The following is a 69,292-nucleotide window of genomic DNA, read 5'->3' as shown; positions in this document are numbered from 1 at the left end:
GAGCAGTTACAGCATATGTCAGAATGTTTAGATTTTAGCGTCAGCTGACCGTAGAAATTATTAAATCTGTCCAAATTTAGCAAACAACAAAAACAAAGTAGATGTTTTTAAATCTGGCAGTTCGAAAGAGCGGAGATGCACATTTAATCCGTTTTTTTCCCTTGTAATTGAAAAAGGTCAAAGTGTTCATGCTTCAGAATATACAGAATTAAAATGCACAATTTGCAAGCTGCTGTTAATAAGCTCACAGAGCACCATTTTGCATGAGTGGAAAAATAAATGAACACCTATTTATAGCGTACGAGGGCACATAAGAGAGCATTACCATCGAGCTGTTAATGTGAGAACGCACACGTTGGCACATATAGGCAACATGCACCGCCATCCGAGGCCTCACGTTTGCGGTGGTTCAGCTGTTTATCAGATGGGCTGCGTCCACTGGGACAGTGCAAACATCAGCGCTCACTAGCTTCCAGTGAGTGGACAGACAGAGAGGCTGCACGTAACTGCAAACAAACACACACACATTGTCAGTGAGGATACTTTGGCTGGAGCTGGGTCAGTGTGGCAGACAGCAATAGCTCCCAGCTTTGCCATACCGGTCTGAAATAGTACAGAAAATCCCTGACGCTCTCTTTTCTGCCCTCTTTTGATTTGAATCCTGGTGTTGAGCCACTTTAGGAGAGCAGGCCGGGGTAAAGACGGGTCAGGGGGCAGGGTTTCTGAGGTCAGACTGTGGGAGTTGGTGCTCACAGTGTAAACACACAGAGAGCGTGTTTATTTGAACGTAAGAAGCTCTGCTATGACTCAACCGTCACGTCAGCGAATGTGTATTTAGTGTGTGTGTGTGTGTGTGTGTGTGTGTGTGTGTGTGTGTGTGTGTGTGTGTGAGTTATGGCAGCAGATGAAAAACGTGAGTCTCCACCAACACCCCCATCATAGCTGCCATTGCTTAAGTAGCTAGTTGCCAGAAGATGTTTTTGAGACTTGTTTGTGTGCATCTGTCACTATTTCTCAGTCTGTCTGTCTGTCAGTGTGTGTGTGTGTGTGTGTGTGTGTGTGTGTGTGTGTGTGTGTGTGTGTGTGTGTGTGTGTGTGTGTGTGTGTGTGTGTGTGTGTGTGTGTGTGTGTGTGTGTGTGTGTGTGTGTTTAAGAGAGAGAAAGAGAGAGACACAAATAAAGCTCTAACTCTCTAACACACAGGAAACAGATGGAGGCTTCTAGCAGACCCCAGGGTCACAACAAGATGGCAAGATGTATGGATAATATGTGGCATGTTGCATCTTGGGAAATATGAAGGAAATATGAGGTATTCAGTGTTTCTGGTGTGTAACGAGACCATTGAGAATTGCCCTGCACAATAACAGCGTATTACGCGACCATGTGAAGGGGTCACGTTCAGGGCAGTGAGCAAGACGAACATTCGAGTCTTGTAGACATAGAAAATCCCAAAGCTCCATGTGATACTCAAAGCAGAGAGTTTTTAAAGTATAAGGAAAAGGAGGACCTTGCTCGTACACACTACACGTGCACAATCTACAGTGTATTGTTAAGCCACAAATTTAAGTTAACAATTTTCCATCGAAATGGCTTCTGGAATTAAAAACAGTCGTCGTTTTCTGTCACCACCCCTCCACTGACCTTCACCCCATCACCTCAGCAGCCATCTCTCTCTCTCTCTCTCTCTCTCTCTCTCTCTCTCTACATATCCCCGTGTCTCTCCTCTTTACTTCCCCAGTCGGATTTATCTCATCCTTCTCTCCTCCGTTCACCCTCGCACTGCCAATTGTTTGCATCTATTCATGAAAGAGAATTTTCCGGTTTTCTCATTCCATTTAAGCTCAGCCAGCACTAACCCATTGTGCTCTGATGTTCCTCTCAGGCAAGAGGTCTAAATCAGGCAGGGGGAGACAGCGGGGTGGGGGTGTGAGGATGTAGGGAGGGAGGGAGCATGGTGGGGATTTGAGGGTAGGGTAAGAAGGCAGGGTTAGTGGAAGGGAATAGCAGAGAGGGAGAGGTGTAAAAGATCTAAGAGGGGAAAGAAAAGCTAAATAAGCAGAGATGTTACAGCGCCGACAGGCTCAGCAGCCATATGCTCCAGTGAACTTAAATTTGTCCCATGACCGCTGCTGCTCTCCATCCTCTGTCTCTCCTGAAAATGACAATTTTCCTTACGTGCTAATATCTCTCTCTTTCTCTCTTTTTTACCACTATGCATAATTTTCCTTCTCTAATATCAGTTGTGGATAAAAATCCGCTCTCATGTTTTTTATCACTTGACATCCAGCGCACAGACTATCTCACAGACCGTCTCACTGTGCGGTGACTTAGCCCACTTTGCAGCATCCTACAAAGCTCCAGTGCTTATGAGGTTTAACAGCCACCACAGCTCCTTGCACTAATACAAGTCGGATGTTTGAACGTAGAGAAGTGGAGCGTCTGTGCAGACATGGAGAAAGGAGCTTGTTTAAAGTAGATTTACAGGACGGTAGCAGAAAAGAAAGAACAGTTAATGCACAGGATGTGGATTAAAAAAATAACACTGGATTGAGAACAGCGTTATTACAGTCACCAGAGATCACATGTAGAGATGACACAAAATGATCACAGCTATCAGTACTACCATGGTATTGTTAAGTTATGTTTAAAAAGTACTGATACACAAACTGAAGTAATGCCATTAAGTATTAAATAATATATTTATTGATATGATTCAGGTTTAAACGAAGTAAATCAAAACTGCATATAAAAACAACACGACCATTGTAAAAAACTATTTGCATGTAAAAACATGTCAGATGTTGATTGACATAAAATGAGATAAAAAAAGGGTTAGGAGAGAGTGGAGGAGAGTCAAGACCAAATGTCAGAACTTTGGCGACAGTGGATGTTGCTCGCTGACGCCAGAGCACGAGCAGCTCATGCTGTTACAGTAACAACCAAATCACCATGGTGATCCCAGAAGATTGACATGGTACAACTAACTGTCAGGAATTTGATCACAGTAAACCATCAACCACTGATCAGCCACGACTGCCACAACACTAATACCAGTTACTGTTTCTAGGGTTTTGTAATGTTAATGTGATTATTCCACGTTTTATATATATATATAAGTGCACAAATTAAGCACACCCTTTTGACCTTTGACCCCATATGGGAGGGTCCGGGAACATCTGGGCTCTACATGACCTGCAAGACAGTTTGATGCAGCCTGTGAGATAACTGAATCAAGGCAAAAACACAACTCAGGCACACAAATAAGTTTAGCTTTCTCTGTTTTGCAGCTATCAGAAACAATACTGAACTCTCGTCCTTCTGCAGTTCACACATTCAGTTTATTTCAGTGATGATTTGTCTTTTCGAGCTCTGCGTTACCGCCCCAGTCTGATTGCCATTTTGGAGGCGGACAGGTCTGTTTCAGCCAACTCTCTGAACATTTCAGTTTCATCTTTCTCACTTTTGATCGGCTGTGAATGCTGTCGCTGAATGTGTCTCTAAGCAGCTTCTTTTCACACGTACAACCACGCCAATGTGTAATTTGAATCCCAGTCTGGGTCCCTGTTTACTGTCACCACATTGTCCTGTGAAACTATTTTTTTCAGAGCAGCCATCCATCCACAGTTTCACAGAGGGGCTGTGAAACTGTGGATGGATGGATGATGGGTTTGGATGGATGAAAGGATGGATGGATGGATGGATGGATAATGAGGAAAAGGAAAAGCTCTCATAGTCTCACATCATTTAATTTTCATATTGGTGCATTGCTAAATGACAAATTCTCGTCCACAGAAACAAGTGGATAATTCTCATACAAGTTTACTGAAATGAGCTGAAAGAGAATCAGGAAAAGTAAATTTTTTTATTGTATTTTTATTGGTTTATGTGCTAAACAAAATAAAAGTGAAAAAAAGATATTTCCCAGCAACACTTCCTTCCCAGAAACGTCATCCCAATTACTGTGGATAATCCACAGACTTTGCTGTCAACAGTTTTCATGTGAACCATTTTCTGCTGAAGAAATAGTTGCTCTGAAAATGGTCTGCAGTGAGTGCCGTGGATTATCCAGACTCATGGAGACGCTGATTTTAAAAAGACGTGATGCTTCTTTCACATGTACTTATTCAGTTGGTTTCTCTGTAATCTGGGTGAACGTGAAGTTCAAAAGTTTAAAGGTCCCATATTGAAGAAAGTGTGATTTCCATATCTAATCTGATTATAAAACACATCTAGGTGCTAAATACAGAGCACATATTCAGAAACTGCTTTGAAAAAGACCTGTAACTGAAGTTGTTTTAACACATGAACTCTGGGAAATGTCCAAATGTTTGTCTTCCACATATGAAGAATGCACCAGGAAACAGTCCAGCCAGATGCTTTTGCAGCAACTGGAAAAGCTCCTGAACATTCCGGTGAGGGGTAGTGTCCCTAGAGCAGCAGGAGGCAGGACAGAACATAGAAATTCCACAATGTCGTTTTCTTTCCAAGTTGAAATCTCATTAGTGTCGTCTACATGTGTGGCACTACTTTTTCATTTTGAGATATTTGTATTCTTCCAGTTTCACGTCCAGCGCGTATTAGAAACGTCAACAACACGCCCACTCGCTCTCGCTCACTCTGACCAGTGGGTTGCAAGGACAAGTTTTTTTTATTCGATCTCTGTCTCTCATTGTCTCTTATTAATGTCTCGTTCTGCCTCTTAAATTATCTCCTCAGCTTCTAATCTTTTTATCATTATTCTTCTGCTGATTGGTGGATCACTTTCATTTAGCTGTTTTAAGTTTTTTGTTTTACCCATCACATTATGTTATGAGTTACATGGTGTGAAAACCAGCTGCTGTTAACGCAGTGTGTGTGGACTGAAATCTTGCTTACTCAAGGGATGAAATCCAATCGCCTGGAGTCAGGGCTTTTAAAAAAAGGATAAGCTGCTTGACGGCTTTGTCTCCGTAGCTGCTGCCCAGGCAAAGCATATTTCTGATCATTTCCCTACATACTAGCACCTTTCATGCACTCGCATTAATTTCACCGTCAGTCTCTCGACACTACTTCCAATCAATCGCATTCAAAACTCGACATGTTCAGGCGGAAACTATTCCTTTTCCTTCTGGTAATCCACTCACTATATTCCACTCTGTCCCAGCTAACCGATTGTTCACCTCCATGATGTCCACAGTGGTGATGATGTAGGTTTATGTGACATCTGTGACAACACACACTCCCCTGGCTGACCTCGGTGCACACTGGCACTGTGCTGGTCTGTCTGGAAAAGCTGGAGGCAGGGGCAGTGGGCTCTGCCACTATTGCATTGGACCTGGACCATCTTACCCCCACACCTCCAAAGGAGGAACCAAACTGGAACCAAACCCAAAGGTCTGGTTCTCCGGTGCTCCACACCAAATCCCACCAGGGCACTTTAGCACAGAAAGCTGAGGCGCTCCTCACTGTCTTGCCAAATTAGCTCGTTGACCCAGGGGTTTTCCATCACTGCCGATCAGAGCAGATTAAAACCCTACTACTGCAGAATCATCAGTAAATGCCAATTGAATCCATTCCCATTGCAGACAAAAGTCAGTTGTTAGCAGGTGTTAGTGGGTTTCTTTGAGTTTCAGCCACATCATCAGGCTACACCCCTTTACCTGTGGTCGGCCTGGCAAGGTGTCGCTCAGATAACTGACCTTTTCTTACTTAAACTCCAGTGAGAGATGTGGGAGAGTAGATGTAAAACTACATCATCTCAAAATCACAATTATATCTTCTTGCGGAAAACCAAACCAGAAATGAGTTAAATATGTGACCTTTAAATCCTCTCTTTTTTTTTCTCTGAATCAGGGCTGTAATATCCAGGTCACAGGGAAGCAACTGATGTTAGCTGGGGGGACAGTTGCCATTCTGATAAGTGGTGTAGTTCAACACCTCCTGGACAGCCTGCAGGGCATCAAACCACCTCTGCTGGGGCGACACGCTCGCCACCATATGGTGCCATTCCGCAGTGACCCCAGCTGTCGGTCTGATCTGTGGTCAGGACCTGACTACGGTAGAAATTTACCTCAGCGAATCAGCAGAATCTCCAAACGGCCTGTAATGCTTTCCTGATACAGAGGAAGAAGTTTCATCCTCGAGTGCACAGAGCACGTTTCACTTCTAATGAGATTAGTGTGATATTTTGTCATCTCATGAGGGGGTCGCCACACACACACACACACATGCTGCATTCCTTAAAACAGGCATCCCAGTGACTTGCTAATGGCATCATCTCCGCCTGTGTGAATTAAAAACACTCCCTCAGTGTGGATATAGTGTGCTGCGGGGCACATTGGTTTGATGAGTCTAATCCCTTGTCTGAAGAAACAAAAAGTGTTAAGTGTAAAGTGCTGAGGATCAGTGTGAGTGATGGCGTACAGAAGCCCATCTCTCCCAATCCCACACAGGCTGCTAATCCGAGAAGATCAAGTGTAACCAGGCTGGAAATGTGACTGGGCGGGAGCCAGTTTGATGCTTTGGGTTATGTTGACTCACAACGTGATCACTCCTGACGCACGACAAACACGACACGTCATGCCTGTCTAACCTTTTGTAGCTTTTTTCCACGGAAATGATTCTCATTGAAATATGAAATTTACTTTATCAAATGCACAATCTGAATTCTTTTCCCACATTCTCCCATTAGATATTTGAATTGAATCAGTAAAAACCTATTTCTGAGGAGTAAACACAGATGTTTGTGCATGGGGGCAGAATAACGTGCCAGGTTCATGTGCAGCCATGCATGATCTTTGCCGTAAACATCTGGGTGAAGACTGTGCATGCTGATATGTTGCTATACATGCTCAACGAGACCTCAACTGTTAATTTTCACAGTCCAACGCAGCATCATTCAAAACCGAATGGCAGTGAAATTAACTGAGCACATGCAAGGAGCATTTACATGAGTCTATTTTTAGACCAGGTGTGAATTGTTTTTGCTTTTAATCTGTCAGTGCCACATGCTCTAATTTAATAAATACAACTGATTGCATTCACTCTAAGGTTACACTTTACATGTCAAAGACTCAAAAATATCTCACAATGTGGAACAATTTTACTGTTACATATTGTTATATTTAGACAAAGCAATTACAGGGCAGTTGAAGTCAGTCTTATTTCTAAGATTGGATTTGTTAGACATCAGTTTGTAAGAACACAAATTAAAAACACCAAATTATCCATCCATCCATCATCAATACCACTTATCACTTGTGGGTCATAGGGAGCTCGAGCCAATCCCAGCTCAGTTCGGGGCGAGAAGCCCCTTCTTTTTTTGGATCAGGTTGATTCATCTGTTCTGTGAGACATGTTTGACAAGTTGTCAAACATGTCACTACATGCAGTGTGTAATTTTCTTTATTGAAAGGTATGGATTTTGCTATAAAGTATGTGTGTGATATACATCATGTTGGATTTCATCCTTCCTGCTGTGTAGCTGCTAAAGCACCTGTAGTCGAGTCTCAGTGAGAACTCATGAAAAAGTGAGTGAGACCTGTGCTGGGAACAAATCCCATAGGTGTGAACATCGAAAAGCAAAAAAGGAGAGAAACTGATGTTGAAACATGCTGCTCGGGCAAATTCTTTCTTTATTATTCAATTTCACAGAGATTACAGTTTTGATCTTATTCACCGTGTTACGTTTCCATCTATCTACCGCTGGCAGCTTTGAAGTGGGAAGGGGGCTTCAAAGTGCGGCAGGTATAGGCTAACAAGGCCTCGCTAAGCCTGCGACAAAGAAGACACAGAGATGTGTAGTGTCACTCCCGATCCACAGGGACTGGGGAAAAGTAGGCCAGGCTCGGTGTCAGACTGCTGCGAGGATCAGGACGCTGAAGTTGTTGTTGACTTGTGATCAAAGTTCCTTTTTCACACTTTGGATGTCAAGAATCTCATAGAGAGAAAGAGCGAGAGAGAGATTTTAAATATTCTACACGCACGCAGGTGATATTTTCAGCTGAACACTGCGTCACACAGTGTCACCCAGTACTACCCAGTATTTTAATTAACCATCTTTTCTGCTGATGAAAGTTGAACTCTTCACCTCACCTTCCCCATGAGAAGACACAACAACAGAGAAACACGAGAGGACGGAGCACAGAAAGATCCTCTTGGAGACCAAGTAAGCAGACACATGAGTCACTGTAGGAGTATTATGGTGATGCAACTGGAGACAGCATTTCTAATTTTAGGATGTCAGCGCCAGTCCCTGAAAGGGGCAATGGATATTTACAAGGGCATTGAGTACGACTGAAGCATGAATATTTTCAGTTTCAGAAATGCTTCCTCATTTCAGTCTCCTCTCATCTTCTGGAAATGAGCTTGTACATGTACATCACACAAACTCCAATGGAGAAGACACATCATTTCCGACTGACTAGGCTAATGAATGTATTCATGCCCTGAGTTCATCGACAGCCGTTTGACTCATTTGCAATTAGAAGGCTCTTTTGTGAGTTGACAAACTGTTCGGCTCTGGCGCGCACACAACTCTGGAAGAGACAGAGGCACCAAAACAGCCAGGGGACGCTGAGGCTCGTCACGTGTTGTTTGTCCCCCCCAGAGTCCTGTCTGACTCCATCCTGAGTTATAATCAGACGGCGAATCACGGGATCCCGTGCGAGCCCGTGGATGCCGACGCGCGCCTTGCGAGCGCACACCCAGTCCGGCGGTGCCTGGGATTGGGTGGAGGGGGTGGTGGCTGCAGCGGACGCAGGGTCGGGATTGGTGGAGTTCACCGCCAAACTTGTTGACTCATAACCGCGCAGCTCTCCATCCTTCACGGCGCGGAGCTGTCCGGGGTCCAGTGGTGCTGAAACTCTCACCTCCCGACGCGCCATAGGAACTATCTCCTCTTTTTTTCTTCTTCTTCGCGGTGTCGTTGCTCTCAACGAGCTTGTTAAAAGTTGTATGCTCTCTCTGTGCGACACGTCCAGACGACTCGTTTAAGCGTCACCGCTCTCGCCAAGAGCGCACCAAGCCCTCAACTTCTTCTTAGCCGCTCACAGAGAGGAGTCTCCGAGGCGCAGCCATGTCTTTCATGGTGAAACACATGGTGGGGGGGCAGCTGAAGAACCTGACGGGCGGACTGACGGAGGAGAAACCCGAGGCTGAGAAGACAGATGCCGCCGCGCAGGGGATGACCCAGGAGGAATTTGAACAATATCAGCAACAGTTAGAGGAGGAAAAGTAAGGCAATGATTGAACCTTGTGATTGTGAAGTTGTAATGGAAATCTAGACTGTGTGTGTGTGTGTGAAACGATGGAAGCTCTGCATCATATTTAAACTGTGTGTTTTCGTGGGTAACTAGCTGAGCGCTCCCAGTGCGCCGTGCGCTTCTCTTTACGCATCAATGCAATAACGCGGGCGCTCCACACACAGCTGCTCCTCTCGCCCAGGGAGCTCGATTTCTCTTTGCTCCGGCAAATTATGTAGAGTCGTTTTTAATTTGGGATTCCTGGAATCATTCTTCCATGGAAATGTCCACAGGGATTGGAGCCTGGGGACAATACGTCCCCATTGCTGTGCATGCGTCTAAATTATGAAGCAGATTGTGTGTGAAAAATATTTGGATACTGTCAGAGGGCAAAAAAACCAACACGAACTGATATCAATTCTTATTGGCTTTACTTTCTTAACTGACTTTCATCTTTCGCTCATAAGTGTCTTTTGAGATGATTCAATCAATTTATAGGCTATTATACCATATAAAAAAATGGCTAAAAATAGATTGGCATTGCGTCTATTGTATCTAAATTTCATTTATATAGTCACAGCTGTGAGCCTTTAAATTCTGTATTCTTTATTCTTGAAGTTATTTAACTCTTTCCTCTGTGTGTGACGTACAAAAGTGAACTATTTTAACATAATGTTTGATTTAGGTATTTGTTATGGTGTTTATCCCCTGAGCCTATACCGGAGGTTAATTTAACACAACAACAAGGTCATTTGGCAAAGACTTCACCCAGCAGACATAACTCCCTATTGATTAGTGTGATGCTTCCCTTACAGCAGGACTCCACATCCCATATCAGATGTTCTCCATCCTAAGATACCTCAGATAAATTATGTGAAATACAGAATCTCCCAGTTTTAAAGAAAAAAACAGTAGATTCAGATTATAGTGTCTAATCGTACCATCCGTCCAACCGTTACCTTTAGAAATGTTGTATTTTGGGACATGTTGTGTTTTCATATTGTCTACTGTAAAATGTGTTTTCAGAAATGTTGTATTTTCTGAAATGTCATGTTTGGACCCTTGGGGCCACCGTAGGTTTCAGTTTAGTATCTTACAGCTTAATTTAGGGTTGATAATGACCCAGGTTGCTATACCCCTTGTTTTGCTTATGTTATGATTGAAGTCAACAAAAAACAATCTAAATTTAGAAGGTCGCAATTGTATCTTTAGCTGCAACATGTTTGTGTATAACGAGTATACGTTTAATACGATTTCATGAGATAGGAACCAATTTAATCGATTGTTGTATCCATGCCCATGAGCTAATAAACCCAACCTAGGTTTATTAAATGGTAAATGGACGTGTATTTATAATCCCCCTTTCCTAGTCTTATTGATCACTCAAAGCTCTTTGCATGACAAGCCACATTCACTAGGGGGCTAAAGCCAATCTCCCTGCACCATGTGCACTTTAAGAATGAGTGGGAAGTGAAGTCCTAACTCCAGCAGCATTAACAGTGACTGAGCTCGGCCCACTGAGCTCCACAGGAGGGCTGGCGAGATGCTTAACGCTCTGCTGTCGTAATGTGACCTTCGGTGGAAGTGAATTATTAGTCAGAGGTGCTAAACATGAGCATAGATCACTGAGACGACCATACTGCTCAGATTAAAGCAGAATAAGGTTTGGGGGGTGGAGTTGTGGGGGGTGGTGTACTGCTCACACTGGCATGTCACATGTAGAAAATACATTTTATCACCCTCAGCACTCGGGCAACAGTGACAACCCAGGTCATCTGATGCCCTTGAGAGGGGAAGACACAGAGCTCAGCTCATTGGCTGCATCAGGGAGCGCTGCACGGGGGCTGTGTGACGTTCTTTGGTGCTCGGCCCGCTCATGTTAATACAAAGTGAGCTCACGCTCACACGGACAGCACCATGAATACTGCATCCTCACATAATTTGACCTTGCCCTGACACATTGGGTACAAGCACTTCAGACCAGGCTTGTGTTCCCTGCTGCTGATCTGATCCTTGCAGACGTACAGTGTATCCTCGAGGTGCCACTGTAGTTCTGCCTTGAAGATCATCATCCAGGGTGTGTGAGAATAAAACTGTGGCCTTTTGACATCGTCGCTCATGCTACATGTTTGGCTTCGGGCCATTGCAGCAAGTTTAAACAGCGTTATGTCATGTTGTTGACTCTGATTTCAGCAAATTTAACAATTCATGAGGAACAATTAGGAACCACACTGAAGCAATAAATATTCCAGTGATGTTGATGGGAGAGAGCACTTCCGGCAGCCTGCCCTCTGCTGGAGGCATCACATACTGTAGGCTGGTGTCTTCACACAAGTGACTTTTATGAGACAAATTACACAACACAAATTTCAAAAATATCTAAATGTACAAAATCGGACTTACGGGTTAACTCACTTCTTAGATAGTTTAGCCCACACTGCCCATGTTGCAAAGATACTTCCTCCGCTATTTTGAGGATTTCCAGGATTAAAGGATGAAAACACAGTGACGTTTAATATTAGCTCTGCACAAAGGGAGTTGAATCCAGGATTTGTGTGGAATGGGGAATGGGGCAGCTGTATATGCGTCAGTGAGTCAGTAGTTAGTCGGTCACCTCCGGCAGTCCACATCCCAAAAGGCTTGAAATCCCTCAGAGGAGTGTTGGACTGACAGAGTGCTGCATCTGGGGCTCCTAAACATGAGCAGAACATATCTCTCTGCATTTTGTCCCCATGGCATCACTGCTGCTCCACCTTCTGCTGGAGCTGAGTCAAGATGAGAACACATGGCAATGCTCTGCTTCAAGGGCCTCCAGGGTCAAGGCCTTATGAGGCCCTTAAAGCAGAGATGCCACTGCACATGAGCAAGGAAATGTGTGGTGCTCATGTGTGGTGCTCGGAGTTAGGATCGTTACATCAAAGCTTAGCGTAGGTGCAAGGTTTCATACAGTTGATAGGAAGCTGAGATGATCTAAATGAATTGTTTTCTCCATTCTTGCAGACAGGAACGAGAAGCAAACTTTGCCCAGAAGAAAGCTGAGAGAGCTACAGTTAGAACTCATTTCCGGGAAAAGTACCGGTTACCAAAGGTAAACTAATCCAGCTCTGCTTTTGTAAAGAAATGTTAAGTCACCAAGAAAAAAGTCAACATGTCCCTGGATTAAAAAATTTAACAGAATAACTGCATGTATAAAGGTTATTCTTGTAGTACACTACTTTAACTGTGGAGGAATTTGAGTCCCTTGTTTGAGTATGGACATGCATGTATACATGTGTCTTCTGTGTGTCCACAAACTTGTGTCCACCTCAGAACGAGTTGGATGAGACCCAGATCCAGCAGGCGGGGGATGACGTGGAGCTGCCCACGGAGCTGGCCAAGATGATCGCTGAAGACAACCAGGAGGAAACGCACAAGCAGTCCGTGCTGGGCCAGCTGTCCAACATCCAGAACGTGGACATGGACCAGCTGAAAGACAAAGCCCAGGCCACGCTGGAGGACCTGAAAAAGCAGACGGAGAACTGCAGCCTCATGTGATCCTGCAAAACTCTTGAGTCCCAGAAGATTAGAGTTTGACTTGTACAAATATTTTTCAGAGGCAGAGCTGCTCTAGAGATAGAAATATTCTTGTTGCTTCAGTGGAATGTCAGTTGGCAGAGCCACATAATAACAGTTTTTCTAGCTGTGCAAAGTTGGACAGACGCCCCCGCGGAAAAGAAAGGAAAAGCTGATATTTTGAAATCTTGGGCTCATATTACAAACTGGAAAGAAAGTAGTTCTAGCTACGGTGTCATCTAGGGAATTTTCTTGTTGACCCTCAAATCTCCTATAAGTCATGAATGTCATTCATATATTTTTATTGAATCAGCTAGCTTGCACTCTCAAAGACTGTGGTTCTTGGGCTCCACCTATTGATTTAACACATGAGACTATTTCTGCATTTAGAACAACTCCTCCTCTGAGAAAACTTTATCTCGTGTATCAAATCCTTTCGTTCCCAAACCTCCCTCGGTGTCTGTACCTCACGTGACCTGTGATAACACGACACGATCCTGCAGCAGAGCGCTCAGGTATTCGTGCAGGGTTTTGTTGCTTCCAAACACACAGCACAGCGGCCGATTTCACTGATGCATTAACAACAAGAGAGACGGCACTCATCAGTAAAATCACACACAAGACTGACTCTGGCTTGTGTCGGGAAGTCATATACGTGTGTTTAGTTGGATGTAGGAAATTTGGTGATTCATTTCAGGGTGAGTAAAACAAAAGAGCCATTTGTGGGGTTGTTTACATTCCACGTACAAAAGCACAAAATCTTAAAACAGGCAATATTCATTTCAGAGCAACAAATCAGGCTGATCTTTGTTGTAAGTAGCTTACTAATGTCGGCGCCCCGGTGCCCAGACTAAAGCTCCCTGTGAGCTGCGTTAATCTTACTTTCAATATTTTGCTGAACATATCATTTTACAGGCGTTTCTAGCCTTTTCCGTACTTCGGTGTGCCTCTGACGTCCGTACAAGGTTGGCGTCTTTATAGCTTCAAGATCTGTAAGCTACTTTTTACAAAAACAGGCCTTATTGTTTGCTCCTCTAGGGATTTTTTTTTAAAGTGGAATTCAAGGCAAACAATATATAGTCAGGCACATATGATGTCTTACGTTTGCTGCTGTAATTAAATACAGCAAAATGTGTATTATAACTGCGTTCCTGAATTTAACCTGGCAGCAATATCAACTATATAATGAGTAAATCAGTTTTTGTGCTGCATCCAGTAAAAAAAAAAGAAACGAAGGCTGCTCAGATGAGAGTGTAAATGCTTTAGAAGTTGTATGCCAGAGGAAATGGCGTAAATATGTCAAACTGTGTAACCGAAGTGTGTGTTTATGTGTATAAATCCACATACAAACATTTATGTTGTAAAAGATGTAAATGTATCTCCTGTTTGCCTATAATGTCAACAGCGGGTCATCATCCACGGCTCTCTCATCGACTCGCTGGGTCTCGTAGTGTTGTAGACCGCCTCGTGTGACCTTTGGCCCTGTCCTCCATCTCACCGACCCCATGTGTCCTCGGTGGCTTCCGTTGTCGTGGTGGTGGACTTTGTGGTGTTTAGACGATGTGATATGTCGAGTGGTGTCTTCGTAAAAAAAACAACCTGGTCCTGTGTGCTGAGCGTGCTGGTGGTAGTGTTACACGTGCAGCACAGTCACGGAGGTGTTCTGTCTGAGCTGTTTTCCCTGCCGACCGTGAGGCGTGACGGCGTGGGCGACTAAAGAGGGGGTGTCGTTGGTGTCGTGTTACGTTGATATACATTTTTGCCAGTGTTTGAGTTTACGTAGCAGTGGTGTGGAGGGTGATGTCAGCTGCCCCCTACATTGATTCCTGTTGTGGTTCAACTGCCAAAAAAGTTATTATAATTTTATTTTTTTTACATATTATTTACATATTTTATTTGAAAGGAAATGTGGGGGAAAACAGATCTTGCCTGTTTCTTCTAAATTTGTTGGCAATTTCCTTTCTGTAGATGCCACACAACTGCTGAAGGAAACCTGAGGCAACCTGATTTAGACCTTTTCAGAACAGTGGTTATTGCCCTGTGATAAATAAACAGTATATTCATAACATTTGAATAATATGAAGCAGAGGAAAAGTTGCAATAAGTCCTTTTATGATAAACTATCATGTTTCATGATAAGACAACATTAATGGGTGGAGCAGAAGCCATAAAGCAAACTGTTTGCTTTGTATGAGTGTGTATAACTTGAAATAAGAATTCATAAACTCAATAATACTACTACTAATAATGGTGATATATACATGTACTTTTGTGCTGTCATCATGTGCAGTTGATTTGTTTTTCTTTCAGGAAACGGCTGCAAAGACACGCAGTCTCTCCTCATTCTTTGTTTATCTGTCATTCTCTCTCTGAAAGGATTTCAGTGAAGTTTTAAATGCAATAAACAGATTTCTAGGATAATGTACGTCCTCTGTGTTGTGTGGTTTTTACAAGGAGCAGCCTCAGATTGTGTTCACTCACGTATCAGTGTTGTTACATCTGCAGAGGCTTGAACACCAGGTGGAGACAAAAACCCAGTCAGGACAGTTATCCAAGAGAGAGGCTGTAGATTGATGGATCAAGAAGCTGACTGATGGTTATGACTGACAGCATCAAAGACTGGATGCTGTTGTCAATAAGTATTTGTAAAAGACGTAAATAATATATTTTTTTTTTCATATGGAGGAAACACTCTACTTCTGTGAGAACAGACACGGACAAAGTCAAATAGTCCATATGCATAGCATGTGCTCAAAGCCTTCATAAAGAGAAATAAATATGCCTGCTTACATGTATGTAAGTGGAGATGATGGATGTAATAATAATACAACTAAATGTGTCTGTTATTTTGTAAATGTACTGCACACACACCCAAGCCCTTAGGCCAACTCTATCAACACCCTGCATTCTAAAACACAGTAAGAACGCAGCTATCTTTCCTATTGTATTCATGAATAGACACCAGGTTTGGGCATACATCTGGTTTTGTGCAGTTAAACTGGCACAGCCTTGGTGTTTGGGGGGGGGGGGGGGTTACTTTGCAAAAAGAAAAAATCAAGTTAGTTACCATTTCAATGGAAGGGAAGCCTGAGCTATTGGTAGTCTTCAAGTGTTGTGTGAAAGGGGATGGCTGTAAAATATATTGATGCTGAGACCCCTCTCCATTCATAGGCCGCAGTGCGTGAACAATCTCCAGCCCGGAGAGACACACTGGGCCGCTGCATGGACAATCTGACACAATTGGGGTGAAACGGGCCAGAAAATACTATTCTCTCCCATTCTCCTCCATCAATCGAGGCTTTAAAACCGGTGCAGAGGGAGAGAGGGGCAGAGAGTGACAATTAGCGAGGGTCTTGGAGAGAAAACCCCGTCAACGATGAGGCGGTAATCACCCCCACTCTCTGTTTCTTTTTGCTCAGTTTATGGCTAAAAAGAAACAGATTTGTTTTTCCGCGCTGAAAATTGGAGCCGTGAAGTTGCAGATGTGAGCTCCTTGCAGAGGAATGCAAGCCCCCTCCTCTTCTTTTCTTACTTGTGTTTTGCTCCAACAGAACAGAGAAGGATGGGGGGGGGGGGGGGGGGGGGGGGACCACACAGATGCACGATGCGAGGAAAATGATAAACATCTTCATCCAGATGGGCTGGATGAAGATGTCGTCCCGTCTCCCGTGCACCCGTGAGGATTTGTGCGTAAAGCTGCAGCCGCTGCACAGGCCCGGAGACGGGTCCCACGACTGACTCTTCAATGACGACCAATCCGGTGGCGAGGATTGTAAATGAGAGAGAGAGAGAGAGAGAGAGAGAAGGGGGAGGGAGGGAGAGAGAGGGGGAAGGAAAACTTTTCTTTCTCTCGACAGAAGGAGGGGTGTTGTGTGGGGGAAATGCTCGGCGGACCGTGAAGCGTAACCAGCAAAGGAGGGGGACAAAGACGGACATAGCGGGACGAAATGCGACAGATAGAAACCTAAAAAAACACAACAACAAGAAAACATCGGGATGCGCGGATGGATGTTTATAAAAGTGGCAGAGCTGCACGGGACGAGGATTCGAAAGTTAACAATGGCAGGAGAGAGGAGTTCAAGTGTGCAAAGTTGTGGACAACTGCGATGGTCGGACTGCGCGTAAACTTCGGATAGCGCTGCGGTGACGCGTCGCGGCGTCCTGCCTCGTATCTGCAGCGGACAGGAGCAGACTGGGGATAACATTTCCGTTTTTTCGACAGGACATGCGTCCCGGAATCACTGCTGCTGCTGAGCTGTTCCTCTCTTTTGCAGCCACGCGTGGTGATTTCCCTGAGTCAGATCCTGACTCCACCAGGAGCACGCAAACACAACCGATGCCCAAGTTTGTGGATCACCTCTAAATGGTCGGGTGTGTTTTTGCGCTTTTAACAAACTGGTTACAAAAGAAACTCATGGAATACTTGTGTGAACTTCATTCTGCGAGATCCACTGTGTGAATTGCCCCTTTCCCCTAATGTGCTGGTGGAGAAAGTGCACGTCGCCGAACTAGAACTCCATCCAAGCATGAAATGTTGGTGCAGCGCCCTGGCACTTCTCCCATGGGTGCTGGTGGCCATAGACGCTCAGTTTATCTGCTGGCAGGCGCTGCTGCGGTGCCACGACGAGCCCGAGTGTGATCTCGCGTACGGCCAGTACCTGGCGGCTTGTGAGGGGAACATCAGGGGGACGCGGAGACAGTGTCCCAGCCACTGCATCAACGCGCTGATCAGGCTCAATCACACCCGCAGCGGGCCGGACCTGGAGACCTGCGACTGCGCGAAGGACCGGGAGTGTCTGGGCGCCAAGAGAACCATAGAGCCGTGCCTGCCCCGCAGGTACCCGAGCGACGCCGGCGGCATCGGGTGCATGGAGGCCCGGCAGCGCTGCGAGGAGGACAGCAACTGCCACACCTCCCTCGCGGCCTACTTGTCATACTGTGGCCAGCTGTTCAACGGCAGGAAGTGCTCCTCCAAGTGTAAAGCCACCATTCAGCAGATGCTGTTCATCCCAAATGGCATGCTGCTCAACCGCTGTGTTTGCGATGGGGTCGAGCGGCCTTTCTGTGAAGTGGTCAAGGAGAACATGAGCAAACTGTGCGCCATAGGAGACCACAATGTTATTTCAGACCAGCCTGATGTGGATGACATGTACGAGGATGAGGACTATGACCCTAGAGCTGACAGAGAGGAGGTGTATACTGACCACTCCTCGGCCCAGAGGTTATCCAGCTGCATGGTGCTCCTGTTCCTTCCTCTAGCACGGATTATTTACTGAGATGATGGGTTCTCCAAACACTTGTTGGGTTTATGAATGACTGTTCTACAACATTCAGTGTGTTGCCAACACAGAACCTGAACCTGGGTCTGCTGGATAAGGAACTTCGCCCACAGCAGGACTCCCTGACATCCCAGTTTAGTTGCATGGAGACAGAGAGCACAGTAGTGATTTGTGTAGGCCTTCCACAATGTTACAATTTACATAGCAATTCTCCTTGATGCACATCTCCCTCAGGAATACTGCTCTTTTGATTTGTGATTCTCGTGTTGCCACGGATGGCCTTGTAGTTCTCTGAGGGAACTGCTCATTTGCTAAGTAGAAGAAAGCCTGTTGTCAAAAATGAAACACACACATCCAGGTGATAATTAGAGGAAATGAACCAAAACCAGACTTCCTTTTTTTTTGCGGGGCCATTGCCCTTTTGTATGTCTTTTAAAAAAGCTCCTGTTTGTTTGGTCTGGTTTCAATGCCACTTGGAGTGTGTGGCTTTATTAAGACCTTGGGCAAACATTGGACCCTTACAGTCTCTGTTTGCTCTGCTCTCAATTCCAGGGGCCACATGCATTGTTGCAGCAAAAGCACACTTCAAATATTTGTGGGGAATGGTCTGAGGACGGGCAAGGGTGTGGGATCAAGTCCTTAAATTAACTGAAGCGCCTCTGTAGCACTCTGTCTGCCCCCCCCCCCCCCCCCCCCCCCCCCCCTGTTTGAGATTGTTTTATTGAACCTTTCCTGCGACCCTCCCTCTCCTCACCCTCCTCTCTGCTGCCTGCCCCCTTTCACGCCGTTAAAAGACCCCTGTCTTTATTACTGTTCTGACACTGAAGCTATAGGGAAACCTGTCGGCTGCTGGTGTGAACGTGTGAACACATCATGCGTGAAGTTTGTTCACTCTGCTCATGACAGGACGTCTGTTATGTTGGTATTTGTGTGTGAATGCAGCTCTAAACGAATGTGTGTTTCCAGTGTTGCAATGAGTTTTCATAAACTCCGTGAACAAAGACAATTCATTTTATACACATTAAAGATTATTATTAAGGTCATGATAGAATCTCGTGCAATCAGGGAATGTGCTTTTTTGTGCACAAATACAAATGAAGGTCAGAAGAATTGAAATGTTATTGAGTACAGTTTAAAAATTCCTCTTAAAATCTAGGAGGGCTTTTATTTTGAGTTTTAGCTGTTGCTGACATTTACATGTGGAGATGCTCTGTGTGTCGAACAGGCCTAATGTTACCTGGTCCACAACCTAAGTACAGGGATTCAAACCAGCAGCCTTTCAGTCTCATATCATTCTTCTACTGTTCCATGTGAAGCTGTTTAGCAAAATGGGAAAGTAAACAGTGGTTTTTTTGTTAGTATTCATCACATCTGTAACAAAGCTGCCCTGTTGTGTCCCTGCCAGTGGAACTAGTGTCAAAACTAACATCTTTCTGGTTTTGGTTTTAAGTCTTGAACAGTGATACATGTTAAATTATGAAGCTAGACTATAAGGAATGTTTATATACTTCACAATTATATGCAGTAAAATGAAGCCAGTGCATGGCCACTGTTACTTACAGCAAAATGCATTTAATACACAATAAACACACAATTGTAATGTAGCTCAGATTTTGTCCACAATGCCTGACATGATTTAGATTTTTCAATTTTTCATCTCATCTTGTGGGAACATAGCAGTAACCATCTCAGAGCAGTGTCTCTCATGTGGGAGGGTAAGTTTTATAATAAAATGTTTATGAGCTAAAGTTGTGTGATGGTGTGATTTGAGCTCAGAGAAATCATGAAAGGAAGAAATGTGAACAAGAATGTGTCACTAAGAAGCTTCTTAAGACTTGAGCTTGAATTTTGTTGATCGCACAACATCTTTAGTTCTGAAGACCTTGTGAAACTATGAATATGTCTCATGATTTGATGAAGGAGCTCAGTAAATGCTTCAGTGGTGCATGGAAAGTAGATTTTTATGGTTATAACGTGTATATCTGAATGTACCTGCCCTTTACAACATACAGCTTTTTCCTTTATTTTTTATTTATTGGCTTTCTGAATCGAGTACCATTTCTTTACATGAATTTTATATCATAAACCAGGATGTCACTCAGTTGAGTGCATATACTGCCCAACAGTCCCCTCATTAAACCATATTTAAATTCACTACAACATGATTTTTATTTGGATCTGAACCAAATTTCACACACTCATAAATATCATTTAAATGTCAGCTTTTAATCTCTGAAAAATAAAGGAACATGTTGCAAAACTCACTGTTAAAGAAAGTTAAAAAGAAAAATCCTGGATCCGCCCCCTAATCCAGATCCACACCAGAATTTAACGGGTTCTTCCTGGGGTCATGACCCAAGCCCTCCACAAAATATCACGGAAATAGGTTTAGTAGTTTTTGCAAAATCCTGCTAACAAACAGACGCAGATGAAAATCCAAACCTCCTTGTAGGAGGTAAATATTTAGTTGACGTCATGTTACGGCTGCTAAATGAAATCCAAAATAGAGAGAATATTGTTTAAAAAAGTCAACATAGTGAGCTCTGCATGTGACTATGTCTCACTCTCTAATATCCAGTGGATTAGGTCAGTGGAACTAAAACCTAGTGAGGAATTTTAAGTGCGAGAGGGGAGCCAGGTACAGGCAGCTGTGGAAACACCTCAATTCATCCAACTGACCTGGTATCAGAAGGAGTTTCCTGTAATCAGAGGACTCAACTTCACCTTCTGTGTATTCACAAACTTTGCTAATGATCAGAAGCCATTTGGGACTTGTTCCACACCTACTTTGGTTATTTACAAGTCATAAACAAATTGTAAAAGTCATTTAGTGTTGCTGTTAGATGTGAGGTTGACACTTGTTCTGCAAACGCAACTTAAGTCACGTTAAAGGGGAACAAAAGTGCAGTGACAAGAGTTGAAAAACAGACAGAAAATTGCTTCTGCTATTCTTTTATAACAGTGAATCATACTTGTGTGTTTGTCCCCAGCCTTGCGTGATGAGAGAGGCCAATGGCCTGTCAATTAGAAGTATGTTACTTGAGTAAACAGGTGGCAGGATTTTTTTTGCCAACCACAGGAATCCATTTCCAATCGTCTATTGTGCCTTACAATTTAAACAAAGTGGCCTACAGCTATAGATTAGCTGGATTCCATCTAGTTTAGTTAGATTGTATTTGCTCCAGTCTGTTGTAACCGCTGCCATACACCTTAAAATCCTCCAACCTGCCCCCGTCAAACCCCCTCACCCCACCTCCTCATCCAGATTCTGGGAGCAAAATCAAAACAAGCACGAGTGGAGCAGCCTCGGGGAGTTGAGTGTGCAGAGGGAGGAGAGGGGGGGATACAGAGGCAGCACTGTGCTGTAGCCCATTTTCTAAATTATCTTTATTCAACATTTCGCTGAAACAACCTCCCCCTCCGCCAAACCCCTCACTCTATCTTCACCGCTCCAAAGTGGGAGTGACCCTACAGGATTTAGGAGGCTCTTGTCTCTCGTAGGTACAATGTTCCATTCATGATAGCCATCAGTGAATGGGCTGACCTGCTCTCTGTTTTCAGGGCAGGGGGTGCTGGAGTCAAGGCCACTAGGGTTCCCTCAGGTCTAGAGCACAGAGACCCCTTTTGTAGACCACTGCCGCATTAAGAGCATCGACAGAGAGAGAGGGAAGAGGCTGAAGGGGGAAAGCCCGATAGAAAGTGTTGTTGGATGTGCAACAAGATGGAGGCTGATTAAAGCCACAATGCTGTAGGTTGCGGTTCAGATGAGGAGAGTGGGGGGGTGTCTTGGAGGAGGAGGTGGGTGAAGTTTTCCATCTCAGAATCCCCCCCCCGGTCTGGGTTGCATTACTGTAATGATATTCTGTGCACTTTTTTGGGGGCAATATAAATTGGCGGTGCTCCCGGAAACAAGCAACAAAGCGAGCGCAGGGGTCAAAATTGCATCCAAAGTTTTCCGGGCAGCCACACGCATTACACCGTGGGCTCCGTGAACCAATTAGAGCCCCCTCCACAGCGCAGCCACAAATGCAGCACCCAGCGGTTCTCCATCCTGTTGTTCCAGGACTCGAGGCCACGCTGCACTCTGTTCTAACCATACAGTCTGGGAGTGATTTACACCTGGCATGCCAGGTGAATGTGATTACCCAGATGGTGGGGAACAAAACTAACATTACTCCGAGTCCTGGTCAGATGAAAAAACACACACCGCGTTTTGCTGCTTTTAGGAGAACTTGATGTGTTTTACCCCAAATCAGTGATGATTTTATTGTCGTTGAAGTATTTTAAAGAGACTCACAAGAAAGGGATTAAAAAAAACATTGCTTAACATCGAAAACCACAGAGCAGAGATATCCTGGATTTTAGTCCCTAGTGTGGATCAAGCTCCCCAGACACTGTCGCACATTGACCATAATGCAACTGGGCAGTGTCTTTATTGAGGCTACATCCATACTAATATGTTTTTGTTTTAAAACGAAAACGATCTACGTCCACATGAGCGTTTTTATTATCTCCTCTAATGGTTGCACTTACAGCAACTACTTCAAACAAGTTGTGAAAATCAAAAGCAGGGTTTTCTTAACTGACAATGAGGTTGAACTGTTATTAAAGCTGCTTTCAGACTTGAATTCCGCAGATCCTGAATATCTGATATCTGAATGAGAGCCTCTGCAGTTTCTGCCGACTTTCTCCACCTGGCCTCCTAGTATAAAGTCTGTAGAAAGTAAGGAGAATCCGATTTGGGAATCCAGCATGGGGGTCACTCAATTCATGCGTGTGGGGGGTGGGGGTTGATGCTTCTAATGTGCGACAGATGCAAAAATGAAAAAGACTAAAAGAAAACAAATATCTCCCGGGGAAAAAGTGGTGTCATACATGTAGAAGACACTGACAAAGATGTCAAGAGAGTTTGTGGTGATAAGAGCTGAAGACGGTGTCGATGTGCCGTAAACAAAAGAACATTTTAGACACTCGAGAACCCCGGAGTAGTTTGGACCTGAGGACATCACTATGACATCATCAGGGTTGTTTTCTCACAGGTCCCCTTTAAAACTGTCTAATCTGTAAGAGTGACATGGGTCTGCAGGTAGTCGTCTAATAATCCGAAGGTTACAAATTCGATTTCCAGCTCCTCAAGAGTGTGCTGAAGTGTCCTTGAGCAAGATGCTGATACCTCGAACTGCCCCAAATGCTGTATTATCAGTGTGTGTGAATGAGGTTAAGCACTTTGAGGGGTAGAGAGTAGAAAGGTGCTATATAAATACAGTCCATTTACATTATACTTGATCCTTTTCATAATTGTGGTAATGTTAATCCAGTGATGATCTGTCATTGACATTGTAAAATGGTTTACTTTTTAATATCTCTCTTAACTACCCCTTAATATAACGTTACTCTTCATACATTGAGTGCTACAGTATTGGCTAGTGTTGAGCAATCAGTGAAAGAAGTGTGATTGTCATGGTGCAGTAAAACGAGCTGGATCTGTCATGAGCAGCAGAGGAGCTAGTGGCATTGAAAGGAAACAAGATAATATCATTTTAATAAATTCTTTGTGTTCCTCATAGTTCCGGAGACCTGGACATTTTCAAATTTAGTTTCCATAGTTTTCCTGACTTCCATACAAATCATATAATTATAAAATGTCCTTACTTCCCCCGGAGTGCCTTCCTCTCTCCTCCCCTCATGAAGCCGAGCCAGCTGTTGCTGCAGAGCGGCCTTCCAGATGATGACGACGGCAAGGGAACAGCAGCGCTGCTCCCACGACAGCACATAAATCTTTCCATAGGTTCTGAAAGCGTTTGCCCTGTGCTGTTGACAAAACGTCTGAAGAGGTTTCAGGCTACAGAGACGTCAGAGACTGCCATTTGATTTTCCACTGAATTTCTCATTTAATAAATACATTATAAAATCACAGCTGTATAAACATTCAAATACAAATTAAAGTAAAGTAGCAGTGTGGAAGTCTTGTCAGATGACACACAGTATTTCTACCTTCCCTCATTTGACTTTTTGACAGCTTTAGGTATTTTCTTCAAAATGACTTTCACAAAGTAAAGCTCCCTTTTTACAGTTTTCAAGCACTTTACCTGTCTGAAATGAAAAAAGTGCGTGAAGACCGACAACAGCCTGCGACCACTGTTAAGCCTTTCACCATTTCACAGAGGCGCAGTTATAAAGCTTTCCTTGAGCGCCACAACTCACTGTATCCCTCAAATCCCTATCCACTGCCAAACCTAAGAAAATGCAAGTCTAGTGTAAATAAGGCAGATGCCGCACCTCTCCCGTTTTCCCCTCATAGTGGTGGAGAGGGCTCCATCAGCGGAGAGAGCATGGTGAGCCTGTGGTCGACCCACAGTAAAGGCAGTGGGGAAGAGGGGGGGTAAGGGAGTGTGTGCATGTTTGCAGGGGCCTCAATATAATATACTTAATACTACAGTTCAAAAGCCTCATGATACTTAACATCACAATTTATATTTGATTGCATCATCAGGGTTTTCAAAGTTTTGTCTGAATGACTTAATTTTCTGCCCTAAAACAAAATGCAAGGGTCTCAGTTTAACTTGTTTACCATGACAGTGAGGTATTGTGGTACAAGCTGTCCAGCATTTACATATGAATGGTGTGTCGGGAGGAGGGATTTGAGGCGAAGCAGTGCACCAGTGCAAAGTAAAGAGCCGGGAACTTTCACATTCACCTCAGTGTGCAAATCCAGAATCCAAAAGCTATTTGCAGAAATTTACCAGCCAAACAATTATAATCTGGTAGAAATAATTCAGGCAACTTTGACCACATTTGGCTTTTGACTGCAGTGTCCCACTCGCACACATTGAGTTGGTTAGGGTGAGGTGTGATGCAGATTTGATTTGGCTCCTACAGAAACCTGGTCAGGTGAAAGTTCTGCGTCCATGAGCATCCCCGCTGGTTCCCATGGTCCGCTTCAAGCTCACTGCAAACAGCAGGCTGAGGACACAGAAGAGATTGATGTGTGTTAGGTTTCACTTTTTAAAAAGATGGTAACATGTTTACAATTTCAAATTTCATACTATATTTTAAATAGCAAAGAAGAGGTAGAAACCAGAAACTACACCAGTCATTCTGTGAAGTGTTTGGAGGTTTAGGACGAATTATGTCCCACTCATTTCCAAAACAGGTCAGTCCTTGGACTCAACATTATCATACTTACTGTTACATTACTGTGTTCCTTTACATATAATGTGAATTAAAACTGTTTGACATTTTCTCTTAACCTACTTTCTCTCAGCCTACTCTATCGACGTCAAATTCAATCAAATTCAGTCAGTGATTTTGCATATTTCCCAGTGTACCTTTTGAAAACAGAGAGGAGCACTAACTTCATACTTTCTATTAATTTGAACATAGATACATATAAACATGGCCGGCAAGCCAACTGGTTTTTGAACTGAAGATACCAGCAGGTAACTATATCTTTCTTTAAAATAATGAAAAAAGTAAGAATTTATTATTATATAAATATAATATAGAATGTATTAATTTTCAATAAAATATTTCCTATATTAAATATTATAAAGAAATTTAAAGTTTTCCTCCTTTTCCTATGTATTTACTAGGATCCTGCTAAGTTGTGCATACAGCATGTGCTATAGGTGCACTCTTCAAATACTGCACTAACTAGACAGCAATATTACAACAGTCCTTTTCAATGAGCTATAAACTATATGGTTTAACTAGTGGGCCCTCACCTTCCATTAGTTGCTACATAAACTGAACCAGATTAGTGAGAATGTACATACAGCATCTATAACATACAGAAAAACTGTCATTTATCGTTTAAGTACTGTAAACACATTGCAACGTGAAAACGCCTCAGTCTTTGCTCCTCAGGCCCATGAACTGATCATGCAGGTGATGTTGATGCAAGTCTGGGAGGGTTTAATGATTCTGGGACATTTTAACTTGGCCTGCAGTTTAACACCAGAAAGGTACGTAGTCTGAGAGTCACCGTGTGATGTTCTCAGCATAACTTATCATCCTGTTTTGATGTAGTCTAAGGTCACCAGTTGCCGGGACCCTCTCCAGTCTGGCTGCTGCTGGATCAGTGCCAGCTAGCGTGGCTGACTGTTCTGTGGTTTTATTAAAATAACAGCAGCAGAATAAGAAGCCACGTTCTTCAGGAAACCTGAGCAGCCTTGGGAGTCACTGGTGCCCTTCCCCCATACCCTTTTTTTTTTTTATTCACAATTCCTCAGGAATTTTTTGCTGAGAACAGGATATTGTCTGGGCTTTAGGTATCCTCTAACCATCTCGAGGCTGAGGCAAGAAAATACTGGGAACAAGAATATGTGTATATAGGTTACAGCTAGGGAAGTGTTTTGAAATGCAATGCATATAAATAATAAATAGGTTTTAATACAGTTTAGTATTTAGTTTATAGTCCATAGACCAGGAAGTTCAAGTTCATTTAACCTTTACATTAATGATACACTTTATATTGTTTAAATCTTTAAATAATGTGCTGTGAATATGTGAAAGGAATAAAACGTCAGTGTGTGCTGTTTTTGTGTTAAGTCCCTTTTTGCTCACACTACATCTCACTTTCACAAGGTAGTCTTTACAAGAGGGCAGAGGACAGAGCGGCCCCGGGCTGCACTGAAATGAAATCAAAGAGCTAGACAGTCCTGCAGGGGGGGCCGCCACAGAAAGAGAATGGCTCATATTTTATTAGTGGAAAAATGTTCGCTGAAATGACATCTCATTACGACTTTAGAAGACCATTCCTCACTTAACCTCCCCCCAGACGTCCACATATTAGCCACATATCTGCCTGCAAGGTTCAGCACGCCAGAGGAAAAAAGTTTGAACAGTAGGGAAACTCACAGCTTCTGACGGAATCAGCAAGAGGTTCTCGATCCAGAGACACGTCTCTCTGAGTCTCCTGCATCTGGTTAAAATAAACATATGCAAGTAAATCCACCTATAACTAACAAGCAAACAGCAAAATATGGCCAGATAAACACAAACACAAAGGCCTGGGATTTAAGGTTTTCAGGACTATTGGTATTAAGATGATGTGAATTTACAATGATGTAACGACATATTACACTGAATATTACAATCCCTGATATTTTAGGCAAGTCTTAATTTGGTTGCACATCTTTTTTCAAACAAAATAAGTTGTGTGTACTTAGACCCAACTTGGGGGACACATGCTTACCTTGAAGTGTTTTTTGAGGTATTCAGCTCTGCTCATAAGACTTTTAATCTGGTGAGAGACAGAAAAGTCCAATAAATTCCATTACAATTTACAGTTTCAAGTGTTTGCTCAGGCTTTCTTTGGCAATATGTTTCCTACCATAACCTTTTTTAGCTAAGCTTGCTGTGTGCCTCTAGGGATGGCTCTGTTGGTAGGATGGTCAATCACTCTCCAAACAACTCAACAACTATTGGACTGATTGACATGATGCACAGATATTCGTGGTTCTCGGATTGTTTCTTGTGCCAATACAAGGCCGACATTCTCAGGTTGTAAAATGTGTTGTAGTTAGTGAAATATCAATCTCTTTTACTGTATATGTGTTGCAAACTGGAGGCTGTGCACACCTGGTATTAATATGTGGTTTTTGTGATCTGATCTCAAGTGGACAGCTCTAAATACAGGTGTGAACGCACTCAGATTGGATATAGATCCGATCACACCAGACCACATTCGGAGGTGGGAGGGGACCAATCAGATGCTTCCCTGAAAGTATTGTGATGACAGTGTATGTATTAAAGACAAAGAGTGGGTCAGATCAAATATTGAATGGAGTTGATTACAGAAAAGTAGTTTTAGAATCCTCACTTTTATAATTCTGTCCACATTTTCCCTATTTAAATAGTTGAAAACACCAGATGTGTTTTCTGAGCTGAGTTTGTTTACTGTCTTTGTGCAGCAGGGAACAAAAAAAAACTTTAAGAAGCATGTTGACATAAATTCCACATCCAAATCAGATTAAAATGATCAGCTCTGTTTCTTGCTCTTTCTGTAATTTCTTTAAACCATTTCATATGGTACACATTTGCAAGTAGTAACTGCTGTCATCATAGGCCTGAGGCTGCCCTTTTTACTTTAATCAGTACTCTGGTGATGATGGAAGTTCTTGGCTGAACTTCATACCTAGTTGTATCACTACTATGTCACAAGCAAACCCCTCTCTGGGTATTACTGCAGCGACTTCTGAGGTCGTAATAACGTGAGACCTAAACTGATGGCTGAATGTCCCTTTAACAACACGTCCTTTGTGGTAAATAATCATTGTGACCACAGGTTTTTAGTATCCAGCCCTGACCCCAACCTCATGTGGCCACAGCGCTTTAATCACGACTCCTTTAATCACCATGTACAATCAACGTGGAAGAAATCTACAAGGGCGTGCAGGACACATTGATAACATACAGAGTAACATGGAACATCATTGGGGTGAAAACCATTTACCATCGTCTCAGGATTTTGGAACCCTATGTACGTCTACTGAAACACAGGACAACATGTATTATGTTGACATACACTGGTTCAATCACCTTGTGTCTCACATATGAGAAGACAAGATACTGATTTGCAGCTTTGAAAGGCTAAAGTGAGCTCTACAGTTGATATGAACGCACGTGGAGGCCAGACATGGCGGCAAGTGTTGGTTCTTTTGGGTTCTCACATACACACATGCTTTCGATTACACCCCCCCCGTCTCCCTAATGCTGTGTTAGATTATTACAGCCGCATCTGAATTTACTTAAGACAAGCACCCATAAAACTTCAAATAGGGAGGTCTATGAGGCCCACTCAAACCCCCCCCCCCCCATCCCCCTGTGGGGATTGTTGGTGAAATACTGTTGTCTGTTATAGACTTAGATGCTGGTTAAATAATGCACAAAAACAAAAGGGCTAGAAGCATTAATGTCAGGCATGCACAAGTGTTTGACATGTGTTTGTCAGAATAAAATATCAATGCTAGTATTCAGGGTCTTGATTTCTGGAAGTTACAGCGAGCAGATTTACTGGACCATCAAAATTTGAGGTTTATAGAATACGTTAAGGTTGGTGCACAAGCACAAGGACATAGTCTACAGAGAAGCTCTTACTAGTGCAACAAAATGAGAGAAGGCAGGATTTTACTGGTGTATATTAAATCTATTTATTTAATTCTTTGATTGGAACATAATGTATATTTGCAATATATTATGGAGTCTCTACCAAAAATGCTTTTTCCAACACTGTTTATCAAGTTACGTTTGTCAGATAACTTCAATATCAACTGATTTGCAACAACTTGCAAAGACAACACATTCAGAATGCTAACGTCCCCTTTTATGCTTAAATGCCAAACAGATGGCAAATAATGAATAGAACATTTACTGTCTTTACTTCAGTCAAGGAGGTTATGTTTTCATTGCTGTTTGTTTGTTTATTTGACTTCCTGTTTGCAGGATTACACAAAAACTACTGACCTGATTTTCTTGAAACTTGGTGGAAAGGTAGGGTTTTTCCACTTCATTTAACAGTGGGGTTTTTTTGTGACTTTCTCAGCAAATGCAGAGATCATGTGAAATTTAATGTGGATAAAAACATCTAGATTTATCTTATCTCAATACATGTATTTGCAATATGATGGTAAACTGGCCAATCGACCTTCCAGTTGGAGCTTTTTTTTTTCTTTTCACAAACTCCTGAGGGAAATGACTGGCTCTTCAGTTGCTAAAACCTCCATCTCTCTTCTGCTTAGAGCTTAAAGAAACAGAATAAAGTCCATTTCCAAGAATGTTTCACATACAAGGAATTTGCTTTGGAGTTTTGGTGCATAACAATGAACATAGCGAGTAGATAAATAAGGGCGGATGTTATTAAGTTTGCAGAGCTGAAGGGACAGACTGAGTTGTGCGAAAATCCTCCACTTCACTCCATGGGACTCTTTTCACACCCAAGTGGTCATGTGATCCATCGCTTATAGCCGCTTTAACTATCCAATTATAAAGTGGACAGTGATTTATGTGTATTAAATTGTTCTACAGATGACGGATTACATTATTTGAACACACGCACACATGACCACAGGATGAAGGCTCATGGGTTACGTGATGGAGCGACTAGCGTGCTCTCCTAACTAGGTGAACAGCCGAGGGCTCGTTGGAGGTGACAGATAAGTTGTTCCGACCGTGAGCACTCAACCAGAAGCCCTTCCTTCCTTGCCCACTCACCTCACCGTGGAGCAGCTCTCTCCTGCGGCCCTGGGGCTCAGCTGGCTCACCAAGAGAGAAAGACAATAAGACACAATAATAATGAGCAGAGCAAAGCAGGACGGACTCATTCCACCACCTAATCACCTTGTTTGCTCTAGAAGAGGTCAGCGACTAGATTGGATTTTTCTAGCGTGCAGACTGGGGGCTCAGGGATGGAAACGGTTCTAATGTAGGCCAATGTTTTCACAGTCAGTTATCCTGGAGGGGAGAGTGACAGGGAGGAAAAGAGCGGGGGGTGGGAGGAGGAGGGTTCTCTGTTGGCGAAGGCATGTGTGGAAGCTGCACAACAAAGAGCTCCAAGCCAAACAAAGAACCAATGTTTTCTCCCCACAATCCCCCTGGTGGTTATCTTACGTGCCACACAGCAAGGCTCCCTGACAGCAGAGAGGGAGGCTGGTTGGGATGGCATGGGATCCACCGACAAGATGGAGGTTCTTCTTAATATCTGATTTAACTATTCCAGTGTAAATTTTTTAAACTATTTCTTGGGCTCCACACTAAATAATAAGTGGACTCTGGCTGGACTGAGCTGAATGATGTGATCTGATACTCTCGTCCATTAGTAAGATAATAGTTTTTATTTGTTTCGAGTGTGCAATAACACAAAGAAATGAAGTGTGCTGCCTGAATGGGAAGCAGATGGCAGGAGTCTTATACCACACACAGGGAGCTGGCACCAGGTCTCATTCCGACTCAAAGCCACATGTGGATCACTCTATCCCACCTCTTCCATTAGGCCGATCTTCCAGATGAGCTCATGAGCCCGGGCTAATGAACGCCAGGCCACAGTGAGAGTCACTGGAGTCTCCTCTGTAGTGGCTCTGTCTGTCTGTTTGTCTGCCTTATTAAGTGTCCCTGTCCCTGTCCAAACCTATTGCTTCACTTTACTTTCACTCTGTCTAAATCTGTTTCTTCATGTAATTTTCCAGTCTTTTTTTACATCCATCTCAAAGTCTCTCTGTCTGGTTCAAAGTCTCTCTCTGTTTCCACTTAAGTCTCCCTTAATGCATCTCTATACTTTTACTGGATATCCAATTCATTATGTCTCTCTTTTCCCTTGTGTATTATTCTCTTTCTTCAGGCTTTTCTTGACCTGTCTCAGTTTCTGGCTGCAACTCTTGTTCCTGCTCTTTAACTCACTAACTAGCTCACTTTGTATCCTCATGCACCTCCATCTTTCAAAATAAAAATGTCTCCATGTCAATCTTATTCTGCTTCTGTAATAACAAAGTATCAATCATGGGATTTAATTATGGTTCAAATCAAATCTAAATGTCACGAACTGCCAAATCTTGGACTACAGTGGAGTGGCATGAATGCATAAAGCCATCTTGTATAGAAATGTTAGAAAGGAGTTGATCTACCTGCTAGCACCAACAGTAGTTCTCCTAGGCACTGCTGGTAAACATCCAGAGCCTCGTGTTCATCCAGCCCGTTCTCTTCCTACAAGGGAATACAAATTAAGCAGGGCTGCACAACACGAAAGTTTCAAGACCATAGAGATACCTGGGTCATCAAGATACTATATATATATATAAATATATATATATATATAATATAATATAGTTCAACTAACAATTGTGTCTATTATTTTTTTTCCACACCTCAGTTTTAGTCCGTAAAAAGCAGAGGCAAAAGAAAACATGAAACTAAGAGATGTTTTTCCCCCGTTATCTTAGAAAATGTGGTTTGAAAAGCAACGTGTGAAAGAGAGCTGTTTGTATCCTCTCAGTTTATTTTTATAACATCTGCTTCACCCTGCCTTCTATATAGCAGTGGCATCATCCAGCACTAAACCCGTCTAACCTTAGCAATGGCAGTAGAGGCCATCTCCAAAGCAGCCAGCAGCCGTGGTTGACCTCGAGACATCTCTGAAAGAGTTGGAAGAACAGAGAAACTAATTTCAGCTCTACTGTTTAGCAAGGTCAGAGTACAGTCAGTGCGATTGTCTGGAAGGTATATAATACCTAAATGTAACATGTAATACTTTGTTACCACATGACCATTGTAGTATCTTAAGACTCCTGTATTTATGATACTTTTGATTCTTTAAGATTTCTTAATATTTATTTCAGAGCAACAGGGTCAGTGATCACAAGTGTGTTTGAACAAAAAACTAAATCCCCTGAGAGAGCAACAGCATTGCTGTCTGATCTGAGGCAAGGGATTGAAAATTACTTTTTTGTGAGAGGATAAACTGAAATAAAGATGTTGTTTACAGCAGTTTAGTGTGAGTTTTCATTACTATAATAATTACAGGAATAATTATTCCGGGGAAAGTGTACTAAGGTTTAATTAAAAGACACATATCATTTCTCAGGTTGTCCTCTCATTCAGCACCTAACCAGACAAGTCTAATGCATGTGGAGGCCTTGCCTCTGCCCTGAGCTGTGTGCGTTACCTCGGAGGACATCCCTGGAGGTTCGGGCCTCCTCAAAGCTCAGTCTGTTGTCTGAGGCCACCAGGGCTTTCAGCTCCTCAGCTCTGGACACATACTGGCTAACCTGCGGGAAGTCCTCTTACATTGACTCAATCACGTCAACCATGCCATATGCTCTCCATTCACACCATATGGTTCTCATAGAGGACATTTCATTTCCAAGTGAAAGCCACTGGAGTTAAAAAAAAAAAACACCAATTGAAAATAGAAAGTACTCCAAATGTGAATGCAGGGAGTGTTTTCAGGCCTACCTTCTGCCTGATGGCATCCTTACGTTGTCGATCGGTCTCGTCTGCAAAAGGGTGAAGAGGAGAGGTCGGTGTTACACTTGGTTTTACGTCTGGTGACTTCAATTCACCAGTGTATTATGGTGGAGCAAAGGCAGTGCATTGTTTTAAGGCTTAAGCCACAGACAGGATATGAGAGAGGTTGTTGCTCTTACAGTGAATAGCGGGGACAAAGTGCTCGAGGGCAGCGCAGTACAGAGACAGAGCCGCAGACCTCTCCCCCTCCTGGTCCTTTTGAACGGCCTGCAGAACCAACTCTTTCTGAAACAGAAAATAAGAACTGGCATCACTGAATGCAAACGACAGCATCTCTCCAGAGTGAAGGAACGTAGGGTTAGGCATGATTGCAAACCTTCTAACACATATGTGCATGTGCTTAGAGTCAGTCAATCACACACTCATCATCCACGATCATCTAGAAAATACACAGACAGGCCAACACATTCTTCCCATTCTTCTTCTTCTCTTACCGCCTTCCCTATACTCTCTGCGCTTGGCATGTGCTCCAAATCCACAAAAGGGTGGGTGAAGAACTCTGCAAAGGTGATCCGGACATCTGGATTTCTCTCCAGCAGTCGCAGCAGAAGGTCCCTGCAGTCCTTGGATACCCTGGCCCCAGGAGGGAGCTCAAGCACAAAACACGACCTTATTAAGTTGCACTCAATCCACAGGAAAAGGACAGCAGATTGTTGCCAGGCGACTTCTAGTCTCACATCACTACCTCCTGTCAAAAGATGACCTTAAAACTTTCTATGTGAATCCCTGGGTAATGGACCATGTGCTAATGCGATCCAAAGTGCAAGCCTAATGTTTGGCTCAAGAATTCCAGTGTTTTGCAAGCCCTCCATCATTAGGAGCACAGTTACCCTTTATTGTCACTATGGTAATCAAACTGTAGTTTGTGGATGTAGCAGGCAGATCAGGACAGAGACACAGCAACAACTTCTAACTCCCAGCAGCAGTTTTAAAATCTAGAGACACACTTGTTTGATGTGTTTAAACATTACAATTTTAGACCATAGTTGTTTACATAAATCATTAAAGTAGCTGAATCATAGATCAAGTCTTAACTGAATATCTGAACCAGACATGTTCCTGTAAATGATGAGTTTGTTACTGGCGAGGAGCATGAAGTCCCCATTTCAGCTGAGCGCCTCCACTGTCCCTGCTGCAATAAGTGGGAGTAAACTGAGAAAGCATGACATCTAGTGGTTTTACAGTGAACATTCACAAATGTTCAAATCAAACCATTTACATATGTTGGCATAAAATAACAGCAAAATGCAAACACCCTGTAGTAGCACAGTGTTGCTGTAGCTAAATGTAATATTTACTGGAGTTTATGCTTAAACTTAGGTTGTGATCTATTCATTTTCCCAGAATGTAACTCATCATGGTTCTTTCACAGGTTTACGCTACTTTTATTAAATCACTATATTTGTCATTTGTCACATTTCTTTACACAAAACTATGTAGCACAGTGCAAGCAGTGACTCATTCAGATTTTACAGCAGGGCAACACTGTCATGGCGGAGGAACTCATTACTTGTTCGACACTTACCTCAACGGGCTGGTTACTCCGGATCTTCTCCTCCAACTCAGAATAAGACTTTGATGCGAATGGTGCTCGTCCAAACAGCGCCTCTACATTCAGACAAAAGTAGTTGAAATTGATTTTTCCAATAGATAATCAGCAGTGAATACAGAGTAGGGTGAGATTTTTGAGTATTGTGAGTGGAAGGTTTATAAATCTGTGGATAGATTTGACTAAAACTGAGCAAAGATACAGTCACAATACTTCCTCAAGCTGAAGGCAGAGTTTGAAAATGCATGTGGTCCAACCAATCAATGCTCAGATAATAATGTAGTCACCATGACTGACTAAGGAGACATTCTCAGTAAATTACATGCTGTTCTATTTGATGCATGTGATTGGCAGAGACTGTAATTCCTCCCATTGGTACATTGTCACTCAACACAGTGCAATTACTGTAGTGTGCTATTGTACTACTATTTCACAATTACTGTCACAATAAAAGGGGGAGCAAGCCAGGCTTCCATTTGATGATTGATAATATGACTGTGACCTACTACTGAGTGAGCTCTTTCAAATCTCCTCAGCCAATCAACTGATAAGCTCTTCATTAATGAAAAAGGGGGCATAAAGGAAATTATTAATCCTGGGTATTCATGCTATGTCACACAAGGGACAAAAAATAGAGACTGTCCATGGAAAAATTGGCATCGAAATAATTGTAATCAGCGTGGTATCTGTGTGAAGTAGTGTGTAATTTATATGAAGTGTAGATATTAAAGTCAAAGTCCTCACCATAGAAAATGACTCCAACTGACCAGAGATCCACCCTGGAGTCATACTGGCGTCGGCACACCATCTCAGGAGCCATGTACAGAGGAGAACCTCTCAGGACACTCTGCTCATCCCAGGGTGACATGTACTGGGCAAAACCAAAATCTGAAAGCAAATTTAGAACATTTTCACTGTGAGAGGTCCCAGTGGATGCAATCCCCCTAAAAATGCCTTAAACTCCTGTATAGCTCTACATTTATATATGTTCATAATGCCAAGAGCATTTTGACGTTTACAAAAGAAACTTGTATGAACTCCTGTTAACTCTGTACACATAACAGCACAAATAGCATGACAGTTGTGTTTTTCCTGTGTCTGGCACATGAGATCACCTGCTAGTTTGAGGGCAGAGCCGCTCAGCAGAATATTCTGAGGTTTCAAGTCCAGGTGTGAAATGTTTCGTTCATGGAGAAACTGGAGAGCGCAGGCTGTTTATACAGACACACATACAAATACACAATGAGAGACAACAGCGATACTAAACTCTGCCTGTATCAGTGAACTCCTACAATTTTACCTGACGGCATACTTGCAATAAATTATTGAGTATATGATTCAAACCTACATGAACCTGCCAAACTCCTAAACTTAACCTATTTTACACTTAATTCAAACTTCACATTATTTCTATACATTTTCCAAATTATTTAAAGGCTAAAAAGGTGCAACAACTCCCACATGTTATGGAAATAGGTAACGGTGTAAGTTGCAGTGAAATAAGAGTAATCAAAACAGGCCACAAACCCTGAGGTTCACTTTCAACTCACGTCTGATTACTAGTCTTAAAATTGTGTTATTTGTAAGTCATCCTAATTAAGTCCAATCATCTAAAAACAGGTCTGGCAATTACTCACCTATCTGCTGCAGAAAGCGTCGAGCTACGCTCTCGGTTAAAATCCTGCGACTGCGGATGAAGCGGGAGAGATCTCCACCAGAGCACCACTCCAAGATCAAATAAATGTTCTCAGCATCCCACTAATGAAAGAGATTTCCTTTTTTAAAAAGAAACAATCTTACAAAGTAGGTGGATTTTCTGTAGTGACTTCTTATGCCATGGCCATAAATTAAGACGTAGCTTGTATGGACAGACGCTCAACATTGTTACCATGGTGAAAATACTGTGGCACCATGGGACATTTGAAATGCAAAGAAAAATATCTTTATTCACAACACATCTGTTGCATGAGATAGAACAAAACTAAAAGATATAAATGAGATTACCTGGAAGTCTTTAAGCTGAACTATATGAGGGTGACGCACAGTCTTGAGGATTTCAATCTCTGTGAGCAAGTTTTCAGTAGATGCCTTGTTTAGTGTCTTCTTCCCAATTACCTTCACTGCCACCACCTCTCGACTGTCGCCCTGCAACATCACATTCAGAAAATAGTCTTTTACTTTTAACCAATAAAACTAACTTATAATAGTTCCAGCAAGTGGTAACTGTTAATAAACTCATTGCAAACCACTCTCTTAAAGCCTAAAGGCAACATTTGGGAAGGCAGAAAGCAGAAGTAGTAATGGCACATCCACGGAAATGTCATTGTTAATGAAGCATAATAAATTAAGTCAGTAAAGTACAGGGAACCTCAGTGTTGGGCATCAAACATTTAACATGACATATGACTGTTTCTATTTGGACGTATGTGGAGTTTCCCACAACTGCACAAACCCACCTTCCTGTAGGCCTTATAGACTGTAGCATAGGTACCACTGCCCAGCCGCTCTGTGAGGATGAAGTCTGCCAGTTTTGGAGGAGCAAAGCTTGAGCCCGAGGCCATGTCGACAACATCAATCAAATTTCCCAAGCAGGTCGGGGGCTGTAATACAAGATCAATAACAACTATTGACACCAAATAAATGCATGACTCTCACCCTTACATGGAGAGGTCAGAGGTCATGTTCAGCTACAGAATACTGGCCTGGTGGTGGTGACACTAATGTTTCCTAGTCATGCACGAGGATAGGACGTCATCCTAGTTAAGGGACAGTATTTATTATTCAATTTTAAAAAGATGTTAAAAAAATAAAGAGACGATAAGCAAATTATATTAATAATTAATTATTTGTCAATCATTTTTGTGGTGTGGCTTGACAGATTTTCACAATCTGTAGTAAGCTGACATGTGGATCACTCCGAATACAGCAGTTCAATGCACAGCTTCGAATAGTGCAGAGGGAGTTGGATCACATTGTCCAGTACCTCCCACTGTGAAACTTATTCTGATGCTGTTCGCGTGAACAAATTAAAAGTTTACTAAATTAGTCCGGTGTTTACTCTAGTTGCATGTGTCCCGAATACATGACACAATTCAGAAAGGGTCGTTAAATGTGTAAAACCGTATTGTAACATGTATTTGTCCCACCAATAATAATAATAATAATAAATAATAAGACGTTCAAGCAGTAAAATGACAATAAAGATAAGTGAACAAGTAAAAGAAAAGGTGAAGAGAAAACGATCAAATCACAGTATCACATGAAAGCAAGTGTATCAAAGTGGGTTTTAAGAAGTGATTTAAAAGAAGTCCTCTCCTCAGGTAGGCCGTTCCAAAGCCGAGGGGCCCAGATGGCAAAGGCACGGTCAACTTTCGTTTTCAACCTCGACTTTGGAACAGCCAGCAGGGCTCCAGCTGAGGCTCTAAGGCTGCGTGCAGGCACATAAGGGGTCACTAGTTCTGTGATGTAGCTTGGGGCCAGACCCTGTGGCACAGTGAACTGTAAAATGACAGGCTGTTTAACTGCATCTGGTCTCTCAGGGCTTCACAGCTAAGTTGAATCGAGCTAATGGAGCCCTCGCTGGGCTTTGGTGGACTGTACAGTACATTTAGCTTGTTGTAACTACCTCAGCTATACATGTTAGTCCACTAAAAAACAAACCCTGAAGTAGATAAAACCCTCTGATGTCTATTAATATGATAAAGAATACACATGGAAGCAGCTGAAACGTACCTGTGAGCTACCAGATGAAGCGCATGAATGAAGGCTCAGTGTTTACATGGCACCGAGCTGTGGGCTGGTCGCACGCTGCACGGCAGAGATCAGCTGACCACAGAGTGGATGAGGAAAATATCACACTGCCTCCTGGCGTCGCTCAGTGGTTACTGCACATCATGTGAGGACTCATTCTTTTGGACTCGTTCAGCAACAGACACAGTCACTTATTTTTAGTCAAGTTCGGAAAAGTCTAATTAACATTGATGAGGCTGATTATTATATAACATGAATAAACCTTGTTGTTGTAAATTCAATCTATTTTGCTTTAGCTGGAGTTTTGCTGTTGTGTTTCGCCTGATCTTGCCTCCAGAAGCTGCGTCAAACCGGAACAACAACACGAGCTGAGCTCCTCTCCTCCAGCCCTGGGGTTAGCATCACAGCTAGGCTAACGTTAGCAGGCTAGCAGTTAGCAGACGCCTTGAAGAAATCCACCAATCACAGTCCACCTGACCACTCCAATTTGATTTGTCATTTACGATCGTCTGATTTTCAATTCACGAACATATTATGGACAGTGGCAGTGTTGTATATAAATGTAAAAAAAAACATCATTCGTATTCATTCATGTTAAATTAACTGATTCAAAATATTTTATTATAATTTTGGAGTCAAGGGGTCTTTTATTTTTCGAGCAACCCTCACCGGAAGTTAACTGTGGTCGTGGTGGTCTTTTAAAGATGGCAGCGTGCTTGGCTGAACGTCTGACTGCCCAGGAGGAGCAGATTCGGCTCCTCAACCGGGAAATATCCACTCTTCGGGATGGACTGTGCCAAGGTCTGGCCGCCACCGGTGTCGAGGTGGTCTCCCCGGAGCTGGAGAACCTGCGGGCCGAGAACGAGAAGCTCCGGTACCGGCTGCTGCACCTCCGCCGGGGTCTGCAGGCGGAGCTGGAGCTGGAGGGGGCGCAGGGCAGGAGACCGCAAGCCGCCAAGGGTGGCACAGCTCCGGCGAAAAACACCCGCAAAGACCCGCAGACAAACAACCGAGCTGAGCACAAGGTAGTTCTAGAGACAGTGAACCAATATAAAAAGTCAGGGAGCGAGGACTAGTAGTTAGAGTGCTGCTACAGGGTGAGGGGCCTGGGACCAGCACACCTCCACAAATAGCTCTGTGTGTGTGTGTGTGTGTGTGTGTGTGTGTGTAACTTTATTTATATAGAAAGGAAAACAGCTGTTACAAGGAGGACAAATAAAACATCACCCCTGTCCTTTTAGAAAGTTCCCTGGCTCCCTGTCCCATAGTGGATCCAATTCAATGTCCCTCTCACTCACCAATCCCTCCACAACCAGGCCCCCCTACCTCACTGACATGCTCTACCTTATCCCCCCCCATACCCCCTGCTTCATTGAGGCCCACCTCCTGTTGCCTCCATCAACACGTTACTTCTAACCCACATGCCTCTGTAGAACTGCTTTTAATGTGTAATAATGAAGTGTATTCTTTAATAAGTTTGGTTATTTACTTTCATGCTTTGCTTTCTCTGTTTCTCTACCTAATATGCAAGGTATCTTAAAGCATTGTTAAAAGTGCTATATAAATGAGATGTATATTTATTATTAAAGACTGTGTTTGTCAACAGGCTGCAGCTCCTGATACCAAATCAGGTGAGAGGAACAAGAAGGAGAAGGAGAAGAAACAAGGAGATGGAGGCACGAAGGAGGTGACTGTCACAGGACCCTGAGGAGATCTTGTCCCCACTGTTCACCTATTGTACTAACATGGACACAAGTCGTCATATTACAGTTCCTCACACAAAATAAATCGATGTTGGCCTCTGGTCCAATACTTGCACAACCAAAATCTTAAGTCTTTTATTATTCTTCTCCACCGTAGCTGAAGCCCTGGCCTGGATACGTTGCGGAGCGCCTCAGCCTCTATGAGCAGCTGAAGAGGGAGAGTGATGCCCTGCTGGCAAAGAAAGCTGCAGACAGCAAGCCCATCACCGTGGAGCTGCCAGACGGAGGGAAGGTGGCCGGCAAGGCTTGGATCACCACACCGTACCAGTGTGCCTGTGATATCAGGTTGGTACAATAACAGTTGGTCACAATCATCCGATGTCCAATCCGCAACAGCTAGTGGCTGCCAGTTTGATCAATGGAATGAATTATTTAGCTATAAAGCTCAGGGGTAGACCTGACTCTCTTAGGAATGGCTAATATCCCTGTTGTGTGACTGATAAAGAAATATCTCATGTTATCTTAATTGTCCCAAAGGTGACCCCCACCCCCATCTTCCTTTTTATGTAACGAATAGAAACATTCTGTAGAATTTGGATACAGAATGGCTGAGACAAATATCTTGCATTGATCTTGCAGCCAGGGCCTGGCTGACAATGCTGTGATTTCTCGGGTGAACGGGGAGCTTTGGGACCTGGACAGGCCTCTCGAGCAGGACTGCTCTCTTGAGATTTTGCGCTTTGACAACGACGATGCTCAGGCTGTGAGTGCAAATACAGGAAAGAAGAGATTTATTTAGTTGTACAGAAATGTCTGTGATCTGTAAATCAACCTTCCTTCGGTGTCCTAGGTTTATTGGCACTCCAGTGCTCACATCCTGGGGGAGGCAATGGAGCATTTTTATGGAGGTTGTTTATGTTATGGACCCCCGATCGAGAATGGCTTCTACTATGACATGTTCCTGGATGGACAGAAGTGAGCAAGTATTTTCACTGTAAATGTCAATTATCAGACATAGATTATATTTTTCAAAAAGTCAATAGATTTTATGAACTGGCTCAAGTTTATACATTCTATTCTTAATTGTGTACTTCGGTGCTTTTTGTGTGTCAGTTAAGTGTTAAATTTGTGGAGCTAAAAAGATGGTTTCCAATAGAAGATGTACTGTTCTTTTAAAACTCTCAACACAACATCATCATGTCAAACATGACTGGTTAATTAAATAAACATCATGTTACTTGTCAGAGTAGTCTTGACCACAAGCACTTACAATGAGTGGAACACGTTTGCTCTTTCCAGGGGAGTGTCCAGCACTGAGTTTGGGGACCTGGAGACTTTGTGTAAGGCTGTGGTGAAGGAAAAACAGCCCTTTGAGCGGCTGGAGATCAGCAAGGAGACACTGCTCAACATGTTTAAGGTGAGAATGAGAATCTCAGCAAAGAATTCTCTGCTTGTCTGGCAGAATTAAGAGTGGTGTGGTCCAGTTGTGGGAGAAACCCCCAACGTGCTATCATCCTTCCCTGCCGATGCTTCTTGAACTTAAAATATATCCTGCTTCCAAAAACTGACATTGTATCTACAGATCGACCCAGTCTTACTATGTCCTCATACCTTGCTTGAATTTTTTAATCAAGACAGACAATGTTGTGTGTGTGTGTGTGGTAATTATTCCTACTGCCCAGAATGAGTTCTGACTTATATCTTTCAGTACAACAAATTCAAGTGCCGCATTCTGAATGAGAAAGTCACCACCCCCACAACTACAGTCTACAGGTTAGTTTGTGAGAAAGTGAAAATAAGAGCTAGTAACTGGATCTCTTTCATTTAAGATGTTGTTTTGGATGTTTATTTCGGTGCCTTGAAAAGCTAACTGTATCTTGTGAACGCTGGATAGATGTGGGCCCTTGATTGACCTGTGCAGAGGTCCCCATGTCCGACACACAGGCAAGATCAAGGCCATGAAGATCTACAAGGTATTCTGAAAACACACACAGGGTCTAATTTTAATGTTAATAATTTGTATCAAAGTAATCTTTTGCAATCTTGTCTAAAAATGTCAATACTCAACTCTCTTCCACCCTCTGTCATCAGAACTCCTCCACCTACTGGGAAGGTCGCTCCGATATGGAAACACTCCAGAGGATCTATGGGATTTCTTTCCCCGACTCCAAGATGCTGAAGGAGTGGGAGCGCTTTCAGGAGGAGGCCAAGAATAGAGACCATCGCAAGATTGGCAAAGTGAGTCACTACAGGCAGTCCTGTTCAAGCCCACCCAGCTGGCTCAGACCTAAAACCAGAAACTGAAAACCAGTACAAAGTGGATTTTGATTCGTAATTGTATAATGTGGTGGCTGACACATCTCCTTTTGAGGTTTATGGAGGAGTTTTTCCTCATTCGAGTAGTTTTGTGGTATTTTAGATGTGGTGAAAGGCTGAAATGAACCTGGACAAAGAACATAAAACATGAACTGTGAAGGCCTTTTTTCCAAAAGGGTTGAGTTGACTCCACATAATTCTGTGATCCAAAACTTGTTTTCATCTAAAAGAAAATCCAAACTCGGATGAACCAGATTCAAGAGCTTAAAGGGGACATTGTATGCCCATTTTACCACAAGTTGATATGGTTCCTTGGGGTCTTAATGAAATGTCTGTAACATGCTTTGGTCAAAATACCACAAGGATCATATAAAACAGCACCCTTTTTACCCTGTCTAAAACAGCCCTCCACAGAGTGACCTGTTTTGAGTGCCTGTTCCTTTAAATGCTAATGAGCCAGCTCCCCCCTCCCCCCTCTCCCCCCATGATTTTAAACGATATAAGGCCATGTAGGGAGACTTCCAGTGTATTGTTACGACACAATACACAGGAAGCTCAATCGAGTCACTCAAGCATGACGTTTCTGACTTAGAGGAACTATAACAAAATGCGCGAGTGTTTTTTTTCCAGAGTTTTTGGGTTGGTAGACATGCCAGATACCCACATTAACATGTAGAAGCACTAACAAAGTGGAATTTGCATGCTATGTCCCCTTTAAGATCCACATGAAAACCACGTTGTTCTGCACTAAAATTGTCTGTTGCTGCTTTACACCAGCTGAGGGCACTCTGCTCCTTCTTGTAACTGCACTTTCGAGACAAGTGAGTCATCTGAGGGCCCCAGCTGGTTTCACAGCATGGGAGACAGAAGGCAGCACCTCAATCCGCACTGATTACAACACGGTTCCATATTAAACGCAAGAGTCAGGATATTGCGATCGAAAGCCAGTTGGAGGGAGGTGACAGAAGTGGCATGTTGTTTTAAAGATGGCGCTCCACGGTGTGATCCCATGTCAACCCACAACATTCGGGAAACGTCTCGATGCGGTTGTGTTACCCAATAGCTTGTTGGGGGGGGGGGGGGGGGAGTCCCTTAAGGTGCACCAGCTGGGATCCGGCTGTGTCAGTCTAATAAAACTGATCCAACATCTTTTACCTCACTACCTTTGACATGAGGAAATATTAGCACTGCTCTGTGAATATAAAGTGGTCTCATGAAGGGTGTTTCTTAAAGTCAAATCACAAGGGGAATCAGGCTTCGTTCAGTAATACAGGCTCATTTCCAATAAATTCTGTTGGGTTGCATCCAGACTAGCGTGGTCCTGGTCTGTTTTTATTTTTAAGAATTGAGCTTGATTTCAGGCTTAACCAGAGCTTCCGCTGGTCTGTCAGGCAGAAACATTCTGTTCCTCTTCACTGCTGCACTCTGAAAATCAGTCAATTTGCAGTTAATGTCACATTAATCACATTGTGGCATCAGCTGCACTAGTTGTGTTCATTTGTGAAATATTTTTTTTATCTAAACTCGAGCCCCATAAATCCATTTGTTGAAAATAAAGTGAAGAACGCTTGCTAGAATTGCTTTGGCAATATTTCTAGTCACATGTCCAAACCAAATAATAGTGGTGATAGTTGATCGGGAGTTCAGTTTCTAGAAAATGCTATTTCCTTAAAATAATTTACATGTTGCATCTTAGGCAACAGCTTTGTCTTTACACATCCATTTTCTTTGTTGAGGATTGATTCAATTCATGTCTTAGGTCAACATTTCAATTTTGAAATACACACACACACATACATACACTCTTTCTCTCCATCGACTCAGTTGAGCTTTCTGTCAGTGGTCAGGTGCTGATGGACTATTACATGATGATTGGATAACTCCCTGCAGTGCTTAGTGGAGTGTCTCTCTTGTTCTACCTGCAGACCGAAAGTCATTAAAAAGTCTCCTTTGTCTGCTTCACAGGATCAGGAGCTGTTCTTCTTCCATGATCTCAGCCCTGGCAGCTGTTTCTTCATGCCGCGCGGGGCCTACATCTACAACACGCTCATCGAGTTCATCAAGGTAGCCTGATCATTGCCCATTTTATCCACCGTGAATTTCATTCTAACTAGATGGAGAATTCAGTTTAATGTGTGCTTCAGAAGCCTTCACGTAATAACCCCCTCTTTTTTAAAAATCTTTACTGTAACTAAAATCCATACTGTATAAATATTCATTAGCGTTAACAGTATGCTTATCAGGCAGTTTGTATTTGATATTTTCAAATTGTTACATAAATTGTGCTGACTGTTACTATTTGGGGTTCCGTCAACAAATTTTCAGGGCGACATTATGCTCATTCAGGTTCATTATAACATTTTTGGCTGTTACATGAAAAGATTTAAATCCTCTAATGTTCAGAAATCACATCACTTTCTTCATACTGTCCATTGCTGCACCTCCTCTTTTCAGCCCCTGTCTGAAATGTTTAGCTCCGGTCTCTTGAATACCCCCCCCCCCCCCCCCCTTCATAAAGCCCTGTTTGCCCTGATTGGCCAGCTGATCTATTCTGTTGTGATTAGTCAACCGCTTCCTGAGTTTGTAGGAAATGTCAGCCTCCGCTCTCACTTTACCTGGATTTGTTAGAGGCCGTAGACGACAAGCCGCCGGGCGTGTATTATTCATATGTGGGGCATTGACATGTCACATGACATCACAATGGTGTTGGAGGAATCTGCCAAACTACTGATGAGCTGCTTCAGGAGCAGATTGCTGTGGGAAAGAGGAGCTCCCTTTACTGCAGAGTTCTTTTTAATTTTATTTATTTATTTTACTTTGCAGACTTTTTGCTCAAAAAAAGAATTATAACACACTAGCAGAAAGGGAAAAAATTAAAAAGCATAAAGTGTCTTCTTTAAACAAAATCCATAAGTAAATTTGTTTTAACCAGCATCTATATTGTGTATATAAAAAAAGCACTTCTGAGATGACTGTGAAACAAATCCCCCTTTTCACATCTTCATCATACTAGTGGTGATATTTTGCTCATTATGCAAACCACTAACCCTTGACTTTTGAAAAACTTGCTAACTCCAAGGAGCTCCAAGACAAAGAGTGTGACAGTTACCTGAATAGTTTATTTCAGTCAGTTTAAATTCTGCTCAGAGTTCTTCAAAAGCGTAGCCCACTTCTGATTGCTGCACATTTTCATAATTATGGCTTTTTTCCCCCAGTCAAACTCCAGTCTAAAGTGACAGAACCAAAAATGTTCATATTGTGGTCCTAATGAATTTGTCTGCAGCACACCAGTGTTCAAACAAGTAATGTGTTGTGTGCCCTGGGCCTCATGTAGTGATAATTTGGAAGTGGTCTCATGGTTGTTATGTTGAAGAGGAACTTGTGTTTGGGGAGTAATAGTAAACAGTACACAGAAGTTCTCAGACATGAGCAAACCACATTCTTGAACAATCTTTTCGTTTTGGAGCAACTTGAACTCCTTTGCCACGTTCAGTGGCTGTTCAGAAACATGTCTCTGTGATGTATTTACAGAGAAGTGTTGACATCTTGAAGACTTTCACGGCATACACCAACACACCAGACAAAGCCAAGAAAGCCTCTCATACATAACACAGAAGTCGTGCAAGATAATTATCACATCACTTCAGATGCTGTGAAACAAAAAAAGACCAGCATGCAATGCGTTTCCCACTATAACTCTATCACTTATACATTTAATGGTGAGAATGCACGGTGAAGGGTAATCTCCTTAATGTCTGGTTTTTGAGGCTGTTTTTTTAATGCAATAATGGTCACTGTTGCAGCAACTGCAGCATGTCATTTAGCACATGGCATCCAGGGAATCATATATTCAGGAAAAGCTGACTGAGCGTGCATGTTTTTTTTTTCATCACCTTCCTGATTCACATTCACAGAGGAAATCTCTCCATTGACATCACTCTTCTACTGTTGACAGCTAAACAGATCAACTGGACAATATTTTGCCTAAGAACAACAAATTGATTAAGCCCATAAATTCCGATTTCTGTCGCAGTAACTCCAGGTTTTGTGCCAGAAGTCATGATTGAGCTCAACTCAGATTACCTGTGCAATCCAACTGGCGTGTTCAGCCTGTTTTTATGTGGTTTTACTGTTTTTCTAGGATGAATACTGGAGAAGAGGCTTTCAGGAAGTAGCCTCCCCCAACATCTACAACAGTAAACTGTGGGAGACATCTGGCCACTGGCAGCACTACAGCGAAAACATGTTCTCCTTCCCTGTGGAAGGTGACGTCTTTGCTCTCAAGCCAATGAACTGCCCCGGGCACTGGTGTGTTTTATAAAATGTTGTATATCGAATTATATTTTATGCATGTTGCATTTCACTAACTTCCTTCTCTGTGGTTGTCCTTTAGTCTGATGTACAGCCACAGGCCTCGCTCGTGGAGGGAGCTTCCTCTGAGGCTGGCAGACCTTGGGGTCCTCCACAGGAACGAACTGTCAGGAACTCTGACCGGCCTGACCAGAGTGCGGCGCTTCCAGCAGGATGACGCCCACATTTTCTGCACAATGGACCAGGTGACCACACCAGGAGTGTTTAACACTTTTCCGGGACAATAGAAGAGAATGCTTTCTTTTTTGAAATCATGAAAACATCATGAGTATTCTTTTTTTTTTTGTTTGTGCTCCAGATCGAGACGGAGATGAAAGGCTGTCTGGACTTCCTCCGCTGTGTTTACGATGTGTTCGGCTTTTCCTTCCAGCTTCACCTTTCCACTCGTCCAGAAAAGTATTTGGGTGATATCGCTGTGTGGAACCAGGCAGAGAAGGTAAACTGTGTCATGCATTATTATGATTGGTGGCATAAAATAACAAAGAATTTAGCTGAAGATCCGAATTTGTCCAAGTACAAGTACTTTGCCACAATACAGTTTGTAGCAAATAGATGAGTTGGCTCTGTGGATGAAAGAGCTCATTCCCTGCTGTGTAAGTTATTATGAAGTTCTTTTGAAATTTTGTAGGTGGCGTGTTGATTTCTACTGTGCATTAGACATTGCAAAGTGCAGGACACACAGTTCACTTTTCAGTATAATAATTGGATTCTTCAGTACAACTTGGCCTGCCTCATAGTAATTGCTTTTCATTGTTTGGATTTAAATTATATGCTCACCTATTCCTCATGGTTGACAGCAACTGGAGAACAGCCTGAATGAGTTTGGGGAGCCATGGAAACTAAACCCCGGAGACGGCGCTTTTTATGGACCCAAGGTCAGGACATGTCTTGATATTTCTTGTCAAAACTCAAAATCAATTTCATTCCCCCGGGTCCTGAAAAGCGCTGCAATTCTTTCTGTGCCACTGCAGATTGACATTAAGATCAAAGATGCAATTGGACGTTACCACCAGTGTGCAACCATTCAGCTGGACTTCCAGCTGCCTATCCGCTTCAACCTGACCTTTGTGGGGTGAGTCACCTAATCAAAACATCGACACACTGCTGAGTCTGTGCTTTACTGCACCAAGGATAATATGTTTATCTCCTTCTGAGTGAGGTGCCTCAGCCTGTGCTGTGTTCCCCAGAGTTGTGCACTTAAGAGGTGAAGTGTCACATGTAAATTTGAACTCACTGAGCAGATGACTGGTTAATCTATCATCTCACCAGGAACAACCTGTAAATACAACATGGCAAAATAATACGCATCACATACAGCAGCTGAGAGAACGTGGCTAGTGCATAGGTCATGTCAGGCCAGTGTAACATAAAGAATGAGTAGAGTAGATCAGCAGAATGATCAAAAGTGGTGGATAATTGATACATTTTAGAGTCCGATTTAGGGCCAGTTGATTGGTAGATACACATCTACCAGCACCTATTACACTCCTGTCCATTCTGGGAAAGGATCCCTCACATGTGGCTTTTCTAAAAAAAAAATCACGTGTTAAGAGGGTTTGTTTTGGTAGTTTTTCCTCACTCTTGTTGAGGACAGAGGATGTCGCACCTTGTTAAGCCCTATGAGACAAATTGTGATTTGTGCATATGGGCTACACAAATATAATTTGATTGATATATACAGTTAGTATATGTGCAGTGTTAATGGTGAAACATTGTTCGGTTGTTTTACTGTCATTTAAAACACTGAACTTCTTTTGTAAGAAATTGTGCTTTACAAATGTAATGGAAATTGGATTCAAGACAAATAATACAGAAAAATAATGAATATGAAAGGCCAATAATCATTGTAGTTGACATACTTCCTGACCTATTTCACAAGAATCCTTAATATTCTTTCTTCTGCTGTGTCTTACAGGAAGGATGGGGATGACAAAGCCCGACCAGTTATCATCCATCGTGCCATCTTGGGCTCAGTGGAGAGGATGATTGCCATTCTCACCGAGAACTATGCAGGGAAATGGTGAGTTGTTTTCGGCCTGCTCTCGCATTTGGGAGCTTATGTTTAAAATTGTATTACTTTTAAAACAAATCTTTCAATTAACCATTGTGCACAATGCTTATGTGGCCCACCACTGTGATCTGTCTGATATAGTCAGTGATGGTTCAACGGCTAAATCAGATGGTTTCTGTCATTATTTTTCTTTGTAATTTGTGTTGTGTGTTGGTTGTGTTGGTAATGTTATCACATTTATCACATCAAGTTTCATTTAAGCCCTTCTGTCCCTGCCCCAGGCCTCTGTGGTTGTCTCCACGTCAGGTGATGTTAGTGCCTGTCAACCCGTCCTGTGAGGATTACGCCAAGAGGGTGAGTCTCCAGCTTCCACATCTTGACTGCATTCAGAATTGTAGAATACAGATGGGACGTAGATTAATTAATGGTATTTCTATCCGTTAGGTGTGTAAGCAGTTTACAGAAGCTGGTTTCATGGCAGAGGCTGACCTGGACTCTAGTTGTCTTCTAAACAAGAAAATCCGAAATGCACAGTTGGCCCAATATAACTTCATTCTTGGTAAGAAAAGGGTAAACACTGACTCACCACTGGTTTGGAGAGCACTTTCACCACCTTGCTCTCAGGTTTTCCTGCAATTACTTAAAAGTATACCGAAGTGGTCAATTTTGTCACTGTCAATCACCACAATGAAAACACAAGACGTGGAGTACATGTGGTTTCAGTGGCTGCAAGTTTAAAGGAACACACCACACGAGAACACAAAAAGACTGCATTTATTCCACATGCTTTAACCCTTCTTTCCAGGAATTATGCATACTTTATACTGATGTCAATAATTTTCAGAGTTTTTACTATTGTGGGAAACATTGTGTGCAATTTATAATTAAAAGAAGGTATTCAATGGTGTAAAGGTGCGCACTGCAGAACTGAATGTCCAGAGGATCATGTTGCATGACATGCCCTTCTTTATTCCCCCTCACATTTCCCTAACTCTCTAAGTGGTGAATACACGATTAGAAAAACATGCCCCAAAAACAAAAAGAAAATACATCTGCATTGAGAACTATAGATGTCCAAAATACAATGTTTGTGTAAAGCAAATGTGATTTGTAGCAAACTAAGAAACACTGACTTGGTCCTGAACTTTTGGGTTGTCAGCAGATTCACCATTAGCAACTCAGAAGTCAAAATAAACATTGTTAATTGGTTGGAATACAAAGTGAATGGGTGTCCAGTCTGGCTCACCACCCACAGTTGTTGAATTCAGTTGCACAAAGCAGGGAACGTGTTAGGGTAGCTGTGTGTGTGTGTTGTGTGACTTGGGCCGTGTCAAGCTGTTGTATCATCTTGTGTCTTGGCAGTGGTCGGAGAGAAGGAGAAGATGACTAACAATGTCAATGTGCGCACGAGGGACAACAAAGTCCACGGAGAGCTGTCGGTGGCCGAGGTGCTGGCTCGCCTGACCATGCTCAAACAATCCCGCTGTCGAAACGCGGAGGAAGAGTTCTGATGAAGATGAAGGCTCGCATTTAAATACCTCACTGTGTGAACTACAGCCACGAGAGAAGTGAATGATGGCACATATGGAGCTGGTACAGGGGAAGTGGTGGCACAAAAAAACAGGTGGTACTGGGAAAGTGTAGTACAGAAAGTTTGTGAACGTGAAATTGGCAGTGGTCTATTTTCTCAAAGGTTGGTCTCAAAAAATAAAATGTTTCTTCCAAATGTGTGTTTTGTTCTTTCACAACATATGTAATGTTTTCACAAAATTGAGATCCATAAGAAGTAGCAGTAGAGACACACAGCCTTCCATGAATTTGTCCTGGATGCTTAATGATTTTACTCATTCCAAAGCAAGAACATGGTGCTGAGCAGATGCTTTTAGCCAGTAGGTTTCAGTGAGGTGTAAAGAATTATAATCCTCAACAATAAAAGTACAACCTTCAATAGTGTTAGTAATTGTCTTCAGCTGTTGAGCAATACAGGGTAAGATACACAAGGCTGTTCTGTGCAATGATAAAATAAGTATACAGGTTGTTCTGCAATTTATCTACATTTTTTTGTAATATACAATCTATCACCATGTAGTAAAGTTGAGTAATTCAACTTTATTTAATGTAGCACCTTTCACAGAGCAAGTTATTCATAAACGTACAGTTAATAAATGTAAACAAAGAATCAGACAAAGCGTTTGCCCTAACTAGAACTAATCTAAGAAGTGTGTGACTGGGTGAGTGTTACAAGCATACTTGTCATTTTAGCTGCTTCATTAGGCAAGGCAATGATGTTTTATTTGTAAAGCCTCTTTCATACACAGGTAGATTCAAGGTGCTGTACATACAGACAAAAAATTAACAATGAAAATCTGAAAGCACAGTTTAAAACTTTCAAGCAAAAAAAAAAAAGACTACAAAAGTAGTATGAAAGAGATGAGGTGTAAAATGAATGCTAATTGTAAGTCGCTTTGGATAAAAGCGTCAGCTAAATGACATGTAATGTAATGTAAAAGAAATAAAATATCAAAATTGTAAAATGAATTGAGAATTAATACATATGGAATAGATAGACCTGTGTTGAGTATTAAATAAAAGTTTATATTAATAATAGTATAGTTTAAGGCACTTGATAATAAAATAGGTGTTTAGTTAGATTATTTTATAACAGCCAGAGATTTATCTTCAAACCAGCAGATAATCGCTGAGACTCGTTTTTTCCTACTTGACTTGAACGCATCCTCCGCTCTCCGCAACAATGGCTACGATCTGTCAAACATGGAGACCGGACCGAGGACGCTGCTTCAAAACCTGCGGGATTATGACTCTGTTGGTCATGGACCTGGTCTTACAGTGTGTTAACGGTATGTCTATGGAGACAGGCACGTGTTTACACCAGTCTGGTTCCTGTATGGGGCTTATTTTCATTTCACTCGGGCTACGTGTGGCCGCTTTAGCACCACAGCGTTAGCTTCCTCCCATTGAGTTAGCATTGATTGGTTAGCTAATGGGCTAAAACTGGCGTTAGCTAGCTAGTTAGCAATACCCAGGATGCAGTGAATGGCTCCGATTTAGGAAGGTTTTTCTCATGTAACAGGCATGTTGTGTAAATTATCCATTTAGAGCTTTACATTTATATTAAAGAAAAGCTAACAGTCATCTATCGCTAATAAATTGAGAATAGTGTCACTATCATGTAAACGTCTTTGTCAGACATCATCTTACATGTTTTACACAAAGACCTGCATCCGGTTACTAACACAACTACTGTATTTTTAAACTAGACACGATATTGTCGTGTCTGTCTCATGGCACGTGAATGCAGCACACGTTAGTCACCAGTACCCATTTCCCATTACCTACTTAACTACGTGACCATGATCGTGACAGAGAACTAAGACTAAGTCGCACTGGTTTGTTGTCAGGATACCTGAGCTCCCCTCATGTTGGCCAGGAGCCCCCTTACACCAGAGATGCCCAGCATGGACCTGTCATCACCAGCCCAGTGGTCCCTGCTGCATCTTCAGGTGAACACACACTAGTCAATAATCAACATCAATCACACTGACTGTAAGCAGGGTTCATTTTACTGTGGCAACATATGGGTCAAACTAAGTTTGATGTTGGACATGACTGCAGAACATTTGTATTACTAATTTAAACGTAGATGGCAACCAAAGTCTTGTGCTGATATTACCTGACTGGATTACTTCAAATCATACATGCAGGCATATGACTCTCAGAACATCTTGCCTCACAGGTGAGGTGTTATCCAAAATATTTACTCCAGTGCAGAAAACTAAAATTGTTGTCATATAATATTGTAGTTATCCTTCTAAAACCTAATTTTGTTGTTTTATAGTAAAAATGGACAGAGAAACAAAGCTTTGTCTTGAGAGGGTATATCCACGTTATGTTATGTTTGCAACGGAAAAATATTTGTTTACATTTGAAGGACCGCCTATATAGCTGACAGTGAATCAGAATTATTTTCACACTTCTCCTTTTTTCATACATTGATTTATTTGTGGCCACAATATTAACACTGATCAACACATAACGATTTAAGATTTTTTGTATTTTTAGAATTTTAGAAAAAGTGTAATTTCTCTTTACAACTGCATATATCACATTACTTTACGCAGCTACTTCTGGCTCTGTTCTCTTTCTCTCATCCTTTCTCTTTCTCTCACACCAACACATATACAAACAAATTGACAAAGGATCCATCTGTATAGTCAGACTGGCTAAAAACAACATAATTCGGTCGGTTTGTTTATTTGCATATAGAGCTTGAAAGTGAGATCTGACCACAGTGTCAACAAACAAACCCGGAGCTGAAAACCTGACCCACCTCTCAGGACAGATGTTAATTCCAGGTCTGAACAAGGCCAGAATCTGTTAAAAGAAAGACATACAAACCTGCCAAAGTACTGAGAAGGGCCTCTGAGGTACTTCCTGTTACAGCAGATGTCTCTAGAACCACAATTTGCCATGATGACACAGACTTATAAGGTGAAAACTATACCAGACAATAGCGAGGCAGTCACCGCAGCCTTAATGGTGCAATCAGGAGAAAATAACCTTGCTTACTCATTCTTTGAAGGCCTTTTTGTTGGAGCCAGAGTGTAATTTACCTCCCACAGCATTTCCCAGATTAGCAAGAGGTTTAGAGGGAAGCGGTCACAAGTTTGTTGACACCCAAAAGGGATCCCAGGCGCCAAGTCTTAAATTAACTTGCATCAAAGCTTTGTTACATAACATTGATTATTTGCAGAAATGAATTCCCATAACTCAATGTTTGCTGTTTTGCAGTGTCTCCTTCGGATGAAGAGAACTACACTTCCAACTGTCCAAGTGGGGGTTTGTGTAGTCGCCTGCCAGCTGATTGCATTCAGTGCAATTACCAATACAACTGCACCTACGGGAAACCAGCTTCCTTCACTTGTAAACCCAAGAAAGGGATTCACTGTATAGTGAGTAGAAGTTTATTTTGTAATATTCAAAGTTCATGCTGCGTAGAGGTAGAGTAAGATCAGCATATGATTATACCCACATCTGCATAGTGTGTTGATAGAATTAGATATAATAAAAAAAATAGCTACCTTAAATTTAGGAATAGCTGTGGAGTGATTTCCTGTTGTTTTTGTATTCATAGGGAGAGTCAGGACAGCAGCAAACCAACTTCTCCCTCTCCATCATCTGTCAGTTCTGCTGGCAGCTGGATCCGTCCCAGTATCGCTGCTCAAACTCCACCAACTGTATGACAGTGTCCTGCCCACGCAAGCGCTACAACGCCACGTGTGACGTGTTAGACCACGTACATTGTTTAGGTAAGATAAAGTCTGCGAGGTTTCGTTGCTTTTAGTCAAAAGCAGATTTTCTCATCCAATGCAAGTTAAAAAAAAATAACCCTTTGCCAGGAAAAAATGGATAAGCAGAAAAGCATTTGTTTACTGAAGCACATCCACTCAGACTCTATCAATCAGACTGTATTGTCTAGCACTTCTCACACAATGTACCACAAAGTGCTTTACAGAATGAAAGCAATCCGAACAATACACCCACCCCCTTCCACGCACAGAGCAAGGCAATTTTCGAAGGAACTGAGGAAACTTTTTCGTAAATCTCATACATTTGAAATGAGGAAACACCAGAGGCTGGTAAAAAGAATAAAGATAAAATAGTAGATGTAAAATAACAAAAGACTAAGAGGAGTAAGTAAAACCAGAGTATTAAAGTGGAAACAATTCAGAGAAAGCGTAAGTAAATGATTAAATAAATTAAATAGAATAAAATTATATAACTGTAAAACAGTCTTGTCTTTGTTTTTGACAGAAAATACATAAAATTAATTTAAAAGCCCAATTAAAAGTTAGGTCTTGAATTTGCCTCTGGAAATATCCATAGTCTCTATGTCCTCAGGTTTTAAGGGAGAATAGATAGAGAATAATTAAAATAAAAAGATGCTTCATTGTGGGTTCTTGTTCTATCTTGGGGTAAAATTAAAAGTTCATGACCAAAAGAGCTGAGGGTTTGAGAGAGATCAAATAGTAAAAGAAAATCTGATAAATGGTTAGGACCAAGAGCATTAAGAGCTTTATAAACCAATAAAAGAGATTTAAAATCAATTCTGAAGTAGCTGGTGCAGAGACCTTAAAATTGGTGTAATGCGTAATATTCTGTTTCTGGTCTGAGTCAACCAGCGAGCAGCAGAGTTTTGAGGTGGCTGCAGTTGAAATGTAGTCTTCTTAGAGAGACTAGAAAGTAGACATATCCATAACTTAATGTCCATAATTAAGTTTAAAAAGGGCATCGAGTGGCCCTGGGTCATCAGAAGACTCGATGTAATTAACTACATAGAGTATATACTGTAGCTGTAGATTTGAACGTTTTGATATGTGGATGTGATTCTGTACAGAGGTAATTACTGCCCAGTTTATCCTCAGAGGACTTTTAGCTTTTTATTGTCTTTAAGCATACCTCAAATGTTCCTTTTCTTGTTTTACATGTAAAGATTTGTTAAAGGAAATGGGTCTATAGTAAAACTTATTTGTTTTCTATTTTCTTTTCGGAAATGTTCCTTTGTTTCCGTTTTTTCTTATTTCTTTGAAGAACTGCCATGAACATCAAAGCTGTTGTACCCTGTCCACTAAATGTGTTTTCCCTCCGTAGGTAAAAGGCGTTTCCTGAAACGTTTATTTTGTGACTGGACTGGAGGATATAAATGGTCCACAGCCTTAGCACTCAGGTAAACCTGCCACCATCAGAGAAATTATGATATAGTCCCTAACTGGCTGATTGGCCAGTTAATTACGATATTGCATATACATGTATTCAGATCAGATACATCCAGGTCATTTTTCCGAATTCGCCCCAAATTTCACCTGCTCGTAGATATTAGCTTAAAAAATGTTAAAGGAGGGGGGGGGGGGGGATTCTGGATCTGCCCGCCTAATCCAATCTCTTCCTAAAGTTAATGGGTTCTTCCTTGGCTAATACCGCACCCTTCCACCAAGTTTCAATACAATTGGTTCAGTAGTTTTTGCGTAATCCTGCTAATAATTAGACAAAGAGCAGCCAATAAAAAAAAAATAAGCTCCTTGGTGGAGATCAAAATCCTACTTTAAGTGGCATGTGTTGCTCTGATAGCAGTTCTGTTTGTTTTATCTGTGTTTCTTTTTCTCTCATGTCTTTCTTTAGCATCACCCTTGGTGGTTTTGGGGCAGACCGATTTTATCTGGGCCAGTGGAGAGAGGGTCTGGGCAAACTGTTCAGCTTCGGAGGCCTGGGTATTTGGACTTTGATCGATGTTCTTCTGATTGGGGTTGGTTATGTAGGACCCGCTGACGGTTCTCTCTACATCTGAGGCAAAGCCCTGGAGACGTGGTTGAATGGTTGATATCGCTTCCGCTTCAATCTCAAAAAGATTGAAGATCTGAGATGCTGTGTCCTTAGCACGTTTCTCCTGACCCAGCTTGCTGCGCAACACGTCCTCATCCCATCTGCTAACAGGCAGGAAGTGTTTTCCTCATCACACCAATGATGACTCTACCCACACAACCATCAGATCAATCCCAATCATTCAGCGTCTGTCTCCTGGTGAGATTTCTGCAGATGAAGCTGTGCGGGGGGGGGATGAAGAGCCATTAATTACTTCTCTCTGGTTGGTTTGACTTAACTGGTGGTTAGGCTCTGTCATGCTGATATATAGATAGGGTTTCCTGTGGAGGCCTACTTTCAAAGACATCCTATCGCGTGTTGCTCCTTCCTTGTTGCAAGGTGAAAGCATCACTGGTGTGGTGGGGTGGGGTGGGGCGGTCAAATGGTAACCATGGCCACAGAGCTTTTTATGGTGACACCAGACACAATTGACAAGCGCTAGTGTAATATTGATGTCCTGAAAGAGCATGAATATGCAGAAGGGAATATGTTCAGTGTTTTTATTGAAAGGTGATACAGTAGAAGGATTTTTATGGTTAATTTGCATGTTCAATGTTGATCATACACGGAGCTCACGGTGCAGGCCACAACTGTTACAATGTTCCCCCCAAGGGTTAGATGATCCCCTGACCTGCTGCAACACGCAGTCTGATTTTTAGAAAATGCACAGACAACAATCTCTAACAGAACTTGTCTGCACATTACACAACAAATATTGACACACCTTGGATGTGTTTCACTGGCAAACTGCAGTTTCTTGTGGTTTCCTGTGTTGGAGATGTTGGAGATATATCCTGTGCATTAAACCAGAATTTGTCCCTCATACTCATCATCTCATTCTTCACATTGTTTAGAAAGGTATTGTCTGTATACTAACACTGTAAGATCTGAGCTTGAGACTCAGTGGCACACCTCACTTCATGTAAATATGTTTTCAGTTTCAGGTCATTTTAATTTCTTGGGACACTGTAAATGACATTTTTTAAGTGATGTAAATAAAACTGTGTGCAATTTTGAAAGCTTCCTTAGTTTCACTGAACAAAGCCTGGTCATTTCATGTCTGATTTCCCCCCCCCTGATGTTCTATCAATATTTCAATAAGAGTTCAGGTGTCAGCGTCATCTCAATACAGTGTGAACTCAATAGGACAGATGCTTGGTGATGTCCTGCTTCAATGCTGTTCTCCTGCAGCCTCTGGTAGGAACACAGCTCCATTATTTGCTGAGGTCCTTTTCACAGATGTCTGTGCTTTTTCTCACGGTAAACACAGTGAGCGGTGCCAGGAGCCCGTGTTGCCCTCAGGCATGTGTCACATAGAGGAGGTCAGGAGGCTAATGCAGAGGCTGAGGAACACTCCCTTCCCAAACTTGTTATAGGGCCTTTGTGCAAGGCATCAACCTGCAGTCATTTCACTCAGTGAAGCCAAGCCTGCACAAGAGCATTGTGAATTCAAAAGTTTATGTAAATATCTCTGCTCATGTTATGTAATGTGAAAGTTAAAAAAAAAAATGAATCACAGGGAGGAAAAAAACTTGTGTTCTCTCTAGTAAGTTCTTAGTTTATGTGTCGACTTGTCCGATTGGCTGCTTCGCTGATGCTGTTGTAAATGAACTCCACCCTAATTCTAGTTCCTCAAATTTGACACCAGCGCTACAGCTCCCTCCCACAGACTGATGCAAGTGTTTGTCATACACTGTGCTGCTCAAGGAAAAGACTTGAAACTCCTACACAGTGTATTCTGAAATAAGACAAGATTTCTTGCACTTTTAGGAAACATGATGGAATAAATTTAAATACATTGTGATCTTTAGTTCATATGACATTTAAAACATGGAGTGGGTGTGTTTATATGCATATATACACTGAACTGTTTGAGATGATGCAAACTACAGCAACTGTATGATAAATAATATGATGGAAGAATAATTCAGTGGAATAAAAACCTGACTAACTTCAAACTTAGTTGTACTCTTTAGCAGAAATAATCTGATCACCTCATCTCACTAATTATATCTTGAATAAAGAGCTAAATTACTGCACTCAACCTCATTCATACATCAATGTCCACTGCCCAATTACAAACAATAGCCAGAGTCTTTCTGGTTCTCTCTTTATGATATTCCCATTTGCTGTGATTAATGGTAATTATATACAATTTAATTTCTCATGAGAATAATAGTTTAATTTAGTCAATTATTCCACAGTCATCCATACGCTTTTCTTTTTTGGGAAGAGAGCCAAAATATTGTCAGTCACGACTTCTTGGTTTTGAATAATGCGTGGAAGAGAACAAAGGTTTATTCACACTAACAATCTGTTATGCAATCCCACTTAGTCCCATCGCTGCTGTGAAGTCTGCAGCGTCGGCTCTGACCCTCCGTGTCCAGCGAGTCCCTGACAGACTGTGTCCATCCATTATGTTCACTCCCACAGGAGTGTGTTTCTTGCAAAAAGTGCACAAACAGAATCCAGAGGCGTGACAACTCAGAGCATTCGGTGCTCCTCTCCCTCACACTTGGACGGAGCATTTAGCACCACCTGGGGATACGGCACAAATTACAGCGCAGATAAAAAGTACACACAGCCATGGACTTTTTCCATTTTGCTGTCACTGAATCACAAAGGTGTTACTCATTTGTTTCAATCAGCAAAAAGGACAAGTTAATGACAAAGTGAAAACAAAGCTACATATGATCTAAATTAAGAACATACAAAAATAGAAAAACCTCTAGAAGTGCATACATCCGCCAATGCTGAACAGTCTCCTTATGAAAACACGTTTAAAATTCATTAGATCAAGGTTTTTATTTGGTTTCAAATTGCAAACTCATAAATATCAGTCCCCTCAACAAACCTGTTTTTCATTAAGATCCATGAATTATTCTCATAAATCAATAATGTTGGAAAGCGTCCAATCTCACAATGTTACTGAAAGTGAAAAAAGATTCCTGGATCTGCCCCCTGTTCCGGCCGTGCACCAAAATGTAATGGTTTCTTCCCTGACCCAAGTTTCATTGTCATCTGTTTAAGAGTTTTCACACAACTTGGCAACAACAGATAAAGAAAACAATCTGCTTGGCAGAGGTAAAGGTCATTTCACATGAATAGAGTTTTTTTATTTTTATAGTCACATAACTTGAATAGAGCTCACCTGTGTGTAATGGATTAGTAACAAGGGATTTCAAGATAAGTGCTTCTGAATGTGAAATGTCATTTTAACGTAAAAAAAAATAAGGGAATATTCCAGGCAATTATGCAACAAAGCTTTTGAAAAGTAGCAATCTGTGAAAGAAACCAGCACATTTCCCAGAGTGGCTGTCAGTCACACACTGCCCTACATAAAGCTACAGGTCTATGTGATAGAAGCTTTAGAGAGCAGTCACCTCGAGGCCTGTGGACACTGAAGGATCCACAGGGTTCCAGAGTTGAGATGAACAACAACTGTGCGAGTGACGTAACTGGGGAGTGTTAACCACAAGGCATGTGGAAGAGTGACACAAAAAATCTTACATGGGTCTTCCAAAAGTGAGCTTTTTGTACATCCTACTGAGATAAATGCAGTACAGAGCGATCTCCTGTTGCAGTCTGTGTCAGAGTCCAAACCTCAAGAATCTGGTGAGACTTGAAAATCACTGCTCACTTAGTCTCTATGCAATTCACATCAACTTTAAGCTGCAGGTGTTCCAAGTGGTCTCTTTAAATCACAATGCTCGTACACAAACAGTTATGTTGTTGAGTTATATAAATAAAGTCAATCTGGATCATTTCTAGATGTTTTTAGACATAAAAGCCTAATTATATCTAATACATTCCACATTGTCAAATGAAAACATGAGAAAAGGGAATTTCTTGCACACTTCCTGATTCAGTTGGGTGCACATTTAAGTCATTCCTTGTTAACAGTTAGCTCTAATGCTTTGAGCATAGCCACACATAGGTGATATATTTTATTTAAATTGTTCCCTGTTTGAGCACATTGTGTACTTCAAATAAGCTTAGAAAATAAAAAATTCGTATTAATTTTTAGTACGTGACGTCACTTTTTGAAAGACTACCGACAGGACAGGGTGCCACTCCTGACCCCACCCTTAGATCTGCGTTCGCAAATAATCAAGTCACAAGAAACCTGAAAACATTACTGGTGCAACTGGTATTTCTTATGTAAAATTTAAATAGCTCATAATCCATCGACGCTCCCATCTGTGCAGTCCACACCTGTGGGCCAGTTCTGCTTTCCAAGTCTGAAACCCCCTTGTACAGACTAGGCAAGGCAACAATGTCTCACTTATATAAAAAAAACTAAATAAGGTTTGGATCATGGTTGTCTCACACCAACATGACTGCCTCAATATGTGTCACACAAACAAAAGACAAAGTCAAACCGACTGCAATTTTAGTGATTTATTTGTACAATAGGAATTGCACTGTACAAATACCCCAGCTCAGATGTGAAGGCAAGAACATGTCAGCATCTGCTCTGTTCTGCCTGACCCGAACATCCCTCAAACCACACTGTGAGCTTAGACCGATGGAAACAGATATGCACAGAAAACAACAATGATAATAAAAATAAAGCTAAAAAAATAAATAAAGCAGCTGCCAGCCGAAAAAATTAACATTTACAGGGCAAGAAGAGACCCTTCCTTCCCAACTAAGTGCCAAAGCGTACTGAAAATACTGAAATTAAAAAAGGCTAAATAAAAACTACAAAAATAATATCATGTCCACGTTTACCTGTCCAACCTTTATGGCAGTGGAGTGATTATGGTCTCAGTTTAAATAGCATGTAAAAATGGAACTCTCAGTAGACGAATACAGAAAAAGGCATATGGTGATATCTCTATCAGGTCAATGCCCCTATGATACTTACACCACGTACACATGTATACACCATCAACAGACACACTAATGGTGGGAGCTTTTACACACATGACGGGACACACACAAAAAAAAAAATCCTTCTCAATCCCACCCCATTTAAATCACGTTTGACAGCAATGGAGCGTGGTGTCTGCAAAGTTTTCTCTCAAAGCAATATCAATTTACATTCACTCAAATTTCCATTAGTAAACCACTAATGTTACCATGGTAACTCAAAACGTCGTATAAAAATATAACAAAGACTGAAAACTGATGCACTCAACAAAAGTATATCTACACAGTCTTAAATGTGGGGTGGGGGCTGAGCGACATGGCTAAGAACAGCTTGAATTTCCAATCTCTCATGTTGTTTTCCGGGGAGGGGGGGGCTAGGGAATGCATAAGGACTCTCCGCATCAAGTCTGAGTAGCAGCAGTCTTTCCCCTCTCGCCAATAGTGACACAGTGAAAGCCGCGGGTTCCATCGGGACCCCTGGGCAGCCTCATTACACCTGGTGGTAGGCCGTCAGCGTTCTGCATCTTTCGACCCAGCATCGGGCTTCCGACCGGGCTGCTCTCCTGAGATGCCACCTGCTTGCGCCGCTGAACCCATGGGCTCCCTGAAGGGGTGAGGCTACTGTCTGAGGAGTAGTCTGCCCAGCGACGCCCGGCTTCAGGGCTCAGTCTGCCCTCACTGGCCAGGGGAGACTTGTGGGAATGTGGGGATTTGCGCTGGGGACAGGGGCTGCCGCGGGGGCTGGACCACGGACTGTTACGCGGGGAGATTCCAGGACTCAGGTGATTGTTCTGGAAGCTGATACTGGCAGTGGTCGGGCTGAGCTTGTTGCAGGACTGGGACTTCCTGGCAAGCCTTGGGGATGTAGGGTTGCTCTCAGTATCTGAAGAGCTGCAGGCAGAGTCGTCCCCGTGGTACTGAAGCTCCCGTATTCTGCTGTTGAGCGAGCGACTCTTGCGCATCCCTCCCTCCTCACGTGGTCGTTCTTTGGGTACCTTCTTCTTGGGCGGCTTGGTGCCAATCAAGACCACTTTCAACCCTAGCAAATTGGCCCCACCATCGTCGCTCCCCACAGCTTCATTGGCTTTAACAGCAGCCTCCACCTCCTCAAACTCCACGATGGCACACTCCTCAGAGCCCAGCTGAGTGTAGCGGCCGCTCAGCCTCTTCAGGTCAGCCGGCAGGTCCTTCCCAGGCTTAAGGACTCTGACAGAAGCAATGGTGCCGTATGTTCCAAAAGCCTTCAGCAACAGCTTCATCAGCTGCTCCTGCTGGGTCGCTCCTCCCTCGTTCCCTCCATTATCCTTCGCGAGAGTAGCCAGCTCTGGCCACTGCTGCAAATCACTTAACAGCAGCATGCGGCTAGGCAGCGACTCGCTGGCAAAGACCGGCACTGCGGATTTACGCCGCACCTTACGGCCCTCATCATTCAGCTCAAGTATCTTTGAGTGTCTCAGAGCATAAGCAGTTGTTCTCCAGTCACGAGTCAAGTGTTTCACCTGCAAAGAGATGATAGTTGTGTTACATGGGTGAGATTAAATGGTTTAGAAGTGCAATCTCTAAACCACTAGGTCACACCTTTGATCTCTGCAACAGTTTCTACTTATACAGCCTTTACTTTTTAAGGCTTGAAATGTTTAATAAAAAGGTTCAATAACTTAAGCTGGTCAGCATTAGGGCTGGGCAATGATTCACACTAATTCGTGATCAATAATTCTCCCAATGTAATAATATTTATCAACAGCAACATAACAAAAGTCCAATATATATCGATGTAATGCTTTTGCATTGTGTAAGCACCGTGACAAAATGGATCTACCTCAGATTTGTACAATATTTTCTTGTTGATCATTCTCTGCTCATAAAGAATTTAAAACCACAACCTTCACTCAGGCAGGGGCAGATCCAGGGTTAGGGTCAGGGGGCACTGGCCCCGGCTGAAATCTGGATGGCCCCTGAAATGCTCCTGTCCTGTAAACTAGTCACTTTGTTATAGAATTCTATCTTTTAAACTGTTTAAAATGTTTTGTGGCTTTGCGCAAAACTATAGAGCAAACAGTAAACAAAGAATGACTTAAACGTGCACCTTACTGAATCAGGAATAGTGCACGGAAATATCCTAGATCAGCCACTGCACTCAGGAGCAAAGATCTGTCTTTAAACTTAAGATAAGTTTAAATAATGTGACATTTATTGTGATAATTATCAATATCGACTTACATTACATTTTTTATCTTGATGTCATTTTTGGCCTCATCGCCCAGCCCTAGTCAGCATGATCAATGATTAGTGCTTTCCTTTAACTCATAGGTCCTGAATCAATAACTGAGTCTGTTTGTGGATATAAGCCATTCGGTTCAAATATCCTGAATTCACTGCATTAGTCACATCATCGCTGTATAATTTTCTTATTTATAAAATGTGTCACCTCAGTGTTGCCAAGCTCACAGTTGAATCCCTGTTTATATTAAAAATTAGTGTGTATGAGGGGATGCAGATCACTTGCAGCATAAACAGAAAAACACAAACACGCAGGCCTGCAAATCTGTATGCATGAACCTCGAGTAGCACCAGCGTTTGTGACTCAATAAGAGAATACTGTTGCATCCCAACAACAAGTCATGTTGATATTCATTACTATTCAATTCTCACAAGCCTCTGCATCATTGCAATTACAATGTCAAGCCCCTGGTTCTTATTTGAAAACGGATTTTTTTCCCCCTCAGCTTTGTTATTAACGTTATATTTGTACATTTTTTTTGTCAGTGTTCAAAATACTATACATGATTATCGTATACGATACTATATGCAGCTGACTCTCAGCTCAGGGATATCAGTATACAAGATTAAAAGCCCATAATGAGCCACCAGTGGACAATTCAGCTTGTAGAGTGGACGCTATATTTTAGCCTATAGTAGTGAAAGGCTCAGTGTGCAATTTGCAGCCCTATTAGCGCAGGGAATTCAGATGACTTCTTATTGTGTTTCTGGCTCTGCAGCCATGGTTACCTTTTTGAATGATGTGAGCAACTTGACGCTGACAAATCCCAGTTTGTTACGTCTGACGTGTTTGAGCAGGAAGGCATCGTGCTCCAGGTTCTCGTCGGACAGGTAGTACTCAATCTGAGCGACCAGCTTCTGGATGAGATCTGGATCCGGGGGCTGCCAGCTGTCCTCCTCCAGCTCCCCTCCACTGGTGCCAGCCCCGCTGCGTATGGGAAGACAAACACGTATCGTGGTCAGCAGTGCGTCACTCTATCAGAATGTTTCATACCCTAAAACTGCAAACTAATACAGAGTAAAATCCGATGCAGAAATACACCGTGTAACCTTGCTACCTAAAGGAAACTGTTTCTTAGCCCAACTTGAACCCTGGTGTTTGGAGGAGGCAGTTGCTCTTTTAATGCAAAGGAAGCAGTTTGTTTACCCAATCATAGTATGGTGGACTTAAATGTATAGTTATCTGACATTGTTGCTATAAAAATGTTTCAAACCCTAAAACTGCAAACATTACCACTGTTACACGTCTCACTTTCATTAATACAATAAGCCAGAGTCTTACAAGTTGTTGGCAGCAGTGCATCATTATCCTGCCATGCCTCTCTGCAACATGAGAGAAAAGGGATGGACTGTCTTCCTCCTTTCAGATTTTGTCTCACAGCAGTTGACAAGCTGCGTCTCCAGCCATGTCACCATGCCTCGCTGCCAGACCTCGACCCACAGTGTCGCCCCTGTCCCGAAACTGCCAAGACCTCTCCATCTGAAGGGTGCAGAGTCACAGGCTCTTCCTCCCACACATAATATGGTGGCTCACCAAATCAAATTCGCACAGTTTACAAAAACTGCTACCAATACGGTAGATGTTTAAAAGACAAAAAGCACAAAGATCTCCCGCAGGCACTTGGCCAAAGCCGTGAAGCAGCACAGTCGGGTAGCCCTGCAGATTAAGAGTGAGGGTCTGAATGAAATTTTGTGGATGACTCATCACCTCCTCCAGCCTCCTCCCTCGCACACCCTCAGTCGACAGCTTTCCAGCCGACTGACCACACAGCTGGCACAAGCCCACGGCTTCCACAGAATAACCACCAGCATTCAGAGGAAAATACTGTCACTGCATGATCAAACGAGATGTTAACATGTGCGTTCAAGAAATCACAGCAGAGATGATAGATACTGGGGAATTTCCACACTTCTCACATCACTGTTATAGCGCAATGTGTAGCAGGAATATTGGGTGCAACAGCCACATGAAAGGACAGCTGATAAACTACACTTTCCTCTATTAGTAACCAGCATGCCATCAGATGGTTGATGCTCTTAAAACATCATCCTGTGTGGAGAACAGAAATGTGCACAGGTGTCTGTGCCAGTGAGTCACTAAAGGTGTGACCTACACGCAAACAAGAGAGTGATGCATTTCCCTCTTTGGCCTTTTCTACAACTGACTCACTCTTTTCGCACGTTGTCCAAGTGAGGAACTTGCAGGTCAAAGGATAAAAATAGCAGGCCATGACGCAGGGGAATTAGATTAAAGTTAAGGTGCCATCCTTTATCTCGGTCACAGGTGTCTGGTTTAACAGCACCGGTGCTGCCTGCAGGTGGTTACACTCTTCACTTCCCTGCTGTCCCACCCAGGAGATGATCATAATTATATCCCTCTAGTCTATCTGTCTGTGAGGATTTGCACTCCCGGTTGGAAGCATCTATTGTCCTCCTGGGCACATTGCGATGCTGTTTCCCTTTCTTGTGGTCGCCTGTTTGGATTGTAGCTGTTTGAACAGCATCTGTGTACACAACTGGCATTCTCCCAGTGGAACAAACCAATCCAACTGTACCTACTGCTGGGGACCTGCCAGCACATGAGCAGCGAGTGGAGCTATGGCTAATACAGAGTCAAATCCGATGCAGATATACACCGTGTAACCTTGCCACCGAGAGGAAACTGTTTCTTAGCCCAGCTTGAACCCTGGTGTTCGGAGGAGGCAGTTGACTTGCAATCATGGGACTTAAATGTGTCAATGATTAAAGCGCAGGTCTTTTATTACAAAGGAAGCAGTTTGTTTACCAGAGCATGATGGACTTAATTGTTCTGCTATCTGACATTGTTCAGAAAACTTAAAAGTATTGTGCAACTCCAACCTGGATTTGTCATATCTTCCGATTTCGTCCTCGCTGCAGCTTCCCCCGAGGAAGTCGATGATGCTGGACGACACCTCGGGCTCCTCGTCCTCCGCCGCCTGAATGGCCACCGTGATCGTCACCGTCCCCATCTCCTGCGTGTGCTGATCCACGGTGATTACCTCATCGAAGCCGCGCTCCGCTGACGCATCCGAGGCGCACGCCGCCGGGTTCGGACCGGGGATGTCCACAGACCCGCTCATGGTCCCCGAATGAGCCGGGGTGCTCCCGCCCGCTCCCTGCTCTCCTCCCTCGGCGGTAGCGGCGGCGGCAGCAGCAGCAGCGCCTGCCTGGACGCTTCTTATCTGGCTCGAGTCGAAGGCGCGGGCAGGATGCGCGGTGCGTAAAGCCGGTCGACGCTTCTTCTTCGGGCACCAGTAATGGCGGAGAAGCACCCAGGGGGTTCCGAAGACGCGCTCCACGGCTCGCCAGAGACCCCCGATCCAGATCCGACCCGGTGGAGGGCCCTGAGGAACAGCGGGGCTTGTGGCAGCCGGCGAGACGCAGCCTGGACCTGGCGAGACGGACGGGCTGGAGCCTCCGCGCTGTGCCTCTTCCTCCTCCTCCTCCTCCTCTTCTTCCTCCTCCTCCACCACCGCCGCTGCTGCCACTGCTGCTACTTCCTCAAATGTAAGAGGCTTTCTGCTTTTGAGACGAGCTCTGGGATTGGGCCGCGGCAGCAGCGTGTCTTCGCACTCATTCCCAGCCCACAGGCAGGAGCCGACACAAAGCCGAGAGGGAGGCAGGAGGAAGGCCAGGCAGCGCATGAAGGCGTTCACCAAGGCGTGCATACTACTGTTTCTCTTTTTTTACCCTCCACACACATACACACGCGCGCACACATGCACTCTGAGTGTTGTCTATTTTCCGCGAAGACACGAATACCTCGTTTGCATGTGTCTAAGTAGGAGAGCAAATTCACGTGTTCCACTTCCTTCTAATTAGGAAAAGGCCGTGCCAAGGACGACGACCCCCCCCCCTAACGCTGCTAAGTGGATGATTGGCTTTGGGCTCCTGGTCGCACGCAGGACGGAAGTGGTGCACGTGGAGGAAACCCATAAATTAGTAGTAGGTGTCACGAAAGACAAGTCAGGATTACGAACCATTAGTAGGCTAGTTCATGAAAGACAAATGATACATTATGTTTGGTGATTTAGTGGACAAACCTCGGCCAGGGCTGATGATTCCATATTAGATTAGACTAGTGCAGTGTCCTAAACCTGCATGTTCTCTTCCATCTTCAGAATTATTCCTTGTCATTAGTGAGTCCTCCTCATCACTTTTTATTGTTTTAGTGCTGGATGTTGTAAACACTATAAGTACATGGTGCAGAGTGAATTAGAAAACGTTCTGTTCACCCTACCTGGTTTATCTGCAGTGAAGATTTTATAAGTCAGTGTTTTCCATTAAATGAAAATGTTCATGTGTGTGGTTTATATATAATGACATAATGATTTACTTAATTGCTGTTATTTTTTCATACAGTGCATGTTGGGTATTGTAGGGGTGGGACAAAAATAACAGTATATTGTCGTCCAGACTCGTGAGATACAATTATCGATATAATAGCGGTAAGTATTGATATTTTTATTTTTAAAAATATGACGCTCTAAAGACAATTCTCTGCCAATTGCCGGTTTATGGCTACTTTACATTGGAATGACGGCACATGTCGGCATTGACAAGTTGCAGTGTGTGACCTTGTGCACTTCTTTGTACATTGTTTCATCTCAGTTTGTTAAACTCTGTGAAACTGACACCAAATTGCAGTGACTAAAAACACAAATCCTGCAGTAACAATACAAGTGCCAAGTGTGAAGCTGATAAGATAGATCTTTCTCGAGATTTGCGTTCAAGAGACGCAAGCACAAAATATCTGAAATACACAATTTCTTCCGCTTTAGTCTTAATGAACAAGGTCACGCTCAGGTAATTTAAGGTGGATTCAATTCTAGTTGTGTATTTCTGTAAAATGAGACATTGACTTCATTTATTTCTTTGACGGTCACTCACTATTCCAAACTGTTTCATTTGGTCCTGTAATTTCATTCAGGCAGAGTTATTGTTATGTTCAGTGTATTTATTCAGAGTATTTCTTGTTTTATTTTGTTTTCTCTTACACCCCCTCTCATTCCAGATTCCACTTCCTGTCTTTGTGTTTCTCACCGCTGTGATTTTCTTTTTTTCACCTTTGTCTCAGTGTCTCCTCCTGTATCCAGTCACTGTGCTGCCTTCTCTCTGTGCTACTTGGTCTTTGTTCCTTGTGACAGTGTTTCAGTCGATCCTTGTGTTTAAGCACCTTTGTGCTTTTTCACTTTGCTTAGCTTTCTGACTCTGCCTTGCCCTTTGTTGATGTTGTTTGTGTGTCTGCCTGATCACACGTGGAACCTTATAACTTATATTATTTTTTTTGCCTTAAATTGAGCATTTAAATCCACTGCTTGTGTCAGTCACAGCTAAAGTAGTACAAAAACATTTAAAACTGTTTTAGACACACATAAGCAATTTGCTGACTGGCACTTTTCTGCGTGTTTAAGACAGTTTAAAATGTTTTTTTCAGCATCCTAACTGTATTAGTTGACGTTGCAGCGCTGTTGGAAAACTCCTGCAGGAGCAACAGTAAAGTGGAACCTTCATATTTGTGAGTTGTAAGTTGATGTTAAATTACAGTGTCTGATAGTGAATGATGACAGTTGTGGAACAGAATCACAACCACTTAAGTCATCCTGCTTTTCAGGCATCAGTGAATGAAATACAGCACAATAGCTGAGAGAAGAAATAAGTATGTTATAATACTAATCTGATTATAAATTCTCACAGGGCATGTCAAGTCTTTATTTGAAACAGGAGAGAGCACTTTATTAAATTTTTTTACAATGTCATAGTTGTGTTCCCCAGGATACAGTGGTCCTCTGTCTCATTTTGGTCCGGCCTTTGCCGTCTATGCAACCCATGAAGGAAGCAGTCATTGTGGGTGGGGTAGACCGCGTCCTCCAAAGGATGCAGCCCCTGAATTGAGACAAAGCTTTTGA

The 69,292-nt window shown here is 42.7% G+C and overlaps 6 protein-coding genes across 8 annotated transcripts; 4 read left to right on the top strand and 2 right to left on the bottom strand.

Moving 5' to 3' along the window:
* The first annotated feature begins 8,629 nt into the window (after positions 1 to 8,629).
* Positions 8,630 to 13,025, top strand: cplx3b (complexin 3b). Its single transcript, XM_034574593.1, has 3 exons — positions 8,630 to 9,213; positions 12,222 to 12,309; positions 12,531 to 13,025. The coding sequence occupies exons 1-3, from the start codon at positions 9,056 to 9,058 to the stop codon at positions 12,753 to 12,755; spliced, it is 471 nt and encodes a 156-aa protein (XP_034430484.1). The 5' UTR covers positions 8,630 to 9,055; the 3' UTR covers positions 12,756 to 13,025.
* A 3,558-nt stretch (positions 13,026 to 16,583) lies between these two features.
* On the top strand, positions 16,584 to 20,150 carry LOC117755075 (growth arrest-specific protein 1). The gene has a single exon (XM_034574581.1). The coding sequence runs from the start codon at positions 17,300 to 17,302 to the stop codon at positions 18,047 to 18,049; it is 750 nt and encodes a 249-aa protein (XP_034430472.1). The 5' UTR covers positions 16,584 to 17,299; the 3' UTR covers positions 18,050 to 20,150.
* Positions 20,151 to 23,905: 3,755 nt separating this feature from the next.
* On the bottom strand, positions 23,906 to 38,774 carry ulk3 (unc-51 like kinase 3). Of its 2 annotated transcripts, XM_034574559.1 has the most exons (17): positions 38,352 to 38,774; positions 37,076 to 37,219; positions 36,624 to 36,764; positions 36,257 to 36,377; positions 35,735 to 35,830; positions 35,364 to 35,507; positions 34,596 to 34,678; positions 33,505 to 33,660; positions 33,190 to 33,295; positions 32,999 to 33,039; positions 32,709 to 32,811; positions 32,114 to 32,178; positions 31,672 to 31,750; positions 30,266 to 30,306; positions 27,249 to 27,296; positions 26,912 to 26,975; positions 23,906 to 25,015 (listed from the first exon to the last, which is right to left on the bottom strand). In XM_034574559.1, the coding sequence occupies exons 2-17, from the start codon at positions 37,178 to 37,180 to the stop codon at positions 24,999 to 25,001; spliced, it is 1,410 nt and encodes a 469-aa protein (XP_034430450.1). In that variant the 5' UTR covers positions 37,181 to 37,219; positions 38,352 to 38,774; the 3' UTR covers positions 23,906 to 24,998. The 2 variants fall into 2 exon arrangements, with proteins under 2 accessions (XP_034430450.1, XP_034430459.1); XM_034574568.1 differs by lacking the exons at positions 23,906 to 25,015; positions 26,912 to 26,975; positions 27,249 to 27,296; positions 30,266 to 30,306 and adding an exon at positions 30,336 to 30,505 and having other exon boundaries at positions 38,352 to 38,686.
* A 6-nt stretch (positions 38,775 to 38,780) lies between these two features.
* On the top strand, positions 38,781 to 50,500 carry tars3 (threonyl-tRNA synthetase 3). Its single transcript, XM_034574549.1, has 19 exons — positions 38,781 to 39,394; positions 39,976 to 40,056; positions 40,230 to 40,417; positions 40,712 to 40,835; positions 40,923 to 41,047; positions 41,372 to 41,489; positions 41,781 to 41,845; positions 41,967 to 42,045; positions 42,164 to 42,310; positions 44,354 to 44,452; positions 46,530 to 46,696; positions 46,782 to 46,944; positions 47,058 to 47,195; positions 47,557 to 47,634; positions 47,731 to 47,831; positions 48,675 to 48,779; positions 49,052 to 49,124; positions 49,215 to 49,329; positions 50,133 to 50,500. The coding sequence occupies exons 1-19, from the start codon at positions 39,074 to 39,076 to the stop codon at positions 50,279 to 50,281; spliced, it is 2,436 nt and encodes an 811-aa protein (XP_034430440.1). The 5' UTR covers positions 38,781 to 39,073; the 3' UTR covers positions 50,282 to 50,500.
* Positions 50,501 to 51,474: 974 nt separating this feature from the next.
* On the top strand, positions 51,475 to 57,226 carry tm2d3 (TM2 domain containing 3). 2 transcript variants are annotated; one of them, XM_034574529.1, is made up of 6 exons: positions 51,475 to 51,628; positions 52,190 to 52,291; positions 53,580 to 53,740; positions 53,923 to 54,097; positions 55,440 to 55,515; positions 55,968 to 57,226. In XM_034574529.1, exons 1-6 carry the CDS (start codon positions 51,523 to 51,525, stop codon positions 56,131 to 56,133), a joined length of 786 nt encoding a protein of 261 aa, XP_034430420.1. In that variant the 5' UTR covers positions 51,475 to 51,522; the 3' UTR covers positions 56,134 to 57,226. The 2 variants fall into 2 exon arrangements, with proteins under 2 accessions (XP_034430420.1, XP_034430429.1); XM_034574538.1 differs by lacking the exon at positions 52,190 to 52,291 and having other exon boundaries at positions 51,485 to 51,628.
* Positions 57,227 to 60,593: 3,367 nt separating this feature from the next.
* Positions 60,594 to 67,241, bottom strand: larp6a (La ribonucleoprotein 6, translational regulator a). The gene is made up of 3 exons (XM_034574514.1): positions 66,222 to 67,241; positions 64,092 to 64,290; positions 60,594 to 62,581 (listed from the first exon to the last, which is right to left on the bottom strand). The coding sequence occupies exons 1-3, from the start codon at positions 67,049 to 67,051 to the stop codon at positions 61,484 to 61,486; spliced, it is 2,127 nt and encodes a 708-aa protein (XP_034430405.1). The 5' UTR covers positions 67,052 to 67,241; the 3' UTR covers positions 60,594 to 61,483.
* Between the last annotated feature and the right edge of the window lie 2,051 nt (positions 67,242 to 69,292).

This window comes from Hippoglossus hippoglossus, chromosome 3, assembly GCF_009819705.1.
Source record: "Hippoglossus hippoglossus isolate fHipHip1 chromosome 3, fHipHip1.pri, whole genome shotgun sequence".
Lineage (NCBI taxonomy): Eukaryota > Metazoa > Chordata > Actinopteri > Pleuronectiformes > Pleuronectidae > Hippoglossus > Hippoglossus hippoglossus.
Note: the sequence above shows the minus strand (reverse complement) of the source record. Positions and strands in the feature narration are given on the sequence as shown.

What these genes read in the sequence shown, in the direction of transcription:
- cplx3b (XM_034574593.1), top strand. Translation starts at nt 9,056, where the DNA reads ATGTCTTTCATGGTGAAACACATGGTGGGGGGGCAGCTGAAGAACCTG. An exon ending in CAACAGTTAGAGGAGGAAAA is followed by an intron (nt 9,214 to 12,221) that starts GTAAGGCAATGA and finishes CCATTCTTGCAG; the next exon opens with ACAGGAACGAGAAGCAAACT. An exon ending in AAAAGTACCGGTTACCAAAG is followed by an intron (nt 12,310 to 12,530) that starts GTAAACTAATCC and finishes TGTCCACCTCAG; the next exon opens with AACGAGTTGGATGAGACCCA.
- LOC117755075 (XM_034574581.1), top strand. Translation starts at nt 17,300, where the DNA reads ATGAAATGTTGGTGCAGCGCCCTGGCACTTCTCCCATGGGTGCTGGTG.
- ulk3 (XM_034574559.1), bottom strand. Translation starts at nt 37,180, where the DNA reads ATGGCCTCGGGCTCAAGCTTTGCTCCTCCAAAACTGGCAGACTTCATC. An exon ending in GAGAGCTGCTCCACGGTGAG is followed by an intron (nt 27,297 to 30,265) that starts GTGAGTGGGCAA and finishes GTCTCTCACCAG; the next exon opens with ATTAAAAGTCTTATGAGCAG. An exon ending in ACCTCAAAAAACACTTCAAG is followed by an intron (nt 26,976 to 27,248) that starts GTAAGCATGTGT and finishes TATTTTAACCAG; the next exon opens with ATGCAGGAGACTCAGAGAGA.
- tars3 (XM_034574549.1), top strand. Translation starts at nt 39,074, where the DNA reads ATGGCAGCGTGCTTGGCTGAACGTCTGACTGCCCAGGAGGAGCAGATT. An exon ending in CACTGCTCAACATGTTTAAG is followed by an intron (nt 41,490 to 41,780) that starts GTGAGAATGAGA and finishes TATATCTTTCAG; the next exon opens with TACAACAAATTCAAGTGCCG. An exon ending in TTTTCTGCACAATGGACCAG is followed by an intron (nt 46,945 to 47,057) that starts GTGACCACACCA and finishes TTTGTGCTCCAG; the next exon opens with ATCGAGACGGAGATGAAAGG.
- tm2d3 (XM_034574529.1), top strand. Translation starts at nt 51,523, where the DNA reads ATGGCTACGATCTGTCAAACATGGAGACCGGACCGAGGACGCTGCTTC. An exon ending in AGAAAGGGATTCACTGTATA is followed by an intron (nt 53,741 to 53,922) that starts GTGAGTAGAAGT and finishes TTGTATTCATAG; the next exon opens with GGAGAGTCAGGACAGCAGCA. An exon ending in TCCACAGCCTTAGCACTCAG is followed by an intron (nt 55,516 to 55,967) that starts GTAAACCTGCCA and finishes GTCTTTCTTTAG; the next exon opens with CATCACCCTTGGTGGTTTTG.
- larp6a (XM_034574514.1), bottom strand. Translation starts at nt 67,051, where the DNA reads ATGCACGCCTTGGTGAACGCCTTCATGCGCTGCCTGGCCTTCCTCCTG. An exon ending in GGAAGATATGACAAATCCAG is followed by an intron (nt 64,291 to 66,221) that starts GTTGGAGTTGCA and finishes TCCCATACGCAG; the next exon opens with CGGGGCTGGCACCAGTGGAG. An exon ending in TGCTCACATCATTCAAAAAG is followed by an intron (nt 62,582 to 64,091) that starts GTAACCATGGCT and finishes ATCTCTTTGCAG; the next exon opens with GTGAAACACTTGACTCGTGA.